This window comes from Electrophorus electricus, chromosome 13 (assembly GCF_041902795.1).
Source record: "Electrophorus electricus isolate QZ-2024a chromosome 13, ASM4190279v1, whole genome shotgun sequence".
NCBI lineage: Eukaryota > Metazoa > Chordata > Actinopteri > Gymnotiformes > Gymnotidae > Electrophorus > Electrophorus electricus.
In genome coordinates this window covers 15,517,268-15,573,143 of record NC_137509.1, presented here as the reverse complement: position 1 = coordinate 15,573,143, position 55,876 = coordinate 15,517,268, and the positions used below count along the sequence as shown (strand labels likewise).

General features: G+C 37.4%; 3 protein-coding genes across 3 annotated transcripts; all 3 read right to left on the bottom strand.

Moving 5' to 3' along the window:
* Positions 1-603: 603 nt before the first annotated feature.
* LOC145643496 (uncharacterized) lies at positions 604-3,784 on the bottom strand. The gene is made up of 6 exons (XM_081694920.1): positions 3,656-3,784; positions 3,181-3,537; positions 2,712-3,056; positions 2,478-2,579; positions 2,330-2,364; positions 604-2,216 (listed from the first exon to the last, which is right to left on the bottom strand). The coding sequence occupies exons 1-6, from the start codon at positions 3,693-3,695 to the stop codon at positions 2,097-2,099; spliced, it is 999 nt and encodes a 332-aa protein (XP_081551046.1). The 5' UTR covers positions 3,696-3,784; the 3' UTR covers positions 604-2,096.
* Positions 3,785-11,947: 8,163 nt separating this feature from the next.
* Positions 11,948-16,489, bottom strand: LOC118240123 (uncharacterized). The gene is made up of 7 exons (XM_035519962.2): positions 16,363-16,489; positions 15,888-16,244; positions 15,419-15,763; positions 15,189-15,287; positions 15,032-15,066; positions 14,725-14,869; positions 11,948-12,229 (listed from the first exon to the last, which is right to left on the bottom strand). The coding sequence occupies exons 1-6, from the start codon at positions 16,400-16,402 to the stop codon at positions 14,762-14,764; spliced, it is 984 nt and encodes a 327-aa protein (XP_035375855.2). The 5' UTR covers positions 16,403-16,489; the 3' UTR covers positions 11,948-12,229; positions 14,725-14,761.
* A 6,597-nt stretch (positions 16,490-23,086) lies between these two features.
* Positions 23,087-46,777, bottom strand: LOC118240124 (uncharacterized). The gene is made up of 3 exons (XM_081695087.1): positions 46,525-46,777; positions 46,335-46,412; positions 23,087-23,400 (listed from the first exon to the last, which is right to left on the bottom strand). The coding sequence occupies exons 1-3, from the start codon at positions 46,775-46,777 to the stop codon at positions 23,087-23,089; spliced, it is 645 nt and encodes a 214-aa protein (XP_081551213.1).
* Positions 46,778-55,876: the final 9,099 nt, after the last annotated feature.

The window sequence follows — 55,876 nt, the reverse complement described above, 5'->3', positions numbered from 1 at the left end:
AAACAATAGCATAGCTCAAACAGAAAACATATCTCAAACAACATATCTTATCTGGAATGGCTAAATCAAAGCCCTGAGCATTATTCAATTTTATTGCTTTCATCTGAACCACTTAAATCCTACGCAACTATCCCTAAATAAAACTATACATTACTATACATTACTAAGCAAAACTATACATTGCTGAAAGAAGTTTGTATAGAGGAATACAGGTTACAGTACCTCCTTACACATGAACAGAACTGATCAGCAGATGCAAAACTTGTTCGGTGGAGATTACTTATAGTAACTGATAACTCTTTTAAATTCAGGATTCAACATACTTTTTCAATTATTGTTTAACACTACAATGACCAAGATGATCATTTCGAAATTGCAATTTGAAAATCGCAATTTGAAATTGCATATAATAGCCTTAACAACAACAACAAAAACACCATGTCTTCCAATAGGTTACCTATATTAGTGTATATTTTGGTTTATTAGTATTTTGGAGTACAAATATATTATGAGCAGTTCTACTTTGAAAGGCCATAGCATTTACATTTACATTTACGGCATTTAGCAGACGCTCTTATCCAGAGCAACTTACAAAAGTGCTTTGTCATTTACTCATACAATATCCTAGTACAGTAAAGTAGGTCAGAGTCCAATATACCAATGAACTAGAATACTGTAGAATACAGGGATCAATGCTGATACCTAGAAGTACAAAATACATAAGGTCCATCTTAAACAATGATAAGTGCAATAAACAATAAGTGCTAGGGTACATAAGCAATACCTTACAATAAGTACTAAATTACTCAGTCAATATGGGAACAGTGTCAGTTGTCCTTTAAATATTCTGCAAATAGATGGGTCTTCAGACCCAATGTTAACTTGCCAGTGCTCCTGTTTTTATTTCATAATAGTGTATGTTTCATTCTTTTTCCCCCATACATTTCTTTAGGATGAACCCAAAGAGGGGATCAAAGCCAAGCAGAGGCAAAGTAATGAGCAAGAGGACCAGACAGCCTGTCCATAAATAATATTTATTAGTATAAAATGTTTCATACATTCCTAGAGACCTTATTTTTTGGTTATTTGTAAAGCACCATTTTGGCCAATAATCCAATTTGCACAATTTACCTAAATGTAGTTGATCAGCCAAGATATGTTTGGAGTCCAGAGTTTGCTTCTTTAGTTTAAAAGTGAAGCTGCAAAGATAGTGTTGCTATCAAACACTGGAACAAATAGTCACCCAAATAGCTCACATTTCACTACATCTAGTGTGAGTGGAAAATTAGATTTATTAAACTGTTTCTTTAACAATTATGTAGTGTTAAAAACCCATGCATTGAGTTTGGAAAGATATTGTATGTGAATATGAAATAAGACAAAAGTCTTGATATTCAAGAAAAGTTTTTTTTTACTATATAATTCATTGTGGAGAGGACAGATCTGCATGAAAATCTAAATTAGTTATAAGTGAAGTTTAAAAAAAATTATTTAGTAATCTTAATTGTTTTCATGCTTGTTGCCTCAAAATACTTATCACAGCAGTTACATTATTAATTTAGTCATCAGAGCCGTGAAGATATAGTTTCTGAATAATGTAATGTCAGTTGTGATAGTAATTTGCCTGTAAGTATGCAGCAACAGTCTCTTAAAAATAACCACAGATTTTGTAAAATTACATTAATCTCATAGCAGTAAAGTGCAATATAATGCAATGTAGTAATTTTACTGTTTATACAGTAACAGAATGTAAAATTTATTTAGCTTCTATAAATGTACAGAGCTATACTGAAGTCTTTGCTGCCAGTTAAAAGTAGGCAAGAAAATACTGTAATAACATAATACAGTAACAAGCTGTAAATTAAATGTACAGTTCAGATACTGTAAATTTAATATACTGCCCGTAATTGTGCTGTAGAATGTACATGTTGTTTTGCAGTTTATGCATTTCTGCATGTGGCTGTAACCCCCGGTTAGGATTAAGTATGCGTCTCAGAAAGTGGGTTAGATTCAGAGCCACAGTATGAAAAGGAAGTTCAGTTTTATTGCCAGTTGAAGTCTGTCCTACAGAATGTAAATTTAAACATATCAATAGCCTATTGTATTCTGACCCGGGCATAAACATCTGAATTGTCCTTAACTCTGGAAATTCCAGAGGAGGAAGGTTTCTGAGCAAATCTCAAAGCAGCATAGTTCAAGCCATCTGTGTCTTCAACCTGACAGAGAAGGAGAGGTGTTATAAACCAAGCAGAAAATAAGAGTATAGTAAAAGTAATTTTGTAGATTTTAAGTCTATTTTTATTTGAAGGCCAATTAATTCACAATTTACCTTATTTGAGGGACTTGATTGACCATTAACTGATCCTTTCAAAAAAATGTAATAATGTTCAAATATTTGTGACAATATCAAAAATTTTTAAATCAAAATAATTCCAACATTAAAGACAAATCTTTAATTACATTGTAGTTTATCTAACCTTTTTGATGATTCTTATATAGAAGTCCACACAGAGCCATGATGATGATAACAGAGCTCACATTACATATTATCAAAGCAGTAACAATCCATCTGTTATTTTCTAAAATTATCAAAAGCGATAGGTCAAAAGCAGATTCATTCATAGACAATGGTATATTTTTCCCATTCATTATAGTTAGGTATACAGTTAAAATCCATTATAAAAAGTATCATAATTTATTATAGATTTTACCTTCAACATCAACTTTAGTTCCATTTCCAAAGAGTATTTCCCCACATGCAGCCACAGCACAGTAATAAGTTCCACCATCAGAATGTCTGGTGTAACTCTTGGGAAGGTCGTAGACACAAGTCCATGTAGGAGATCCGGCATCAGAGTCTGTCTTACACTGATCACTCCTGTTTCCATGAGTGTAAATGATTTCTGGACGAGATTTGTTTGAGCCATGTCTGAACCAGTAGACACTGTGTTCTCCTGAGCAACTCTCAGTAACAGCTTGTAGTGAACACTGGACTGTAGAATATTCTCTGTCCTTGAAAACCATTTCAGTCTGAAGCTGCCACTTGATCTTTTCAGCTTGAAAAATGTGTAAAAACAGGAAATAATGAGAGAGAATCATGAATTCTGATTCATGGTTCTCTCTCATTACTTGCAATGAAAAAAAAAAGTAGCCGAACAGTAAACCTTTGCAAGCAGTTACCTTGAAATAGCAGAAGGGTCCCAGATCCAAACTCTACAACATTTGCCTTCACTGTTCCACAGAAGTATGTTCCAATGTCATCTTCTGAGACATCATTAATAATGAGGTCAAACATCACTTCACTCACAGAAACAGTGAAGTGGCCATTTTCAAATGCTCGAGCAAATCTGTACTTTGTACTATCCTCAGATGTTCTCATAATGTACTGAGGCACCTTTCCTAAACTCATTTTATACCAAACAAAAAAATGCTTGGGATTTTTTCTGTCTTGGACTATGTTTTGGCCACATTTAATTGCCACACTAAGTCCCTGCCTAACTGTTTGTACTTGAATTTCATTGACTGCAGAGGTTTTAACTGGAGAGAAAAAAAAGAAAATTTTTAATGGCTAGAATCCACCAGTTATTTATATGTACCATGTACTTAACAGGTAGCTTGTAGGATAAACATATTGTTTATTTAAAATATGACTTACCAGTTATGAAGAAGCAAAGAGAGAAAAAATGACTAAACATTTTTACTGTTTAGACAGTGAGATAGTAAAATCTAATGAATCAGTACCTTGTTCAACTGTTCAACAGCAAAAGAGGCTTTGTGTTTTCTGAATGAATGTTTTAAAGTTATAAACAGATTTGATTGGTCCAGTAGCTTTGAGGAAATGCTATGCTGTAGTTTCACACTACAGAAAGAGTACTTCTGTGGTGCTATTTAAAGCAGTAAAGAGGCAAGCCAAAATGAGGCACAGAAAAAATGTAGAAGAGTTATGTTGTCCTGTAGTGCTGTCACACGAAATGTTCAGCTTAGTTTATTTGGTGTATTTATGTCAGCTTAGTTTATTTAACAAGTTTTAAAGCACTAGACTTTTGTTTTAGGCACGGTGAGCCTTGAAAACAATCATGTAAGGTAATCCATAACAAAGTGCTCTAATTACAAAGCATTTTAAATGTTGAACTAAGATCTGCGTGTGATGTGGTGGTTGACCTCATTCCTGCTCAAAGTCCTGACATTAATCCCATTTTGTTGATGTGGTCTCTTCTGAAGCACTGAAATCCTAGGCAATTATCCCCAAACTATACATTTCTGAAAAATTTTTGCATATTTGAATGCAGGTTACAGTACCTCCTAACTGGGAACAGAACTGATCAGCAGATGCAGGACATGTTTGGTAGAGGTTACTTATAGTAACTGATAACCGTTTTAAATTCTGGATTAAACATAGCTTTCAAATTAATGGCCTTGCATGTTTAACAGTAGAATGACCAAGATGATCATTTTGACCAGTTTGAAATCGATATAATTGAAATTGGTAATTTTATATCAGTAACTTATTTTTATATAACAAAATAACCCCAACCATGTCTACCAATTATTGACTTATATTAGCGCATATTGGTCTATCAGTATTTCAGATTTAAGAGTATTTAAAAAAAAGAGTAGTTCTACCATGAAGACCATAGCAGACACCTTGACTGTATACAATATTAGATTATGTGATTAAGAATGGACACATTTTATGAAACATTCTCATGTAAGTCCAGATGGTTGTAAAGGGTTCTCAAAGCTGTTGCTGTGATATGCTGTGGTCATGAGTAGGTCAGTAAAATGTATTTATAAAAGTTATTTATGAATATGGAATGGCAAGATTTGGTAGATTGCAGGAAAAGGAAAAGGGACAATGTGTAGTGAAGTCAAGATGGTATGTAGAAACAGTCTCATTCAGGAATTAAGGTCTCTTAGAAAGCAATGAAGGCGTGCATTGGAGGAGGAAATAGGATATTAATACACTACAGAAAGAGGTGAGTGTGCTAGTGCAGCCTTCTTTAGGAATTCTTTAAATTATGTGACCTTATTTAGTAAGGAGAAATAAGGAGTTGAAAAGTATGAAAAAGTTAATTAGAGGGGTATTTTGAGGGTGTTTATAAAGATAACAATAAGTCAAAGGAGATGGAGTTGCCACTACATATTCCAACTGGGGGTTAAACAGAATAGCAAATGGATGTTAGCCCACCAAAATAGAGTGAGGTTCAAGACAAGGTGTGTCATGCAAAGGCAGTATCTGCACAAGGACCTAAAGGAGTGCCGTATCAGGTGTATAAAAAGGCATTTGAGGTCTTGATATTTTTTGTGGAAGATGATGTTCATAAACTGGTAGAAAGGGATTATTAGAGTGGAGAAGTGTAGGAGGTATCCTTATTCCTAAAGAAAAGGATTCCATGGGTATAAAATATTTTCAGCCTATATGTCTTCTTAATGTGGATGATAACATTTCTTTTAGTGTGAGAGTGTGGAGACTGGCAAAATACTTGAAGAGTTGGTTACATCCAGCAGAGTTGGTTACAACCTGGCTGAGATTGGAAATGGGCATGATGACTGGTTGTTCCAGTTCACCGTTAGCATTTAGAGTGGAGATAGAGCTAATAATTGTAGCCTCGAAGTGGGTTGTAGGTGTGGAGTGGCTACACAACGGCTTCCGGTTACCTTAGGTTAGGGCATACATGGAAGACATGACATGACATGACATGACAACACTGACAACTACTGTGCTGTGTACCTGGTGGTTGCTAGGGAAGATAAATGATAATTTTAGGTGGGCAAGGATGAAGCCTAATAGCTGTTCACCTTCACATTTCACCTGCTTTTTTGGTCCAATAGTTAATAGAGGAAATGCTATGTTGTAGTTTCATATTAGAGGAAAAAGTACTGCAGCATTGCCATTTAAAGCAATAAAGAGACATTCTGGTTCCTGAGAATAATGATATAGCATATAGAGCTATGTTAAACAAGACTTAATTTCAGAAACACAAAATTACACATTATTATCCTCTCATGAAAGCAAATTTATACAAGTAGGTTTTAAGACTTGCCTTATAAGCAGAAATAGAAGAGCCTTGGTGAACAGTAAATGGTAAGGTCTTCTTGGGCATAGACAACAAATACATAGTCACATCTAAGCTTAGAGCATGCCTTTGGAACAGCCAACAAAATCTGTGAAGAAGGCCTCGGGGTTTGCTGCATGGTTGAATAGAATAAATTAGTGATATAAGAGGGAGCTGGTTTGGTAAGTGCTTTAAAAAGAAACAAAAGCATTTACACTGAATGCTAAACTGAACTGTAGCTAGAAGGTGGAAAATAGGACAGGTGTAATATGATCTCTTTACTTAGTGCTAGTAAGTAACCTAGCTACAGTGTTCTTTACTATCTGTAAGCTATGCTATAGGGAATGGTTGATCCCAATATATGTTACAGTATTCATTTCATGAAGAAACGATTGCATGAATGACCTCCCGATGATTGCAGAACACTTAAACTTCACAAAAGGTCTAAATTGGAAAATATTGCTTTTCACCACATAATTGATTTGTTTATTAAATCTGAGATCAATCAAAGAACACACACAATTTTTTCAGTATCATCTTTGCATGTGAAGACAAGATTCATGACTTATGGGTCTGTTATTGTCAGAAACGACCAGAGAGTCAGGATGGAAATGCATATATATTATTGGGCAATATTCCAAATGCATAGACAAACTCATAATCACAAGGTAGGTTTGTTATGAGCAAACAAGAGTCCTGACAGGCATCCAAAGAGGGTAGTAGCAATATGGTGGTGACTTCAAAACTGAAGATCTTGACTTAAATAGGGCAGGTAATTTAAAAACAGATGCAGAGGAGGGAACCGGAATCACAACAATGGGGATATAGAATGAGGGAGTTGAGAGGGTTGAAGTAAAGATTGTGACCCTGGCTTCAATTAAGAAAAATGCTGTGATTACATTCTGTGGGAGTTTTGTGACTTTTATGACCACAGCCTCATTTCGGAGTCAGAATCCTTCAGGAACTTCAACCAACAAAGTGGAAGGTTGGATGAATTTGACGATACACATTTATCCAACAGTTTTGCCATCTGTTGGACATGATAAAACTCCTGGTCCTCTCAAATGGTCCATTCGCTGTTGACAGAGGTTTTTCAGGTAAGAAGATGGTAATCGTGGAGAACCTTAAAAGAGCATTCACTAATTTCTCAGTGGATCGTTCATGACCATGTGAATAATGTTGGAGGGCTACTCAACATAGTCAGCATGAAGAATCTACTCCTATCTGCAGTTGCTGCCAGCCAGAAATATCACATGTATCTTGATAACCAAATACATCTAAAGCAAGATGAGCAGAAAACACAGAAGAGGAAAGGACTAATGGAGGAGATAATTGAGATAAAAGCAAAAAAGAAGAGAATAGAGCAGGATATAAATGTGCTGCTTAAGACTGCTGATCACAATGCTGAGCTGAGTCAGAAGGAAAAGTGTGCTTCGTCTCAAAGTCCAAGGGACATCAAAGAGGTGCAAAAGAAAAAGAAAAACAATCTGGAGGCTTTGGAAAAACAGCTGTCAAATCAAGGAACCGGAACACACTCCTTAATAGGCTCTCCCCTAGTTGACGTTACCTTGCGGAATTTTGTGGTGTTTTGTGAGTTTTTGTTTGTTTTTTCAACTGAATGGGATAAAAGCTAATAACATCAACTTAAGTTGATTTGTTTACATTTACGCATCATCTTTCTGAGTTAATGTGAGGTAAAATAAATATTTTGAGTTTATACACTGTATACTTAGAACACAATGTTTTGCCTAACATGGGTTTCACCAACAATGTTGAAATTGTTAACAAGTCAGGCACTACTATTAAAATTGTGTATATTGATGTGATTTTTATTTTATTTTTTGCATTTTGCTATGTTCATCCTGCTGCCAGTTAACATGTGCCTATACTTTGACAGCTGACTTGGCTGAAGGTAAGATTTAGCACTCAACAATATACCAATTGAATAGTGGAAAACAAATATTATGTTTATAACAAAGCTATTCTCAGTTTATTGCTTCTTCAACCCAAAACCCTCCACCCAATGAAATGCTACATAATCATATGAATTAAACCAGAACCAGTCTGATTCAGGAATTATGGTCTCTTAGAAAGCAATGAAGACATGTATTGGATGAGGAAAAAGGGTATTAATACACTACAGAAAGAGTGGTGTGTGCTAGTGCAGCCTTCTTTAGGAATTCTTTCAATTATGTTAAAACCTTATTTAGTAATCTTCTTAATGTGGAAGGTAAGATTCTTTCCTACATTGTGGAGACTGGAAGCATACTTGAAGACAAATAAACTAATTGGTATATCAATACAACTGGCAGGCATTTCTGGATTTGCAGGTTGTTTGGAGAATAGTAATATGATTTGGCATCTGATTCAGGCAGGATAGAAATAGAATAGGGACCTACATGTGGTTTTCTTATATTTAGCTAAAACATTTGGTCCAGTGCCACATAACTTCTTATGTAAAGCATGTGAATTCTTACAGGTTGCACATAAAATTACTAATGGTTAAGCATATCCTGGCTGAGATTGGAAATGGGCATGATGGCTCGTTGTTCCATTTTATGTTACTGTTTAAAGTGGAGATGGAGCCCCGAAGTGGGTTGTAGGTGTGGAGTGGCTACACAATGGCTTCTGGTTACCTCAGGTTAGGGCATACATGGAAGACATGACAACGCTGACAACTACTGTGCTGTGTACCTGGTGGTCACTAGAGAAGATAAATGATAATCTTAGATACGCAAGGATGAAGGTTAAATCTAACAAATATAGAAGTCTAATAATTGTTAATGGAAAACTTGTGCAGGAAAATTTCTTAATGGAAGGAGAAGTGATGAGTTTAGGTAGATGGTACAGTACAGCACTAAATGCTAAAGAGCAGGTTGTCAGGCTAAAGGAAGAATTGTTGAAGGCTATTAATAGTACTGAGTAATTACATTCACATTTATGGCATTTAGCAGACGCTCGTATCCAGAGCGACTTACAAAACTGCTTTGTTATTTACTCATAGAATATATCCAAGTACAGTGTAGTAGGTTAGAATTAAACATACCAATGAACTAGAATACTGTAGAATACAGGGATAAATGCTGATACCTAGAAGTGCAAAAATACATAAGCTCTATCTTAAACAATGATAAGTGCTATAAACAATAAGTGCTAGAGTTTGTTAAAAAGCATAAATAATTATATCTTGCAAGCAAATTGAAATTGTGGTAGTGGTGTTTCCAGTTTGGCATACTGTCACATATTATATGGCCACTAACTAATGTGTGTATGAGGTCCCAATTACAGTAGTAGAGAGGCTGTAGAGGATTCTGAATAAATTAGAAATAGGCTGCAATGTTTATGTAGTATAGCATGGTATTGGATGGGAGTGCTGGAGATACCACTGACAATCTTAACTGAGGAACTTAAATGTGCTAAGGTGGCTCTTGAGTTAATTTTTTTATGGATTGAATGATGTAGTGATAAAAACAGTTGCACTAGTGATGAAATCAGGGAGGAAGTGGAATTCACAACTGGTGGAGCAGTTAGCCAAGAGTTCCTTAGAGTAAAAGGATGCCATTGGATGAGTGCAATGGAAAAATAGGCCTTGGGTCAAGTGATTCCTGAAAAGCATTTAATAAGGCCACATTGCCTGAAAGAAGGTGTATGAAGGATCATTTTAGCAAGAAGAAGATGCATGGTGCACAGCAGAGTATTGCATGGAAAACAAGGCCAATGGATTTACTGGGAAAGTGTGGAGAAATAAATAAAGTGTTTAAAGTATTAGAGTGTTTATTTGATAATAAGCATCTATAAGTTAACACATCACAGAGTGGTAGTGGTAATAAAGCAATTAAGTTTGTGCCAGAGGGGCAACATGTTGGAGAGTGAACGCAAGCTATAAATATGAGTAGATAGGGTGACGTGTAAGACTGGTAATTGGTGGTGGACAGAGGTCAAAACTACAGGTCCCACAGTATTATTGCATTAACTGTGCTGAGGCCAAACATGGTGTTGTACTCTGAAAGTAAATGGATAGTTGATATTCTTGATTTGATATTATCAATTCCATTTGAGGATTCTGTAGATGAAGTTGGAGATCACTTACCTCAGCTTGTCTTTGGGACAACACACAGTGATGTCCACCTTCACCATAAATGGTCAAGAGGGATCCAGGTCCTTGAGAAGAGGGGCCATTCTGAACCTCTTTGTCAACATAGAGAACGCTTTCTCTGACTTGGGGGTCCAATCCAACTTCTTTCCCTGCAACATGGAAGTGATTGGAACAGCAATCCAAATTTAACTTTGGATGGACCTGTGGTTAAAACTGATGGATTTTGGTAAAAAAGGAAGTGTTACAGTGCTTTCACAGAGAGCTTTTTGGGTCATGAGTGCACTGCCTCTATCTTGTGGTCATCCATCTGTATTCCCTCAGATATAATCCAGGAAGGAGATGTAATCTTGTGGGAATTGGCCCTCTCCACTTTTCAGTGGAGATTCCATGCAGTATAGACAGGTACTCAAAGTGGCTTCAGATTGTACTGAACTCTTCCTTCCACTCTTTCCCTTATGAAGATGAAGTTATATATAATGTGCAGGTGAAGCTTCACAACAGTCTATGCATGGCCTTAGAGCAACATCCTTCTTTTTAACAAAAAACCCTGTGGACAAAGGGGAAGTAAATGGTCAAATGAAGCCTTGTTTATAGGCTTCGTCAATGTAGCCCTCCATGGCCTGAGATTCTGGTAGAAAAAGAGAGGCTAGAACCTAGCCCTAATAGGAATTGTATTTGCACTGAGATCAACTGAAAATTCCAGGGTTGATGTGGGTGCTGAGGTGGCTTTGGTTCTGTAAACCCATCCCTGAAATCCATGTAGGTTGAGGGAAAAATTGGTCAGTGATTTTTACCTTTTAGGTTATGCTTGCTCTAGCAGACCATGAGTCCACTGGATTTTGTGGTTGATGTTCAATGCATTGGGGTATATGTGATAAAAATGATCAGGTTTCAATTTGTGAAGGTGGATTATGTTATGAAGAATATAACTGTTACACTCCAGGAGTGCTGCAGTGTGCTCCTTATTCAGTTCGGGATTTGGGGCTGTCTGTGCACCTTGTCGCTAGCCCCGCCCCTCATTGAGTGATTGCTGGTCTTGCTGTGACTTATATAGGGACACTGCTGCAAGAAAACGGCGGTTGCCCAAGCTCCTTTTTGTGTTAGTGTTTTGCTGTGCTTACCTTGTCTTGATATGCCTAGTTAGCTTGTGTATGTGTAGATTTGTATGTTAGTATTCCCTGTGTTTATATATGATTGTGATCCCTGTGATAGTTGTAAGGTTTTTCTGTATGTTTACATATAATTACTGATTGTAGGAAGTGGTGCCTGTTGGTTCGGGTTTGGGGTTATTGTCTGTTTATTGTCAGGGAGTTAGTGTAGGATTGTATTTTATTTTTGTCCTGTAAAGTGTAGTTAGTTGTGGTGTTTCTTTTGGTAGTGTGGGTTTTGTTTGATATGTTGGCAAATAACCACTCCTGAAGCTATTCAGTGTTTGTATATAGATGTGTGTCTTTGTTCACCATTTAAATACACAAAATTTCACCTCGTCTACTGGTTTAGTCCAGTGATAAATCATCCCACCTACCATCCTGCTACCAATCTTTTCAAAGTGCTGTTGTGACCTCACCATCTAGACAGGGTCGTAACATAGCCTTTACCGACAGGTCTGCTGTCATTGTTTCTAATATTTATAGGATGAGAGAGGAGTATACAGGAAATGTGTAGTTCTCGCATTAAGCTCTCGTCTATGAAAGTGCTGACTTCACCAGAATTTATGAGAGCTAGAGGAGTGAAGGATCTCTAATTCAAAACATTAATTGGGACAGAAACCTTATGATCTGAAACAACATCAAGGCAAGGTGAGGCAAGTTTATTTGTATAGCACGTTTCAAACATGGTGACAATTCTAGTGCTTCACATAGACTTCTGGATATAATTAGGTATCTCCAGGAGTGTGACATAGACAGCACAGAGGAAGCAAGAGGTGGGGTAGCAAACAAGTGCTCTTTATTCTCCATAAGAGCATAACTAAGAGAAGCACTGATAAAATAAACAAAAAAACAATCCCTTTTCACAAAGACAGCGCAGCAATTTGTAGAGACTCTCTGATCTGTAGTCCAGCGCAATCTTCTTGGATCTGTGGGTTTAAATAGGTGGAGAAGAAAATAGGTAACGGGTGAAAACATTTAATAAGCAGGTGATTGAGAGCAGTGTGAGTGAGTGGTGTAATCCCTAGTAGCAGTGGGCGTGTCCCTCCTGCTGGATGGCTGGCCAACCATGACAATGAGATATTTATCAACTTGGGAATGTTTTCACCAAATATAAAATATTAAATTTTGTTGATTTAAATAGAAAACTAAATGTAAAGGAATAAAACAGAATATTATATAAAGAGATTTAATTAAATTTAATTAAAATAATTATACTTCATAAATTATACTTCATAAATCAAGTATATACTTCATAAATTATACTTCATAAATCAAATGTAACCTATAATGTGTTGAGGTAAAAGATGAAAATAAAGGCAGAATAATGAGGAATGAAATAATAACCCCACTAGCTCTTGCAAGTGGGACGTTGGTCTTCTATTGTCATACTTTAGAATATCGTTGAAACAAATCACCATGCAAATGAACTCCTCAAGGGGCGACACTTTATCCCAACACACCAGCTCAGTTTGTACATGCTCGTATAACTCATTTTGAAACATATTGCTAACCATACAGCCAGTGGCCTGCCTAGCCTGTGGCTATGGAGCTGTAGCCCTGGGGCTTTTTTATTAGTCCTGCAACTTTTGTAATACCAAATTCACATTACTAGGTGAACTTTGAATAAAATCATGGTAAAATATAACCACAAATTCACTCACCAGGACTAAAAATGGCAAAATGTAGCATACACTGCCCTGCCAAACCAAATTTCAAACTAACAAACTCCACCTCCTTTTTTCTTTTTTGTCTTTGAATCTCAGACTTCTTGTGACTGATGCAATGATGACACACAAAACAATGACAAGGGTAATGTTAATGTTAACGTTTACATTGTAGACACTATTGTAGAACATTCATTTTTCTTACCATGAATAGAAGATACTTGCCCCTACACCATTGCCATTACATGTATAAAGTTAGTGTTACAGAGAACCTATTATTAATTCACTTTTCTGGTTAAGGTTATGATGTAGTGAGGTTAGAAGTGTTGCATTTATGATGATGTTCTTGAAAATAAATAGTAGAATCAATCTAGTGTAAAAATGAAGCTTTATTCTACATTATGCTAATAACTATTGGTTTTGGCTAACACTAGAGTCAGAGCCCTGACCTACCTAAACTGGAATAAAATTGAATTACCCATCTCTTCAAGCCTGCTTGATGGCATTACTCAATATAATAATTCATATTAAAATGGTGTGTGAAACTGTGGATGTAGGTTAGTAGTGAATAGAGAAAAGCAAGAAAAGAAAATTAAACCAAAACTAAACATAATGGTAGTTATTAAAACTAGCTTCACATAAATTTACTGGCAGAAAGGTACACAGGCCACATTTGTAGCTGATTCATATTATTCTCCATTTTTAAAAGATCCTATATGTTTTCTAGGTGGACATAAGACATTTTTTTCAGTAAGCAAGATGGAGAACAGAGCAGTGTTGGTTTTTCTAAAGGTTTTTTCCTCATGTTCTAAGGAGTTTTTCCTTGCCACTGTCCCCTTTGGCTTGCTCATTGGGGCTTGAACTCAGACATTTATAAAGCTTCTTTGTGAAAATAACTGTTGTAAAAAGTACTCTAGAAATAAATTTGACTTGACGTGACTCATTGATTGTTTTGCCAGACTACCCTTTCTGTCACTCCAAAAAGTAAGGTAAGATCAGATGTGTGTAATGTGGGTGATAATGTTAATTTATCTTACGATAAGAAGTAATAGTCTCAGCCTCAGATGGCCTGCTCACACTCTATAATTGGTCATCTTGCATGTTAGATAAAAGTACACTGAACCATATCAAATGCGTGACCCTAATGTGGATATTTTATGCATCATATCATGCCTCTATTGCTTTGTGTAAATTGTATCAGAAAACACATTACCTGTGAAAACAATAACAGGCAGAATAATTTGCTTAGTGTGTTTAGCAAAAAATTCACAGTACTGCACGTGTTTTCTGAATATTGCAAAATTTGTCAGATATGCTTGTATGTTTCAATTGACATCATGGATTTTTAGCTTGCTATTTAGGTGTACTGGTTAAGTACTCACACATTAAATGAATCTCATATTAAATTTCCTCGTGCAACATAGTAAAAATTTATAGATTCAATATAGTTGTTACAATATATCAAAGCACCTAAAAGTAAGATCAGAGTTCATTGAGGGTGTGGTTTCATGAATATCTGGTAAAGTTTTCACAGAGGAACATTTCTTATTTGGGTGAGCCTCAGGTCTCTGTGCAGTCTAGGCACACTGCATACCACAGTTTAGATGCCTTAAAATGATAGTTACTCCCTGATAACAGTTTCTCACAATGGGTTATAAGTTTATTTACCTATCTTTGAAGCTGTTATATAGTTGTTTACATGAACCATTCAAAGAACTTGACTCATATCATTAAGCTTTCTTAAAATGTAGAGATACCTGTCCATGCTGGTGGTGATTTTGATGGATATTCATTTCACGTTAATCTGTATTTCAACATCTTGACTGTCTTTGACTCTGGATATCGCAAAGGTTTCTGTGTAAATCTCACAGCCGTGTAGTTTGACACATCAAAGTCCTCAGCCTGAGGCAGAACAAGAGCCGTTACGAACTACTCACAGGACAAAATACACACAGAGCTAAAAATATAATTCTGTATTTTGTACAAATACATTATTGTGGACAGATCCATGTATATTATTAAGAAAATGAACGCATGAATTGGCATGACAGATTACTCAATTACCTGATTTATGTGACTTTGATTGTAATTGGAAGCACCTTTATGAAAAAATAGGACTATTAGTAATATTCCTGGTAATAACCTACTAATACTTACCTTTAGTAAGTGTTTACATTTAGCAGATTGTTACAAAATAGCAGTAGTGAAAGAGAAAACGTACCTTTCTGTTGATTTTTAAATAGAATTCCAACCAAAACTACCATAATAATGTTAAATATACTGGATGTTGCCAGTGCAATAACAATCCAGAGATTATATTCTGAAATCATGAAAAATATTGTGGATCAATATCACACAATGTAGGGGCAAAGGTGCCCTCTAACTAAAACTATGCAATGTAGTCATTATTTCGTTATTCTAGGAGATCTCCTGTTTTATAAAAATTCATACCTTCAACATCAACTTTAGTTCCATTTCCAAAGAGTATTTCCCCACATGCAGCCACAGCACAGTAATAAGTTCCACCATCAGAATGTCTGGTGTAACTCCTGGGAAGGTCGTAGACACAAGTCCATGTAGGAGATCCGGCATCAGAGTCTGTCTTACACTGATCACTCCTGTTTCCATGAGTGTAAATGATTTCTGGACGAGATTTGTTTGAGCCATGTCTGAACCAGTAGACACTGTGTTCTCCTGAGCAACTCTCAGTAACAGCTTGTAGTGAACACTGGACTGTAGAATATTCTCTGTCCTTGAAAACCATTTCAGTCTGAAGCTGCCACTTGATCTTTTCAGCTTGAAAAATGTGTAAAAACAGGAAATAATGAGAGAGAATCATGAATTCTGATTCATGGTTCTCTCTCATTACTTGCAATGAAAAAAAAAAGTAGCCAAACAGTAAACCTGTGCAAGCAGTTACCTTGAAATAGCAGAAGGGTCCCAGATCCAAACTCTACAACATTTGCCTTCACTGTTCCACAGAAGTATGTTCCAATGTCATCTTCTGAGACATCATTAATAATGAGGTCAAACATCACTTCACTCACAGAAACAGTGAAGTGGCCATTTTCAAATGCTCGAGCAAATCTGTACTTTGTACTATCCTCAAATGTTCTCATAATGTACTGAGGCACCTTTCCTAAACTCATTTTATACCAAACAAAAAAATGCTTGGGATTTTTTCTGTCTTGGACTATATTTTGGCCACATTTAATTGCTACACTAAGTCCCTGCCTAACTGTTTGTACTTGAATTTCATTGACTGCAGAGGTTTTAACTGGAGAGAAAAAAAAGAAAATTTTTAATGGCTAGAATCCACCAGTTATTTATATGTACCATGTACTTAACAGGTAGATTGTAGGATAAACATATTGTTTATTTAAAATATGACTTACCAGTTATGAAGAAGCAAAGAGAGAAAAAATGACTAAACATTTTTACTGTTTAGACAGTGAGATAGTAAAATCTAATGAATCAGTACCTTGTTCAACTGTTCAACAGCAAAAGAGGCTTTCTGTTTTCTGAATGGATGTTTTAAAGTTATAAACAGATTTGATTGGTCCAGTAGCTTTGAGGAAATGCTATGTTGTAGTTTCACATTACAGAAAGAGTACTGCTGTGGTGCTATTTAAAGCAGTAAAGAGGCGAGCCAAAATGAGGCACAAAAATTTTTTTAGAAGAGTTATGTTGTCCTGTAGTGCTGTCACACGAAATGTTCAGCTTAGTTTATTTGGTTTATTTATGTCAGCTTAGTTTATTTAACAAGTTTTAAACCACTAGACTTTTGTTTTAGGCACGGTGAGCCTTGATCAATCATGTCAGGTAATCCATAAAAAAGTGCTCTAATTAGAAAGCATTTTAAATGTTGAACTAAGGTCTGCGTGTGATGTGGTGGTTGAACTCAATCCTGTAGGTCAACTTTACCTGTTGGCTCTTACAAAATGATCCAAAGCACATGAGTAAATCAACAATAGCATAGGTCAAACAGAATAACAGAAACATCTGTTATTTGGAATGGCCAAGTCAAAGTCCTGACATTAATCCCATTTTGTTGATGTGGTCTCTTCTGAAGCACTGAAATCCTAGGCAATTATCCCCAAACTATACATTTCTGAAATAATTTTGCATATAGGAATGCAGGTTACAGTACCTCCTAACTGGGAACAGAACCGATCAGCAGATGCAGGACATGTTTGGTGGGGGTTACTTACAGTAACTGATAACCGTTTTAAATTTTGGATTAAACATACTTTTCAAATTAATGGCCTTGCATGTTTAACAGTAGAATGACCAAGATGATCATTTTGACCAGTTTGAAATCGATATAATTGAAATTGATAATTTTATATCAGTAACTGATTTTTATATAACAAAATAATCTCAATCATGTCTACCAATAATTGACTTATATTAGCATACATTGGTCGATCAGTATTTCAGATTTAAGAGCATTTAAAAAAAAAAAGAGTAGTTCTATCATGAAAACCATAGCAGACACCTTGACTGTATACAATATTAGATTATGTGATTAAGAATGGACACATTTTATAAAACATTCTCGTGTATGTCTAGATGGTTATAAAGGGTTCTCAAAGCTGTTGCTGTGAAATGGCGAGGTCATGAGTAGACCAGTGAAATGTATTTATAAAATAATTTATGAATATGGAATGGCAAGATTTGGTAGGTTCCAGGAAAAGGAAAATGGACAATGTGTACTGAAATCAAGATGGCATGTAGAAACAGTCTGATTCAGGAATTAAGGTCTCTTACAAAGCAATGAAGGCATGCATTGGAGGAGGAAAGAGAATATTAAAACACTACAGAAAGAGTGGAGTGTACTAGTGCATCCTTCTTTAGGAATTCTTTAAATTATGTGACCTTATTTAGTAAGGAGAAATAAGGAGTTGAAAAGTATGAAAAAGTTAATTAGAGGGGTATTTTGAGGGTGGAGATGCCACTACGTATTTCATCTGGAGGTTAAACAGAATAGCAAATGGATGCTAGCCCACCAAAATGGAGTGAGATTCAAGACAAGTTGTATCATGCAAAGGCAGTTTCTGCACAAGGTGTATGAAAAGGCATCTGATGTCTTGATATTTTTGTGGAAGATGATGGTCGTAAACTGGTAGAAAGGGATTATTAGAGTGGAGAAGTGTAGGAGGTATCCTTATTCCTAAAGAAAAGGATTCCATGGGTATAGAATATTTTCAGCCTATATGTCTTCTTAATGTGGATGATAAGATTTCTTTTAGTCTAAGAGTGTGGAAACTGGCAAAATACACAATTGGTGGTAAGAGTTGATTACATCCAGCAGAGTTGGTTACATCCTGGCTGAGATTGGAAATGGTCATGAAGGCTGGTTGTTCCAGTTCACCGATAGCATTTAGAGTGGAGATGGAGCTAATAATTGTAGCCTCGAAGTGGGCTGTAGGTGTGGAGTGGCTACACAATGGCTTCCGGTTACCTCAGGTTAGAGCATACATGGAAGACATGACATGACAACGCTGACAACTACTGTGCTGTGTACCTGGTGGTTGCTTGGGAAGATAAATGATAATCTTAGGTGGGCAAGGATGAAGCCTAATAGCTGTTCACCTTCACATTTCACCTGCTTTTTTGGTCCAATAGTTAATAGGGGAACTGCTATGTTGTAGTTTCATATTAGAGGAAAAAGTACTGCAGTGTTGCTATTTAAAGCAATAAAGAGACATTCTAGTTCCTGAGAATAATGACATAGCATATAGTGCTATGTTAAACAAGACTTACAAATTACATATTACTACACTCTCATGAAAGCAAATTTATACAAATAGGTTTTCAGACTTGCCTTAAAAGCAGAAATAGAAGAGCCTTGGCGAACAGTAAATGGTAAGGTCTTCTTGGGCATAGACAACAAATACATAGTCACATCTAAGCTTAAAACATGCCCTTGGAACAGCCAACAAATCCTGTGAAGAAGGCCTCTGGGTTTGCTGCATGGTTGAATAGAATAAATTATTGAAATAAGAGGGAGCTGGTCTGGTAAGTGCTTTAAAAAGAAACAAAAGCATTTAAAATGAATTCTAAACTGAACTATAGCTAGCAGTTGGAAAATAGGACAAGTGTAATGTGATCTCTTTGCTTAGTGCTAGTAAGTAACCTAGCTACAGTGTTCTGTACTAGCTGTAAGCTATGTTATAGGGAATGGTTGATCCCAATATATGTTACAATATTCAATTCATGAAGAAAGGATTGCATGAATGACCTCCCGAAGGTTGCAGAACGCTTAAAGTTCACAAAAGGTCTAAATAGAAAAATATTGCTTTTCACCACAAAATGTATTTGTTTATTAAATCTGACATCAATCAAAGAACACACAATTTTTTCAGTATCATCTTTGCATGGGAAGACAAGATTCATGACTTATGGGGCTGTTATTGTCAGTAACGACCAGAGAGTCAGGATGGAAATGCATATATATTATTGGGCTATATTCCAAATGCATAGACAAACTCATGATCAAAAGGTAGGTTTGTTATCAGCAAACAAGAGTCCTGACAGGCATCCAAAGAGGGTAGTAGCAATATGGTGGGTCATTGCACAGAAAGAGAGAATGGCAGAAAACATGGCTCAGGAGAGCCTCAGGAGACTTCAAAACTGAAGATCTTTACTTAAATAGGGCAGGTAATTTAGAAACAGAGGCAAAGGAGGGAACTGTAATCACAACAATGGGGATACAGAATGAGGGAGTTGAGATGGTTGAAGTTAAGGTTGTGATAATACCCTCCCTCTCTGGAGCAGCCAATGGCAGTCTGTGGTCTCCCTGGAGGGTGACCATTCAGACACAGTGTAGGACATTCAAGGTGACCTGCATGGTAATCCTGAACCAGCCTGACAAACCCATGCTGATTTTATGTGCTAACAAATATGCTGAGAGAAAAGACTGCAACTACTCCTCTCTTTTTGCTGAAGATGGTCTCAAAGCTTTTTTGAAAAGGCACCACTTAAATATCTCCTTGTGAGAAGACTGTCTGTTCTGGATCCAAGGTTCCTGCTCAAGAACAAAGAGGTAAGTGCCTGACTACACCACTATTCTCCTTGCAGAAGCTGGCTTCAATTAAGAAAAATGCTGTGATTACATTCTGTGGGAGTTTTGTGAATTTTATGACCACAGCCTCATTTCGGAGTCAGAATCCTTCAGGAACTTCAACCAACAAAGCGGAAGGTTGGATGAATTTGACAATGAACATTTATCCAACAAACTGTTTTGCCATCTTTTGAACATAGTAAAATCCTGCTCCTCTCAAATGGTCCAGTCGCTGTTGACAGAGGTTTTTCAGGTAACAAGAAGGTAATCATGGAGAACCTTAAAAGAGCATTCACTGATTTCTCAACGGATAATTCATGACCATGTGAACCGTGTTGGAGGGCTACTCCTCTCTACAGTTGCTGCCAGCTAGAAATATCACATGTATCTTGATAAACAAAAACAACTAAAGCAAGATGAGTGGAAAACACAGACGAGGAAAGCACTAACTGAGGAGATAATTGAGATAAAAGCAAAAAAGGAGAATAGAGGAGGATATAAATGTACTGCTTAAGACTGCTGATCACAATGCTGAGCTGAGTCAGAAGGAAAACTGTGCTTCATCTCAAAGTCCAAGGGACATCAAAGAAGTGCAAAAGAAAAAGAAAAAAAGCTGGAGGCTTTGGAAAAACAGCTGTCAAAAAAGCTGTCAGCTGTAGAAAAACAAGGAACCGGAACACACTCCTTAATAGGTCCTGCCCTATTTGACATTACCTTGCCAGAAATTTGTGATGTTTTGTGCAGTTTTTGTTTGTTTTTTCAACTGAATGGGATAAAAGCTAATAACATCAACTTAAGTTGATTTGTTTACATTTATTCATCATCTTTCTGAGTTAATGTGAGGTGAAATAAATATTTTGAGTTTATACACTGTATACTTAGAACACAACGTTTTGCCTAACATGGGTTTCACCAACAATGTTGAAATTGTTAACAAGTCAGGCGCTACTATTACAATTGTGTATATTGATGTGATTTTTATTTTATTTTTTGCATTGTGCTATGTTCATCCTGGTGCCAGTTAACATGTGCCTGTACTTTGACAGCTGACTTGGGTGAAGGTAAGATTTAGCACTCAGCAATATACCAATTGAATAGTGGAAAACAAATATTATGGTTATAACAAAGCTATTCTCAGCCTATTGCTTCTTCAACCCAAAACCCTCCACCCAATGAAATGCTACATAATCATACTAAATAAACCAGAACTAGTCTGATTCAGGAATTATGGTCTCTTAGAAAGCAATGAAGACATGTATTGGATGAGGAAAAAGGGTATTAATACACTACAGAAAGAGTGGTGTGTGCTAGTGCAGCCTTATTGCTTTCCTCAACCCAAAACCCTCCACCCAATGAAATGCTACATAATCATACTAATTAAACCAGAACCTCAAAGCTAAAATAGATCTCAGGCAGGCCTGAGATGTTGCTCGGGAACACTGAAGCCAAAACCACAATGGCCACTTCACTCTAATAAGCACAAAAAAATAAAAACAACAAAAGAAAGGTACCTTTCTAAAGTCAGTTCTCTAGGTACAAATGTGAATCTCTCTCCTGAGTAGGATCTGCAACACGCTACCACTCGGCATGCAAGTGCGTCACACTCACTCTGAGCCCATCAGTGACCCAGGACATTATTCAGAAACTACCTTTAGCCTACAAGGCTAATACATAGATATGCTACTTCTCTACCCTAAGTGAAAAAAAAAAAAAACTTCCCACAACATACTCATAATCATTGTTATCATTGAATCATTGTTAGACACAAATGGCAGTTATGCAAAGATTCTCAAATCACCACTGTGCTTTAGTAAATTTAATTTACCGAACTGGAAAACCATCTTGCTACCCACCACATACATCTTCACATTCCTCCCGCTCCAAAAAACTCTTAAAGGGGCAGTTACACATACATCACTATTCATCCCTGGATTACCAGATCATGTTTGCAATACATCAAACCACTACTAAACACATTTTCAGATGGGCTACATTAGTATTACTGTTGCCTTTCCATCAGCTGGAAGCAGTCTAGCCATTCTCCCTTACCTGCCTCTGTTTTAACATAAACTAGAAGCATACCAAGCACATTTCTACAATCATGGTTTTATTGGAAATATACAGAAAATAAATTTAAAAAAAGCACAAACTTATTGTGTGGTAGGACACTACATGAACCTGTACTACATCTAGCTATAAGTTGAAATTAGTCATTTTAGTCAAACCTTAATGAATTCTGCCATGTCTGTTTTAATAACATTTTAAAACTGAAATAATTTGCTGATTACATCTGATTGCGCCACACAGAGTACTGGACTCACATCGTTAACCTCTCTTAACATGTGGGAGTCCATGTCCATGTTGGTGATGATTTAAATCTGTACCCATTTCCCATGAGCTAAGAAACTTTAATCTGTCCATAAACATCTTGACTGTCTTTGACCCGGCATGTTGTGTAGGAGGAAGGTTTCTGAGTAAATCTCACAGCTCAATAGTTTAATATAGTTGAGTCCTCAGCCTGACAGAGAACTATGAGGTGTTATAAACCTTTCACAGGATAAAATACATGTAGAGTTTAAAATTGATGTTTTTTTAAATCTGTACTTTTTAGCTATAAATATAACAAATGCATTGTTGATTCTAGGACAGAGCCATCTTTACCAGTAGGAACATGAATGTGCATGATGGGTGACCAGTTACCTGATTTGTGTGATTTGGGTTGTAATTGCAAGCACCTTTATGAAAAAAACCCAGAACATTTTGTTCTGTATACTTTTATACGTTGTATACTCTTAGCAAAACTTTAGAAATGTCTACATATAGCAAGTTTTTATATTTGTCAGATTGGTACATAGTAAAGTGAACTTACCTTTCATTTGATTTTTAAATAGAATTCCAAACAAAAGCACCATTATGACAACAAGTATTATAGTTAATGCTGCCAAGGCAATAACAATCCAGTGGTTATTTTCTGAAATTATGAAAAATATTTTGAATTAATACCACACAATGTATTTATAGGCAAATGTTGCCCCATACTAAAATTATACAATTCAATTAAGTTCTATTATTCCCAATGTGTCTGCAATATTATAAAAAGTCACACCTTCAGATGCACCTTCAACTGCAGTTCCATTCCCAAAGATTATCTTTCCACATGCAGCAAAAGCACAGTAGTAAGTTCCAGTGAGGATGAGGTTCCTCTTGGGGAGCTGGTACACACAACTCTGTGTAGAATAGCCAGCCTCAGATCTCTTCTTACATTGATCACTGCTGTCTACATGTGTGTAAATGATTCCTCGATCAGATTCTCCTGAGCCATGTTTGAACCAGTAGACACTGTAGTTGCCTATACAGCTTGAAGTATCAGCTTGTACTGAACAATGCAGCATGGTATATTCTCCCCTCTTGATAACCATTTTAATCAGAGCACTGTGGACATTCTTTTCAGCTTTAAAATGAATTAGGCAAAACAGAAAAGAGCAATCAAAAAACTAAAAGTGGTGTAAAACATAAAATATAATATAAAATATAAATGTAAACAATGTTGGCCATGGTGTAATGTTGGAGTGAATTATGTATGCTGACACAGCACAACTCTATACCTTCAAACATCAAAAGGGCCCCAGATACAAACTCTATAATACTTGTGCTTATTTTTCCACACAAATATGTTCCTACATCATCTTCTTTAATTTAATTAATGCTGAGATCAAAAACACCATCCATATTGATACTGAAGCGGCCACTGTTAAATGCGGGCTCAAATCTGTACTTTTTATTGTCCCCAAATGATCTCACAATATTCTCTGGCAGCTTTCCAAAATTCTGCTTGTACCAGGCTAAATCATTATTTGTGTTTTCTTCAGCCATGTTGAGGTCACACTTTATGGTAATATTGTCTTCGTGCTTTACTGTTTTCATTTGAAGCTCGGGGATGTCAGATGTTTTTACTATATATAAAAAAAAATGTTAAGTTGAAGTGTTTAAAGGTTAAGAAATGTGTAATGACCTTATTCAGCTTAGTAGCATGAAACATAAATATATTCAAGCAGAATGACACTCACCAGTTACAAAAAGACAAAAGGTGATAAATAACACATCCATTGTTCCTGCTGAAGACAATAGTGAGGTTTAAAAGATTGATCTCTTGTCAGTTCAGTAATAGGCCATATATGATTGGACAGTTTAAAGTAGGGGGATGGATTTGATTGTTTCAGTAGTTTTGAGGAAATACAATGTTTACTTAGAACTAATTCACAAGCCATTTTAGATAAACAAAAAAAATAATAATAATATTGCAGCATTTTTAAACCTTATCTCTTCTCTATATATCAAATTTGATACCTTTGTATGTGCTTATAAAAGAATATAAAACCCTTTGACACACTTAATGTTAAGCCTTCACAATATTTTAAACACCAGAATGAATAATAAAACTACATAAAATGGCCACCATTATCACTTAGCCAAGCCAAGAAGAGGCAAACATGAAAAATAAGGCAACAGGGATTCAAATTGCACAGGTACAGCAAACTGAAAGAATCCATAGATTATTTGCCACAGTGAAAGTTTTTAGAATAACAAACTTTAATTTAGGTTTATACATACAATACTAACATGAAGAGCTCAAAGCATGTTTATTTTCACACCTGACTTAATTAAATATAATATACAAGAACAATTTATCAGGACTGCTACCATCTCTCAAACTGTACTGTAAATGGGAATTAAGTGTGTGTGTGTGTGTGTGTGTGTGTGTGTGTGTGTGTGTGTGTGTCTGTGTGTGTGTGTGTGTGTGTGTGTGTGTGTGTGTGTGTGTCTCTGCGTATCTGGTGTGATGATTGCCTCTAGAAGGCCTGCCAGCTGACTCTATCCAACCATGGGGCCCAGAGTCACCATTGAGCATGTCAATGTTTCTGGACCTATGCATTAAGTGGCAGTCATGTCACAATTTCCTCCTGGCTTATTTCTTGCTTAATGACCATAGACTATGATTTTGGGATTGCCCTAAAAGTAACTCACTACACACTTGAGTCTGGCTTCACTTCTCTACACATTACAATTGGTGACCACAGGACCACTGCTGGCTAGATAGTTTTGGGAAGCATACCTTTCTCAACACCGCACTGACAGTCATGGTACTGGTATGAATGTGTAACCCTAGTAATTTGGAGAAAGCAAGGAGGTGATTTTTTCCCCACAGTTTCCCTGGCATATTTAAACTGTGCAATATAACAAGGTTACTTGAACAATGATGTCTGTTCTAGAATGGCTAAACACATTTTAAAACCCTTACAAACATTTTTTTTTCTGCAAACCCAGTTGCAGGCTCATTTTATTTTGCAGTTATAGGAAGAGTAGACAGAAGGCCCTGTCTGAATATGTAGTCCATACAGGTTACACAAAGACCTAACATAAATGACAATCTAAACCAAGCAAACATTAGAAAGGGATATTTAAACACACTGGCAAATGAAGAGCAGGTAGTAGACATTAACTCAAGGGGGATTAGAATTCCAGTCAGGTCTCCAGGTTTCAGTGGCTGGAGTGGCACATGCCAGGAGCCAACAGAATAGCACCCTCTTAGGTGGCTGCAATGGAACTTCAGAATTTTGCCCTCACATTCTTGGAGCCTGGGCAGTATGTCATAATGAAACTGAAACAAGAAAATAATAATGCTCACTGGGCCTAGGCGGGGTTTAGTCTTTTAGTAGTATATACTGTGGTGTGTGATGAATAGGAAAGGGATGCTCAGCTCCATGGAGCCAGTGTCCACAATCTTCAAGAGCATTTTTCATAGCCAAGAATTCCCATTTTACATTTACTGTATTTAGTTAATGCTTTTATCCAAAGCGACTTACTATTATGACTGAATACAACTTGAGCAACTGAGCAATAAGGCCCTTGTTGAGGGGCCCAGTTTCTTTCAGATGTACTAAGTATCCTTGAATAGGCACACAGATGCAACTTGTCTGAGGTGCCCTGACAATGGGAAAACACAGTCCCTGCTCTGGTTTAGAAGGAATTCACATTGCCTACTAAAAGGAGTGTGGGGTCAAGGTGTTGGATATGGGAGTGAACATGAAGCATTCCTAGAGGTCCTGGAATGTCTGGTTGGCAGAATAAGAGAACAAAATCTCTGGTAGTTGAATAAATGGTTGGCCACTTTATCACAACTGTCTCCTGGATAAAGGGAGGATGGAAAATCTGTTGGACCTTGAGGACTGTGATTTGAATATCTCTGTCCTAGGTAATCCACACAGAGGTGAAGTCCCTCATCCTTCTTCACAATAAAGGAGAGTGGTGCAGCAGCAGAGGAGGGAGATCCCTGAGATAGCACCCCCCTGACATTTGTCTATGGCTAAAATTTCAGAACATGGCCTTGCTAGTACCTAGGCAGAATTTGTACCAGGAAATTTGTTTTGGGACTTTTGGGGCTAGGGTGGGGTCTTAAATTATGTGAAATACTCAGTGAGCTCCCCTCAGTCCCAGGGTTTTGTTCAGCTAGTCAGGGACATCAAAGAACAATAGTGCTATGCAGGAAATGGGTGCTTAGAAAATAATGTGCTTATGATGCTTGTGTCTCCACCATAAAAGCATAGATCATGAGAGTGAGGGGCATTCCTCCCCTGGACTGAGTTTGTTGTGGACCATTTCCATAGGTACAGCTTTAGCAGTGGTGCTGTTCAAAGCAGCTTGTTCATTTAGCAAAGATAGCGGGGCAGCCGATGTTCAGGCACAAAATATGTAGTCAGCGTGGATGGCTAATTGAATGGACTGAGACAGAGACAGCTTATCTTGACTGACAAGTTTTAAATGTAGTTCTGTACCAAGAATGCAGCAAAAGTTTGATTTCAAAGCAAGCTCACTTCATCCATTTTTAGTGGCTAAAAAATAAAACGTAACTGCATAATTCACCAGAGAATAGCACTGCTGATTAAAACTTAAAAGTTGCTCACCTGGTTGCTTGCCAGACATGGGGTGATCACAAATGTCATGGACCTGGCTCAGCTGGGCAGCAGTGATAAAGTCATGGTGATTTCATCTGCATCCTAAATTTAGCACTGGAGGTATGCAGTGAAATGCATGTGACACAGCTGCTAAATGCAAGTACTGCTAGGGAATGTTCTTAGGATTGCATATGAGCTGTTTTGTCAGCCACTGGGTTGGAGACTGGAGAAACCTGCTTAAAGGCAGTGGTTAGGGTTAGGTTAGGGTTACGATTAGGGTTATGTGGCCATGATGTCATGCAACTGCTGAATGTGACTGCTCAGGAAAGCACCCTGGTTAACTAGGCTGTTCTCAGCTCTTAGACTCCCACTGAATGCCCCCTTCTATTGTTTTCCATAACAAAATTGCAAAGGTTTATCTGTGACTGATAGCTTGGCAGTGAGAGATTATTTTGTATTCACCAGACAGAGTTAACAAAAGTACAATACACTCAGTCCATAAGGGAGATGCAATATCAAAAAACCATATTACAACCAAAACAAAGCAGCAAAACAGATGAGATCGAAAATGTAATAAAAAAGCAAAGGCTGGAGTAATAGCAGCCTAGAAATACACAGATAAAACTTCAGTTCTCATGACAAAAACACTCAGAAATGCATTTTGCAGAGATTGGCAAGATCTCACAAAGGACACAGAGGTGCAAAGGTGTATATGAACACCTGGAAACAAGGGACAGATGAAAGACACGAACACATGGGAGACTAGAATTCCATTGAGGATTCTCTCCTTTGGCCATAGACGAAGTGGGTGGAGCCGGTGTGACAGTCAGAAACACTTATCATTTGAATTTGAACATAAAGTATGTAATTATTTAATGGATTATTTATGGATATGTTGCAATTTTTTTCATAATTCAGATAGGTTGAATCCATTAGAATATACATTGTTAATGGCTAAACACATTCAGAGGGGTGACTTAAGACAGTATGTATATGTGATAGCATGTACAGCAGTTAGAAACAATAAATTGCTGCCATTATATGTACACATACATGTATAATAACATACAGCACAACTACTTTGTAGCTGTATGGTAGACCATCCTTTATAACACTTTCGTACTGTTACTTCCTGTTACTGTAAGTTACTGTTTATTGTCCTGTTGTCTTGCTTAGAAGCAGTCTGTCTCTGCCACTTTGCATAATATGCTTTTGTGATTTTAAGTTTAGGTATGAAGCTCCTTATTGCGTTTGGTCTTGCTGCTGTTAGAGTTCTGTCAGTGATTCCAACATATATGTATTTTCTGTTCTAATCTGTAACATGTGGTGGCCCGAGTGCTGCAGGGTGAGGGGCAGGACGCACAGACTCTCTTGGACATGGACGAACATTTAATTGAAACATAAAGTTGATGGCACTCACATGTGTTACAAACAATGCACGCAACACAGTTACCACTGAACAAACACAATTACATTTAACAACGGCAAGAAAAAATGTTAACGTTCACACATTACAGAAACAATAACTGCCAACACTGCACACAATGACGAGTTTAAGTACACAAAGACTAACACAACACAGGTGTGTGCAGGTGTGGCTATGACCATGACCCTCCTACTGCACGTGGCTAGCCAAACCTTTGCGGGAGGTGAGCGTTCCATGACATAATCTTTCAAAAAAAACCTGTTAGTTTATCATGAAATTTTTGATAATCAATGTAGCTTTGTGTGACATGTTTTGTAAAAAGAAAAAGTGTATAAAAGGTTGATAAGAGCCAACCCCAGTAATATTTGTTTTGAGTTTTGCACCAGTGATACAGGCAAAAGTCTCCTGAGCTCTGGTTATGGACAATCGCATGCCAAAAGTTAATTAGTAATGCTTAATCAATTGAGTAAAAACTGTATTGCTTTACTGTGTTGTATAAATGATTATTGCATCCTCTAAGCACTACATCTGGACTCCACCTCTGGGCACCATGTGAAGGTCTCTAGTTCTGGCTTCTTACTCTCTCCCTGTTATGGCTTGTGGTCCTTCTTTCTTTCTCTCTCTCTCTCTCTCTCTCTCTCTCTCTCTCTCTCTCTCTCTCTCTTTTAAAATGACAATGGATTACAGACCTTTTAGCATTTAATTTGGTGTGGTGCATATTTGAAGGCTTTGTGAGAGGAATGACCATCACTGACCTCCTGACAATTGTCCTCCACACCCGTTCACATGTCAAGACTAATTCACATGTGTGCAGCGCTCTATAAAAGAATGAGGTGTTGAGCACTTAGATACTGCAATATGAGCAGCATGTTTGTGATCAACAAATATAAGGGATTAATTATTTTATTTTGGTAGATTTGTATGATTAATTTCTGTTTGGTAGATCTGTATGGGTAACCTAGAAATTCTTAAATTCACATTTTTAAAACATGTACAATGCAATGAACCCTGTCATGAGAGTACTTTGAACCTCTTTGATGTAGAAAAGACGTTAGTGGTCACAACATTGGTTTTTGCATTGCTCTGTGAGTTTGCTCTCTTAAACTAAAGAATGGATGTCAATGTGGCACCTTTATAAAGACACTAAATGAAGCTGAGATAGAGGTGGGTAGAAAGTCATACTAACCTTCTGCATTTAAAACAAAATAACTGGCCATCTTGACATGGTGTTAGGAAACCTGTAATGTAATGTAGAAATTGTACTAAAATACAGGAATATAGACCTTACCGATACAATCATTCATTTATTTTTTTTTACACTGAGATGTTCACTTGTTTGAAACTTGAAACTCTACAGCAGAATAATCTGGTCAGATGTCCAGCCTGTACTGCACTGTACAGCTATTGTCTTTATTAAACAAATGATGAAACATGGACATCTACACAATCCAGTTTGTTCCTAGGATGTTGTTTTTTAATCTAGAAACTGATAGCTTTTGTGTTTCTTTTGCCTTTAGAGATAATGTATCTCATGAGATTAAAAGAAAATTAGATTAATTGCAAAACATTGTGCAAAAATAGATAGATAGAGTGGTCACTTTATTAGTTGCATGTATTCTATAGCTGTACCTATGTGACATTTTATACAGCAGCAATACACAAGCAATGAAAAATAAGTCTTATATTATTTCAGCAAATAAGGAAAACATTTGTAAAAGCAAAAAAAACAAAAAAACAAAACAAAACAAGAAAGTCCACTGAAAAGACAATAGCTCCAGGACTGGCTACTTAGGCTGTAGCAGAATAAATGTGAAGTGCTAGAGGATGGCAACTGTGGGATAGCAACTTTTCTATAACTTTTCTATAAATTAAATACTTTTTTTATGAAATATATTGTTTGCAGAGCTTGGAGATGATTTGAATTTATTTTGCCCTCTTGTTCTCAACAGCACCAGGTAACGAATCAGCAACAAGGAAGTTAATCCTGTCTTTCCAGTTGTATAAAATGCTGCATACTGTCTAAAATATATTGCAAAAATGTTTAAACATTTTCTATTAGTTTTCAAAATCAACTAGGGCTTCACATTTTTTTCCTTCAGGCAGTACCTCAGAGGTGAACATTATCCAGATAGATGGGCTGAAGTTTGTTAAGATTGGTGAAGATATTCATGTGACTTGCTCATTTTTATCTAATCTCGCTTCAGCGACTGCATGGTTCAAGCACACTCCAGGAGAAAAGCCTCTTCTCATTGCCTCTGCATACCATGCTGAACCAGTTTTGTATCACATATATTTTAACAAGAATGGATGGCATAATTCTATAAGAAAAGTATCCATCTTTACTCCGAGTATATCCAGGGCAGAACCATCTGACTCTGCAACATACTACTGTGCTGTTTCATATTATTCATATATTGGATTGGAGAACTGCAAAGTTTTAGTGCTCAAAGGTAGGTTCAGAAATGTATCATATGTATTTATATTGCAATCATAATAATAACTTGTCATGGACTTGACATTGCAATAATAATCTGGCAATAATAACATGATGTAATTATAGAGGGCATAAAAATGAGATATAGTACTTGGTACATAATAAAAATAACAGACTTTCCCTCTGTAGATGCACCAGTCAGTCTCTATACTGTTTACCAGCATCCTATGTTAAATTCTGTCATACAACTTTGAAGTGCACAGTACTCACAAAGAGGTGTGCAGAAGAGCACAGTGTCTACTGGTTCAGACATGGCTCAGGAGAATCTCATGCAGGAATAATTTACACTCATGGAGACAGGAGTGATCAGTGTAAGAACAGGAAGGCAGGGAAACGGGAGGCACTCTGGTCCATGAGCATCACAGTACCCCCCTCTTAATGAGTGACTCACAAAGTGCAGAACAAACCAAAGTAGAGGATCCAGAGAAGAAACCAGGAGCAGGAATAAAACCCAGACAAGACAAAGCAACAGGCCACTCAGAAATGAGCTGAACACGGGGCACGATGAGGGGTAGAGGATACAGGGGCAGAAGCAAAGACTGAGGAGATTATACAGAAGAGATTATACAGAGGAGATTTATAAGTACAACTGATACAGGCACAGGAACAAAATACACAACAACCATGGGTACAGGTACTGGAACGGGTAAGGGAACACTAATGCAACAAGGCAGGGTAACGGGTTTTACCATATTCACACAAACAGGTATAGACACTTGGAAAGGAACAAGGACAACAGCAGGAAAAGGAGCAGGCAAAACAGGAGCTGGGGTAACTGAAACAGCAGACATTGGGGCTGGTAAGTAAGTATTTGATGTCAATGCTGGGTCAGTCCCAGAAAAGCCAAGGAACACAGACACAGGACATGCTGGATGCCCGTTGCATGCAGTCACAGAAATGCTGTGGTGAGTGGACACCAAAGGAGTACAGGACATGAGCATTCACAAGCATGCCCAACGAGGCCTGAGCCTTAAGGCCGGGGTCCAAAGACTTGCCGGGGAATTCCTTGCTGGGGTCAGGAGGTGGTTTTGGGAGATCCGGAGGTTGGGCCACAGTGTTCAGTGATGGGACCAGGGGCGTGGCCATGACATTCAATGGTGGGTCCGGGAGGTCCAGAGGTGCAGCTACAGGAGCAGACCTGGTACAGGAAACAAGAACAGCCTGAGACGCACATCTGGCAACAGGAAATGGCTGGGTGTTGTCTCTACGCCAGGACCTGGCTAGGCAGTGGTTTCCACTATGCCAGGAACAGGAACCGGATCAGGACGGGAAGTGCCTCTCACACTGGGAACAGGAAGTGGATCAGGGTGGGCAGTAACTCTCACACCAGGAACAGGAACTGGACTTCTGCAGTAAGCACATTTCATAGTCCTTATAGGTCCTGCCCTAGAAGCTGCGAATCCCTGACGCTTGCTTTGTGATCTGTAAGGTATGAGCACTTACCGGGAGTCTCGACTACCTTCGTGTCTGATGTTTGCTTATCCTTTGCGGACTCCTTGGATTTGCTTCGAGAACCCCTTGTCCCCACAGTGCCAGCGGAGTTAATCTGCCCGGTGCGATCTTGCTGAGAGAACTTTTCTTCACAGCAAGGTGACCACTGACCGGAGAGGTGCGCACTCACTGTGTTCTTAGTAGGTTGGTCATTCTGTAATGTGTGGGAGGTGATGAGCGAACACACTTGTGAAGTGCTGGCGCATTGGATGTGATAAGGAACGGAACTAACTGAGGATGCCAAAAGGAATGGGACTGATTGAATAGAATAAATAAATAATAAGTTTGATAACGGAAACAGACTAACAATACAGAACAGAACAAAGAACAGACAGCTAACATGTTGAGCGCAAGAACTAGGCAGAAAGGACAAAAACACTTAGGAACGATTAACGGAGAAAAACGATGAGGAATGAAACTAGGACTAGCGGGGAGTACACAGAACTGGGCAATGTAAGAAAAACAAACAATAACCAAGACAAATGACACAGGTAATCAGAACTGAAAAGGAAAACCAGACAACACTAGCGTATATAAAAAGGGGAAGAAAAACCTAAACAGAAGCGATGGGAGAACATCTGACAAAGAAAGAGAGCAGAATCAGACAAGCGAATACTAACAGGGAAAGCAGCACAGACGAAAATACAGAGAAAGTACAACAGACTAGCGAACAGAAAAAAAGGAAACAGGGAAGGCAATATAGAATATAGCTAAAACAGGAATTCAGATAGTTGCATTTTGTTGGAACTGTTAAATTACTACCAGAAGTATTCAGTGAAGACCTGCTGGACAAAACATAGCATTTAAATGTTAACTTTGCTACAAAAGATATTTTATATCATTAGTTTTATTGCTATTAGTGTATTGTGACATAAGGACATTTAATTAACATGAAGCTTTGTACTGTGTTAAAATGTATTTGTAATAAAATTAAGATGATTGTTTATAATGCATAGCAAGGTGTCATTGAAGAGGTCTTAGTTGTACATAAGTCAAAAGTTGAGATGAAAGTTGAGTGCTATAGGTATTAACAGGTTTAAACAGTTTCCCTTTCTGTCAAGGGTCTTTCTGGCTGTTAACGTTTATCTGTGATGTGGTCAGAATCCACAATAGCCTATGTACTGCACCATATCTACACCATCTAGATTGTGGTTATTGTTTTCATGCAAACATAGAACAGAGTTCACAGGAAAGTGCATTTATCAGTAAACTATTCTGAGCATTCAGAAATCTATGATGGGCTGAAAACAGGATTCATAACAGATGTGAATGAAAAAAAAGTCAAAATGTATTTTAGGGCATTGGAAGTGGAAATAATCATGATTGTATGTGCAAATTATGAACAAGTGAGTATGGGTATGGGGTATTTCACAAAGCTTGTTTAGCAAACTTTAAACTTAACCTTGAACTCCAAGTTGACTTATTTCAGCATGTCATATACAGAGTTTTTGGTTTCTGCCCAACTGAAGATCAGTCAATACTTAGATGGTTGATCCTAACAAAAGTGCACCTTAGTTAACTATAAAAAAGTTGTCCTCAATGGCACACCAATAAGAGGATTCACCATGGCCTTTAAAGATAAAAAAAAAGAATAGAGCATATGCAGACTATGAGCATACAGTATCAGTCAAATGTTTGGACACACCTGACACAATAAATGTTTTAATAGTAATAGAGGCATTTTAATCTAATGGATTACACTTACATTTGTTTCTAATATAATTATAATTTGGGAAAAGTGTTAGCCTATATATGAATTCATTTTCAAAACATACACACTAACACAACATTTTAGATACACCCCCAGCAAATAGTTGTCTTTCAGAACTTTAGTTCCTCACCCTACAAGTTCTCTGTATATGTGAGAATGTTTTCAAGACTGATGGGAAAGCATCATAGGTGTCTGCTTCATGAAGCTCATAAGAGACCACCAAGAGTGGGCAAGAAACTTATTGAGGATGGACAGAGAATATACACAGTAAGTGTCTGTGCATAATGAGTGAGTCTCAAAGACTGAGTGGAATCCAACTGCAACATTTAATAATAGGTGCAAAACAAATGGATATTTCAAAAAAGATATACACAGGGTCAAAACCAGGCACGGCACAGATCAAAAACCAGCAGAGGTACAAAAAAGGGCTAGGCAGAGGGCAGAGATCAAAACACAGAGAAGGCAAGAGAATATGCAACAGGAATGTAATGTATACTTGTGGAGGCAATAGTTCACAATGAGCACTTGGTTTAGTGTTTAGTAAGTTTAAATAGACTGACCGATGGCATTAAGTAAAAACAGGTGAGACAGTAACCATGGAGACCATACTAGTATGCCAGAGAGGTGGAGCTTTGGTGGCCATAGGGGGGGATTGCTGACTCTGTGTGTGTGTGTGTGTGTGTGTGAGAGAAAAAAAGGGAAGTGGTGTAGGAAAGGGTGCAAAGATAAATGTATCAACATGTTATTGACAGATAAAGAACATTAGGTATTAAATGATTAATTATTTAATTAATTAATGATTAACAGAGACAGTATTTAACTCCAAGGCACTATAAAGGCTACACAAATTTATTGACATAGGAGGATAATATTATTTCTCCTGATCCAGGTAAGATTGGTGGAGCAGCTCCTATCAGGATGGGGTCATATTTGTGAGCTCTGTTGAGTGACCCCTTTAATATTACTATCAAGAATCCATTGGGGCTGAGAATCTGTTAATACAGTAGTTCTGGTTACTGCAATTACAGGTGGTCCGTAACTAGTCTCTTCTAGTTTCCTAGGAAGCAGACATTTAATTACAACTCTGTCACCAGGTTTGAATTTTTGTGTAGGCTGTACTGCTGGAATAGCAAAAGAAAAGGCAAGATTAGGTTGAAGCAGGTCAGTTTTTCAATCAGAATTGCAGTGTATTCTGACCCGATTATGTCTCCTGTATGCACTGTGCCAGGCTGGCCCATGACCCATGCGGTGGGGAAGATCCTTCCAATTAAAATTTCAAAAGGAGACAATTTAGTGGGTTACCACAGGAAGTATATCAACCTACTTTTTTCCTGTCTTTTGCATTGCTTTGCTTAGCCTGTCCTTTAAGGCTAAGCACCAGCAACAGTGTATGAAAATGTAATACACATAAATACAGTGAAAACGTAGTTTCTATCTTGTAATCCATCTTGCAGGAAGTGGTAGCTCAATGGTTGCTGGTTCAAGTTCCACCATTGTTGAGCCCTTGAGCAAGGCCCTTAGGCCTCAATTGCTCAAGTCATAATTGTATGATGCTTTGGATAAATGTCATGTAAATGGGATTATAGTTAGAAAACTTTTTTTTTTTTTTTACAAACTCAAGGAATACAACTTCAAAAATTGTTCTGCCTCGCCTTCTGTCTTCAGAACATAAACATTACCTGTGTGACGTAGCGGGTGGACAACTCAAGAAATTGAACTGTAGACGATGCTAATTGACAAAAAGGAGTGTTGTCTTTGCCTGCAATAATTCACTGTACTTTGCGACCCCCATGCACAAATAGCCCAAATAGCTCAAAAAAAGATAAAGTCTGTCAACTTAAAAAGGGCACATCAGAAAGGGTCCTATACAATACTAGTAATACAAGTATAGTAGTATGGCACCTCCCATCTGTTTGAGTTGCTATTGATTGTATCAGGAAGGAAAATGTAGATCTGAAGCAAAGAACTGTAGAGCTGAAGCAAAGAGCTGTAAAATCACTGCATTTTTGCATTTAGTGTCACACATAGGATGGCTTCTATTCATTTTGAAAATTAATCAATGATTACAATATGGCCACATGCTGGAATATGTGCTCTCTACTGCACAGTGGCCCTGAGAGTCCTTGCACATGCTTGGTGCAGCAATGGAACTCAGTCAGTCAGTGAGTGAAACTGCCTTTTCTAGGTTGTGCAGATAAACTGTCCATCAAAAAGACTACAAGTATAGTAGTAGGGTGCCTCCAATCTGTTTGAGTTGCTCTTATTTGTATCATGGAGGAAAATGTAGCTCTGAAGCAAATAACTGTAGAGCTGAAGCAAAGAGCTGTAAAATCAGTGCAGTATGAGACAATGCAGGATTTGCATGAACCTCGTCTGTTGTATTTTTCCCCTATATAGTCAATATAGTAAATATTTTAGAACCTTTTGTAATGAAAAGAGAAGAGTTCTCTCTGACACTGCATGAAGACATGGGATGACTAATTGCTAACATCTGTAGGGCTCAAGAGAGGTGGCCAGGAGGCACCTGAGGGCTCCTTGCCCCTTGGAATACATGGTCCCAGAGTATGGCACAGACCACCCTTTACTGGGGATGATAGTTTGCCAGGTTGATGCATGGGATGTCACCTTTGGGATGGTTAGAACATCCATATATGCAATGCAAAGTGATACTAGCAGGTGTGTTCCATGGATCTTTGGGCCCCATGAAAATGTATTTAATCAGAAACATCTGAGACACTTGGGTTTCTGGTTTGGCAGGTAGTGCCATATGAGTGCCCCTCACATTGAGATCCAGCAACAAATTAATTCCCAGCCAGGCCAGTCACAGCCATTATCCTGTTATCATGTTGATTATTATCATGTTGCTTGGCAACAGTCCATTCCCAACCCAGTTGCAGAACTATCTGTTTTGGCAGAGCCACATAAATTATTAAACAAATCAGGTGTGAATTCATGCTATTACACTGAATTTCATTTTTAACTTGAACTGAATCCCAGCTGTGCAGATAATCAGTATAACAGTGCCCCCTCTCATAATATTGCTTAAATGTTGTCATCGAGCCCATTATCACATCATTTCAACACGGTGGCACCTTATATGCAACTTGATTCTGTACCCAGTGGGTATTCAAGTATGATGTTCTGTATGCAAAGGAAAATTCTAAAATAATATTCATTTATATATTGAAAATGTCAAAGTCATGGATTTATATAATAATTGTGGTATTTACAGTACATTTAATAATGTATATGTAACATCTGTGCAGACAGATATGATTGGGCATGTGCAAAAATGAAAGATTTATTTAAAAAAGAGACAGGAACAATATAATAAACACCAATGTCACCTTGAAATTCTGTAACTATACTAAAATGCAATACACCTTTGAAGGCTTTACTACTTCTTTCATAAGGTTTGGAAACTGATTTTGTGTTAAGATTACTGTGCTTTGCACACTGCAAGATGAGTATTACATTTGTAGTTGAGCACAGCTCTATTTCACAACTACCATCTTTTCATCCTTTTAGGATGAAGTAAATATACAGTTTTTTAAAAAAAATCACACTATTATCTTTCAATTTGGTTAATTAATTTTCAATTCTGTCATTTCAGCTTTATGGGTTTAAAAAGACATTAATAGTCTTAATGTGGTACTATTCCTTTGGTCAGGGAATTTAACCCATTCATATTAGTGGGTGGGGCCTAATTCAGTCTTCTGTTATGGCAACCAATCAGCTGTCATCACAGAGTTTTAAAGCTGTTGTGGTAGGCGTTTCATCTAGAGAATCATGCATTCTTTAGTTATACCTACAAAGCTTTACTCCTGTTCTTCAAAATCTGTAAGTGAATCATTTTTATTCTGGTCCAATAAGATGTGTTAAAGTTTCATTAATCTAAATATGTGAATAGTGTAACTGAATTTATTTTATTTTATTTTATTTTACCCCAGGGGATACATTACTTGAGGAATTTGCTGATGATTCGATTTTATATAATTTCCTTCTTTTTAACAACTTTAGGTAGTGTATAATCTTTAGTGTATCACTAAATAAGTTTATTTTGTTTACATTCGTTTACAGTACATTGCATCAACTATATTTGCTGTACTAATCCATAAACCTTTCCAATTTTTTTTATATCAATGGAGTTTCACTTTTCACTTTTTTTTCAGGCAATACCTCTAAGGAGGTAAATATTCAGTAGATAGGGTGAAGTTTGTTAGGTTTGGTGAAAATATTCATCTGACTTGTTCATTTTCATCCAGTCTTGCTTCAACAACTGCATGGTTCAAACACACTCCAGGAGAAAAGCCTCTTCTGATTGCCTCTGCATACCACTCTGAACCAGTTTTGTACTACAAACATTTTAACAAGACTGGACACCATAATGCTATAAGAAATGGAACCAACTTTACTCTGAGTATCTCCAATGCAAAACCATCTGATTCTGCAACATACTACTGTGCTGTTTCATATTATTCACATATTGGATTGGAGGACTGCACAGTTTTAGTGCTCAAAGGTAGGTGCTGGTCTGTTAAAATACTAAATGCACTTCATAATTTGCCATGAAATAATTTACTGTACAAATCAGACTGTCTCCCTCAATAAACACAAAATAACTTTCTCTATAGATACACCTGCCATTCACTATGATGTTCTCCAACATCCTGTTTTAAATCCTGTCATGACAGGCAGTAATGCACCTTTGAAGTGCACAGTACTCACAAAGAGGTGTGCAGGAGAGCACAGTGTCTACTGTTTCAGACATGGCTCAGGAGAATCTCATCCAGGAATCATTTACACTCATGGAGACAGGAGTGGTCAGTGTAAGAATTGCTCTGAGGCTGGCTTTTATACACAGAGGTGTATGTACATGCTTCCCAAGAAGAACCTCAGTCTCTCTGATGCTGGAACTTACTACTGTGCTGTGGCTGAATGTGGAGAGATAATCTTTGGCAATGGAACTAAATTGAACTTTGCAGGTAAAAACTAAATGAAACGATTTGAATAAATAATAATTAAACAACAACAACAACAACAACAACAACAACAACAACAATAATAATAATAATAATAATTAGAATTTCTTCTGTGTGTAACAAAAACAAACTCAGCATAAGAGGAATAACGTATATCTTTTTTTAAATGCTAACAAAACATTTCTAGATTTCAAATTAAATATTAGTCTGACAGGCAGCCATTTATTGCCATTTGTGTTGGATTAAAACAATAAAAGTTGTTTTGCTATGACTTTTCATAAACAGTGAATGTTCAGTGCATGTTTTATTTATTTTATTCTGAATCACATTTATTGTTTTGATTTAACTACAAGTTTTCTTATTTGGTTATTGCAGACAAAGGTACTATGGACCCAACTATTTTTATTTTAGCAGCATCAAACATCATATGCCTGCTTGTGGTTTTATTATTATGCAGAAGATTACACACTAGTCATCATAAAGGTGCATTTTATTTTTGAGACGTAATTGTTCATTTCTCATTGTGGGTGAATGTACCTTCCATATTTCACATTGGTTTAATTGATCTACTTATCATTTGTTTAAAATTCTTCTGAAGGTCAAAGAGTTCAAGTAAACCAGGTGATTATTTTGTTTTATAATAACTTTAGTACATTAGGTTACATGTGCTAAAATGTTACATATGTTTAAAATGCTCAAGCAATCTCTCATTGTGCTACATGTTGGGTTGTGATTACTTTCAGACTGAGGACCCAGGCACCTTGAACTATGCAGCTCTGAGCTTTGCTCATTCTCACTCTCCCCAAAGAACCAAAGCAAAGTTCAACAGTGATCAGTCTGTATATGCACAGGTAAAGGCACATCAGTAGAAAATCAAGTAAGGATTTCCTTACAATATTCTTTTAAGAAATTAATGTATGGTGGTATAATTTATGTAAATGATTGGATTTCAGTTATTGTAAAGTTCCTATTGCTGAAATAATAACAATAATACTTAAAACCAATTATTATTATGTTTCTTGTTAGTAGTACTAGCAATGTGGGAAGTCTGTCTAATTTTTTAGCTCCAAAACAGCTATACATGTGGTACAGCACCTAGCTTTTAATCAGTCATTTGTAATTCTTATGTGTTTATGCAGTTTGTTTTGTACAGTACTGTTTTAAAATAAATACTTATCATTTTAGGATTTCTGTCCTCTAGCACACTTTATCCAGCTTTTATCCAGGACAGTAGCCCAGTGGTTAAGGTACTTAAGCTGTAATTGGAAAGTTGCTGGTTCAAGCTCCTCTACTTCCAGTGTTGGGCCCCTGAGCAAGGCCCTTAACCATCAATTGCTCAAATTGTACTCAGTCATAATTGTAAGTCATTTTGGATAAAAGCATCAGCTAAATGCTGTAAATGATTAAACCTTTTTTAATCAATATAAATGATCAGTAATTTGTTTGATCTGCTGATCACTTGCATTTTTTTTTTAATTTTAATTTATTTATTTTTTTTTATCTGTGAATATGAAGCTTTACAACACGTCAGTGTTCCAATTACAGGTAAATGTATTAGTAGTAATAGTAAGGCTTGGGCATAAGAAGGCTTGAGGTTTAGAATGTTTCCATCCTTTTTTGGGGAGTGGGTGGAGGGGGTTTGATGTGGACAGAACCCTCAGATCCATGTCTGTGTTATCTAGAAAGTAGTTAAAGATAAATATACACTTAAACATGGAACAAAGTTCAAAGGAAAAGAGGTTTTCACAAAACATTTTCAACATACACTTAATTCTAGCATACTGTTTCTAATATATGTGCTGAAGGAATGTATTAAGGATGCAAATAAGGTCTTCGGATGAAAGATCTCCATGCTTGAGACTTGAGCAGCCCTGTTTTATCCCAGTCATCACTTAGTTCTGCCCACAGGACCACTCAGTTATGGCCAAGGAACTTTGCTGAGACCATGCTCAACACAGTATTGATTCAAGCATGGTAATAGGTGTTGAGCTGGTGCAAGGATTTTTTTACACAAATCAATTTTTCAGTTTGGTTAAGAGTGGTCTGCAACAGTGCCAACCAGACAACAGGACTATTATTTTTAGAAACTGATGTAGCAGTTTTTATACTTTTAATAGATTGTCAAATACAATGGATAAAATTAATTGGGGCAACAATTTGATTAAAAGGGAAATGTATTAATTTTAATACATTTATTAATGATTAATAATCCAGTCTCAACTCATGAAAGTCGCCAATTCGGTAAATGATTATTGCTCATCTACTAAACATTTGAATATCACTTCTCAACTCACAGAAGTAATAATCAAGGGATATTTATTGAATAAGCATAAATAGGAAAAACCTGCACAACAATCATTGACTAGAATTCTATTAATGATCAGGAGTATTAAATTCACTAGAATAACCATCCTAACAGGCAACTAAACAGAATGTAACACTTAATTCATGGTGGATGGGGTAGGCAATTAGGCTAATAAAAAACAAGCTTCTGGGAATGACCAACTGGGTAATGTACTTATCAACCAAACAAATCTAAAGCAAATGTATTAATCAAATAAAATTCATGATCTAAGCATAAAAGGAAGATAAGGGGAACAAGGGCCAGCCTTTATGACACAGTGTAAGGGAAACTGGGCTAATAGTGGTGTTAATGAGGCTGAATCACAGACGAGAGGAAAGAGTTAACTAACCTAATTTAATTAGTAAATAATAAAGTTACTGTTGATACCAACTGGTAACGTAGAAGGGAAATCTTATGACACGCCAGCGTCTGAACCATCTGTCAAAGCGTGTGTTTCAACAAAGCCGTCTGGATAGAGAAAATCATAAATCGGTAACCCCTTTCCTTGGAGTTGTCTGATGGCTCTGAGGGAGAAGTTCAGTCTCCATCACATCGCCAGAGTGGCTCATGCAGACAGAGTCCATTTCCTTGAAATCATCTCAATGGCAGTGCATGATTTATGAAGACTGATGACAATGACTGGAACAGGATTCTTGGACAGGGGGAATTGGGTCTTCATAGCTTGCTCGAAGTAGAGCCATATAGGCCTTTGTGGGCAGACATTTATGAAGCAGGGTTGTTGGTTCATTACTGGCAGTGTATTGGAACTCCAGACTTAAGCAGATAAGTTTGCTCAATATAAGATGTGATGGGCAAATTACACAACAACAATAAGAAATTAGTAAGATAATAACAAAAATAAACAAAAAAATGCAAATATAAAATAAGGTAAAACAAACTAAGATAACCTGGATTTGAATCTTGCTAACCACTTAGCAAGAGGTTATTCACTTATTTTAGGAAATAATTTCTGCTGAAGTTCTCTGGTGTTTTTTTTTTTTTCAGTAGTTCTTTGCAACTTGCAACAGACTGAAGAGGGGGTTGAGTTTGACAGGTATATCTTTGGGGAGGGAGATACATGCCTAGTTCAAGCAAATTTAATAGCCTTTGTCATGGTTGGCCCCTCCTATCTTTCTTATTGTCTTGGTTTCCCTGTCTAGTGTAATTATTCTGCCTACATTAGGCCTACATTAATGAGTTTCTAAGGGAGATTTTGGGAAGATCTGTTGTCGCAAATATTGACAACATTCTGATCTACTCCCCCTCACGGAAACAACATGTAAAGCAACGTACGTGCCGTGCTACAGATCCTATTAGAGAACCACCTATATTGTAAGGCGGAGAAGTGCTAGTTCCATCGCAAGGAGATCAACTTCCTAGGGTACGTCATTCAACAAGGGTGTGTGGGTATTCAACCAGGCAAGGTGGAGGCAGGGAAGGTGTGGCCAAGGCCATTTACACGCAAGACACTACAATGCTTTCTGGGCTTTGTCAACTTTTACAGGAGGTTCATTAGATCCTTCAGTTCACTGGCAGGGCCTCTCACAGATCAGCTCTGGGGACCTGTGAGAAAGATCAAATGGACTCAGGAGGTCGACAAGGCCTTTGAGGAGCTCAAGATTGCCTTCGCAACTGCTCCCTTCTTGCAACAACCAGACCCTGAGAGACCTTCAATGCTAGAGGTAGACGCCTCTGACATAGGAGTGGGCACGGTGCTTTCGCAACACACGGGAGAAAGAGGTGGCCTGCGGCCCATCACTTAAATTCTCTCAAAAGCTGAGCTCAGCAGAAAGGAACTGCGGGGTTGGGGACCGTGAGCTCCTGGCGATTAGGCTAGCTTTCATGAAGTGTAGACATTGGCCGATCTACTGTTCTGCCAGGTTTTCAGGCAATTCGGCCTGCCTGAGGACATCGTTTCAGACTGAGGCCCCCAATTCACATTACAGATTTGGAAGGAATTGCTGGGCAAGCTTAACATTGCGGTTAGATTGACGTCTGGCTACCATCCTCAGGCCAATGGGCAGGTGGAACAGGTCAACTAGGAGCTGGGTAAGTTCTTGTGCCTCTATTGTAACCACCACCCAGAAACATGGAGTATGTGCCTCCCATGGGCGGAATACGCGCATAACTCCTTGCGACACACAGAAACTGGCCTCACCCCGTTTGAGTGTGTTCTAGGCAACCAGCTGCCTCTTTAGCCCTGGAACGTCCCTACATTGGACCAACCAGAAGTGGAGAGATGTTGCCAGGAGAGCGAACGGACCTGGGAGGAGACGCACCAGAACCTATGTAGGGCGATCGCTGTCTACAAGAGGAAGGCCGACAAAAAAAAGAGGGGAAACCCCCAAGTATGAGATTGGGCAGAAGGTATGGGTCTCTAGCAGGGACGGCCGAGCAGGCACCACAGGCAAGCGTGAGGCGAGATATAAGGGCCCCTACTCCATTACTGTCCCGGGTTAATGAGGTGACCTACCAGGTAGGCCTGTCAGGGCTACTCGGGCTTCCAGGCCCTTCTGCGTTTCCTCACTGAAGCTCGTGAGGGACGGCCATCTCACGGAGGAAGGGGATTCCCCAAAAATTCCTCCCCCGTCTCTGGTGACGGAGGAGGGACCGGTGTACAGGGTACGTTCTCTGCTGGACTCCCGTGGGAGGTCCGGGGCCTCCAGTATCTGGTGGACTGGGAGTGATTCAGTCCTGAGGAGTGCTGTTGGATCCCAGCCTCTCAGATTTAGGACCCCGACCTCATTGCCTCATTTCATAGGTGGCGCCCACTGAGGCCTGCCCCGAGTTGGCCCCATGGGCCGGGGCCGGTCAGGGCCTTTGGAGGGGGGTTCTGTCAGGGTATACCAGTACCCAAAACGGGGGGACACACCCTCGCAGGACCAGGACCATGTCACGCACTTTCCTCGCTCACAATCACCTGTCTTCTGACAGGAGACACCTGCACCTCATTGACCTGCACGTGTATTTATACACCCACTGGTTCCGAAGGAAGGGGCTGCACATTAGTAGCCGAACCACGAGAGCCTACTGGAGAGAAGCTACTTCGCTCCTACCTACCCACTAGACTCGGTGAAGTGACGTGGAAAGTATGAACAATAAAGAACTTGTTAATGGAACTTCGCCTCTTGCTTCCTCTCTGCTGCCCTTGTCACATGAACAAGGCTTGAGCATGCTCTTTCAAGTAATACTCCTGATTTTGTCCACTTACTCTATATTGTCAATAAAGAAAGAATCATCATAAATGCAGCTGGTCTTGGTTTGCTACCAGATGTATTAAATGAGGCATTGGATGGTCTTTACATGAATTACTCTAGAAAACCACAAGTACTTTGTTCCTGGACCAGTGCACATGCAACACATTCACACCAATTACAAGCTTATCAAGCAGGTAGCCAATAGTGTTGCATGCAGGGTACGTATATTATACCTTCAGTTCTGTGTTTACACAGTTTTTATCAATCATTCATTTTATCAATCATTTTTCTCTTTGAGCTCAGACGTTTCCCCCAGCATCATTGTGCATGCACAGTTTACACACCACATTATGCATGCTCAGGCCTTATGTATCCTATTTGGCATTCACAGGCAGCTGACTTTTCTGTTTTCTGTCGTTTCACAAGGGAAGATACTACACATCACCTTGTCAATATGCATCCAGAAATACTAACTATGTATGAAATCATTCTCTTATTCTCTATTTCAGAAACTACTATGTGTATGAGCCATTTTGTGGTGGGGTTCAAAATCTCAAAAATGGTAAGTTAGGCAATGTATAGAGTTCACTTTCAAATATCCAAAAATTGTAGTGATGTGTGTGCTACATTTTATAATGGTTATGATGTGATGTGAAGGTATTTCATCAAAGATGGCTGTTTTGTATAGGAATAAGTGGTCAAGAGCTAGGCAATGTAAACTGAGGTGACAAACAATTCCTTAAGATATAACTAATATAAAGGGTGACATTTTGTCAGTTTATGTATGCTGTATTTCTAGCTGGATAGGAAATGTGCTTTGCTTGCTAATCGTTATGTCTATGTGATGTAAGTTGCTGGGAGTAAGTGAATGAATAAACCTTTCAGAACATAGCTAATGATTCTAATAAAATTAAAATGTTTGAAAAATTCTTACTGTCTGGTATATATAACCTTGAGATCCCCTTTAATGGCAAGAAAACTCTTTAAAATCCTGATATTCTTAATATCCCATTACCTTTAAAATGATCAGAACTTATATTAAAATCCACTTTGAAAAATGTCATATAACAGAGAATACCAAACCTAAAAATAAATAAATAAAAATGTAAAACACACTCACAAACATTTTTACCTGATTCAGCTGAGAAGTGTGAGCAGCGCCTTATGAAAAGAAAACAATTTATATGTTTCTAATGAGCAAGTTTACTATGCCAGTAATTTTTTTTTTACGAAAGACCTTTTGAAAAATATACAATTTGAAGTTTGTCTTACTTTGTAGCCAGTGCTTGCATAACAGTCTTCCAAGTATAACAATCACAGGCACTCAAATTATGTTTGATGTTGCCAAAGCAAGTATCATTGAATCCCAAGATGTACAATTCTCTGGTAGAGTAGTAAAAAATCGAAATTTAAAAATTCCAAAATACTTAACAATATAAAAAGGGGAATTTATAAAGCAATATAGACTAAATTTCAAAAGTAAACACACTTTGATGAGATGGACTCAGTAATAAATTAATTTATTTACCTTTGATTCTCCACTGGGAGCTCATACACACAACTCTCTGTAGGAGATCTGGCTTTAGAGCTATTCTTACACTGATCACTGTTGTCTCCATGAGTGTGAATAATTCCTGAAAGAGATTCTCCTGAGTCATGTCTGAACCTCTAGACACTGTGTCCTCCTGCATAGTTCTCAGTGAGGACTGTACACTGCAGAGTCACAGAGTTTCCTGGATGGACAGGCTGCTGCAGAACAGACAGGCTATGGGACTGTGAAGCTAAAACAATGCCATAATTTCATGTGAAAGCAGTGATACAAAAATATTATTTTAAGCCAAAAAATATATTAAATGAAAGTATGTAAATATAGCTAACATAAACAGAAATGACCTTTTACAATCGATTTTGTTGCTTTCCCAAATTTCACTATGTTGGATTGAGCATTTCCACAGTAATAAGTAGCAGAGTCAGAGACCTCTAACTCTGTTATCACCAAATGATTTCTATCCTCTCCGATCACCAAGATAAAACGAGCATTTTTCTTGAATCCATCATAGAATGTGGCCTTCGTGTCATATTTGTAGATAGTTGCAATGAGTTCAGGCTTCTGACTAAATGCATGCTTGTACCATGAGAAATGCATATCAATATCACTTTGATAAAGGCAAGTAACTGTGATATTGTCCCCTTCATTAACATACAGCAGAGTGCTGTCTTGATTAAGGACTTTTTGGGTTCTGCCATGATCTGGAAAGAAGTATAAAACAAATTAGGTAACTATGGTGTGTCATACGTATTCAAAAATAATTAAAATACATATATTTACTTACTAATTTGGAAAATTGACTTCACACAAACAAAATGTTATTTGAATTTGTATTCAGCGTTGTCAAAAACTGTCAGACTTTCCATAAGACTGCAATGAAAACATTTTTCAGTTGTGTGTGTGTGTGTGTGTGTGTGTGTGTGTGTGTGTGTGTGTGTCTATTGTTACATGCATGTTGTTTTTACCTTTTCCTGTACATTGTTACTGGACTGTGTTTTCTTACTGTGACCGCTTAAGGAAATACTTAATACTTAAATAATTCCTAATCTCTGTTGTACTTATTGCTCCTTAACACAGATAAAGATGCCACTTAAAACAAATATTGCAGAATTTATACAATTATTTATTTTGTTAAAGGTGTAAAGTACAAACAGTAAAGATAATGGTAAATATTACTTACCCAAATTAAAATAAGGTAAAGCAATTAAAGGCCAGAATGAAAACAATCCCCTTATGTTCAAAGCTACACAATGTGATCTATCAAAAACAAAATGGTTAGTCAATGTGTTGCCTAAAAGTTACACAAATATCAAGGTTGCATTTCAGCATTTAGTGAGGCAAATAAGCAATTGGCTGCTTCTATTGCTGCCTCTATGCCAAAACAGATATTAAGATCCTCTAACAGTGGGGACTAAATGTTTTTTTTTTGAGGGTTAATCCTCAGGGCCTTTGAATGTTAATTTTAACTTAATTTCTATCTTTTAGAACTGTATAGAACTGTCTATTACAACAGACAAAAATGTAAACACATTGTGTACATATGAAATTGTAAAGAAATTTACAAGTGTACCAAATGAGGCAAGCAGCTAGTATCATAAATAATCATTTAAAATAAGAAAGAATAAGAAGATATAAGAATATTAACTGAAAAACACTCTTGTGATTTTATTTGGTTAAGTAGTAAACCAACATAATTTGGGTTTTTTTCAGTTGATCTACTTTTCCTGGTAAAACAATTTGGCCATAATCAGAGATGGATAGAGTAACCAAAAACTGTAATCAAGTCAAAGTACTTTTACTTTACAATAAAAATTACTCAAGTAGAAGTAAAAGTAGTCCTTTAAATTATTGCTTCAGTAAAAGTAAGAAAGTATCTAGTAAAAAGACCACTCAAGTAGGGAGTTCCTTTATCAGATTTTATTTAATAATGAAAACAGAACGGCAAAAATCACAGCCTTATTTAGGCAGCCGTGCTGCATCACTTACAAACACCACATCAAATTAAATCTTTAAGAAACAACATATCTTTAAGAAAAATCTTTAAGAAAATCAGCTACACATATGAGATCCACAAAAAACACGACTATAGTAGGTTTGAACTTACACTTAGATTTATGCTCTGTATTTTAAATGCAAGGCGAACAAAAACATTTTCTGCAGTCACTTTCTTTTACAACACAGCTTTAGAATCAAATGTCATATACCTATTTAACAATTCTGAACTCTTTTATCTTTCAGTCATAGCTTAAACATGTTTACTGAAGTGTGTCATTGTTAGCAAATTTGCATTCTGACATATATCATCTAGCACATGTTAAGTTTTAAAAGCAATTGGCTTTCAAGATGTTTGTTGTGAATTCTTGATCATTTTGCAGTGAATATGTAAGGGTTGGCCCCAGACTGAGGCCCCCTCCGGCCACCAGAGGAAGGCCTTGAGTCAACCATACCACTAATCAGGTTTAACACCCAACAGCTAGGCTAGAGCTTATATAAGCTCAGTGACCCAATCATTCACTCTTGGGTCTTTACTAAAGGTTTAAGACAAGTTCCTAGACAGTAATTTTAGGTATTGAGGTCTGTGAGCCCTTGTGCTATACTTCACTTTTTGTCTGTGGGAATGTTTGTGCTTTTACACGTCTCCTCTCCAGTTTTCTCTCCCGAGGCTTCGCTTAGCCATTCAAGTGTCTTCCTGTTTTCTGCTTTTGTTTGGGAAGTTTTAGTTTGGTTTTCCCCAGTGCATCAGGGTTGCCATTTCTTCCCATGGCTTCCTTTGTTCTTTATTTTTCCACGCTCTGTGTGGTTTAGTTTTTTTTCCTTTTGTTTTACCTGAACCAAGATCTAACTGTCCTGCACATGGGCCTACCATTGTTAGTGTGGTTGCTCACCCAGTAGGCTGTTGGCATCGTCATCTAGCTGACCTGCGTTCAAGCCCACTTTATAAAATAGGAGTACAGCAATACTAAACAGTCTCTCACAGGCTGCAGAATTTGAGTGACAATTTCTTGATTTGAGGAAAGGAATGCAAAATGTTGATACCATCATAGATGAACATGAAAGGTACCACTCCAGCTCTCCTGTTTAGAAACAAGTTCCTAAACTTCATAGATGCAAAGAAATTTTCATCAGAGTGGCTATTGTCTGCAAGAACCTCATCATTATCGAAGTTCATCTCAAGGTGATTCCGGATGTAGTCAAGCCCTGTGCCAAGACATCATTTTCAAAATTTTACTCAATTATTATATAGGCTAGCAGGGCACTATTTTGGAGCCATCTCTATTAGAAAGCCTACAGCGTTTCAGTAACAAATCTGTGATGTATTACTTTTGTAAAGACTAGAAAAGCATTCACATTATTGTTCAGTGTTATTATTCAGTGTTCCATTTGTACAACTGTTCTGTTCACTTTTTTTGCTATTTATTGATGCACACTGCACTGAATTTCTTTATTAAAGATAAATTACCAACCTTCAATAAGACTTTCTCTGTGGTTCAAGATGTTCTGAATTCTGGTAGAAGTATAGCTACAGCAATCAGCTCAGTATCTTTTATGACCTATCTGAACTTCAGAATTCCTATCTGAACTTCTTCAGAATCTATAGAGCTATAAGCAGGAGCCTACAGACTTTACAGGATGATTCAAGCTTCAACATCCCCTGCAGTTGAGAATGAGTTGGCAGAATGAAACCCACATGTACAAAAGGATTCTTCTTGGAGAATGTCAAGGGCCATGAAAAAATGTTTCACAGTAGTGTACTCATCCAAAAATTCCAATTCTGCCGGCTTCAGCCGTAGATATCAACTGTAGATATTCATCAGATGGGATGTGCACTTTTGATGCCTTGAAAGCTGGTATTTGAGGCCAGTGTCATCATTCAAAATAGAAGACATCTTGGTATTCCACTTCTAAATCACTTTCATCTTATGACTCATCATCAAGAATGGAGACATGTGAATTCTTCTTTTTCTTCCCCGTACATGTAAAATTCCTTCAAGAACTTTAAACAACTGTCAGTAGTTGTCCTGGTAATCTTTTCCCTGATGTGGTACTCTGAATGTATTTCCTCTAATGCAGATGTAAAAACATCAAAAGTGTGTGGGCCCTTCATGCGTCTGCAGGCCAGGGCAAATGAGTTTCTGGACAGCTTCTTGCATTTTCAAACTGTCCCGATCAGTCCCTCCCAGGTTCTGTGTTCTGTGTTTTCCCTGTCATTTGTTTTTTAGTTCCATACCATAGTTTCATTTTCTCCACCCTTCGTTTGATTTTCCGCACCTGTACCTCGTTTCTAGTATTAAGTTCATGTATTTAAACCCTGTCTGGAGCACAGTGGTTTGCTTCTCATTTGAATTTGTGAATGTGGTTTGTTGTGGTTGTTTCTTGAATCTGTGTTCCTTCATTTTTGTTGGCCTGTCTTGTTTAGCCCCGAGTGTTTTTCCTAGCCTTAGTTATAGCCTGCTTTCTCATTTGCCTTCGTGTGTTTGTTAGTCATGTATTCACATACTTTCCGTGTCGGCTCTGACCCTGGACTGCTTTAAGGACTCTGATTTTGGATTTGCCCATAATAAATCTCGCTCCTCTCTGCACATGCGTCCACCTCCTTACCGCTCAATGTCATTACTTTCCTTGTCATTACTTTATAGTAAGGCTGAAATGTTTGTCACGTTCTAGAATGATGATAATTTAACCACAGAAAATGGTTGGGTACCTTCAGAAATAAAATTAAGCAACAACTTTTCTACTATTGCCTGAATTTCTTTTGGGACATGGAGGGGAAAATGCATTTGTGAGCTTAGCAGACTTCACAGCTGATGACATTCTAGACTGTTAACTGAGTATATGTCTTCAGTTTGTTGGGATGAACCCTGTGTTGAAGAACAAAGTTTAAAATTAGGCTGCAGGGTAAAAATGTAGACATATTACAAAGATGAGCCTGCTCAAATTCAAATCAAAAACCTATCCAGCTACAGAAGGCACTGGAAAGCAAGCTTAGCTCAAGAAGTGAGCATTACAAATTGATAAATTATAAAATTCATACAAGGTCACTTTTAACAGTACTAATATACCATAGCTATAGTAAAACAACTTTAAAAATCAGTGTCATGTATGACACTGTTTGCTTTCTGGTTAGCCACATTATCTGCCACTGTTAGCTACTAACTCCATCATTCCCCATTAGTCAAATCTGTGACTTACAGCAATGTTTTCTCAAGTTGGATGTTGAGTTCTTGAATGCTGAAGCAGCCACAATTTAAGGTTGGCTGAACAGGTAGTGCATGACATAAGTATTGGTTTTGGAAGTCTGTAAAGAAAACATTGCCTCAATATGAGGTCAGGCATGCTGTCTATTCACTGTATCATCTGCTGTTTGAATTTGCTTCATTCAAAAATAATTTTAAAATATAACAGAAGGAACATTAATAAATATAATGGCATAAAAGTACATTTTGACCTCACAAATGTACTCGAGTATAAATTACTGTCTTTTAAAACAACTTTTAAAAGTACAATTTTTCAAAATGTTACTGAAGAAAATAAATGTAACAGATAATGTAGCGTGTTACTACCCACTTTTGTTCATAACCAACCTAATCATATTTGGAATTCACAGAATATAGCCAGATTAGGCAAGCCATGTAACGAGGGGAGGCTTGGCAGGGTGCAAAGACATATACTATTTATTTTGAGACAGAAGACAATGTAGCACTAAGGCTATTGTGGGATCAAACACCGACAATGTTCACGTTTACACAAAGGATATATATATATATGCACACACTAACATCACAACAGGGAGCAGATGTGAAACACATGGGGGCGTGGCCACACGGATGAATACACACAAACACACACAGGGAGACATTTGGGAGGAGGGGCCGTACCATGAGAGAGCCCCCTCCCAGCGGCGCAACAGCCTATCGAGCTACAACACCGAAACCCACACCAAATAGTCCACAAAACAGTCCAATAGTCATAGTCCACAGATTTGAAAAAAGATTTATATAGAAGCCTATGGGCTAGCATTCACTTATTATTAAAACTGTTCATGTTCATGCAACTGCATTAATAAGATGAATTAGGTCTTTATTCTCTTCTTTTATATCATCAGAAAACACTGAAAGTATGGTTCAAGGATCCAGCACCCTAGTCCATACACTTCTTACTGCAAATGTCATATGTGCTGCTCGCTTACATTTCAGAAAACAACTACAATGATTCCATTGTGCATATGAGTAGCCAGAACTTTTATTATTTTGCTTTGAAGGTGAAAAAACTGATTAAGTATTTTCACTGTAAGAATAAATCTCATGCTTGTCTCATACATACTTACATTCAAAAGAGTAATATATGTCATTCAAGTACAGTGTTTTAGCCCTATAGTCTTGTAAATTAAGTTTCCTTTCTGCTTGCCTGGTTTGGTGTTCATGTAAGTGTGTTTTGATTTCTTTTTGTAGTTTTTTTTTTTTTCTAAATCAAAAGTAATAAATAATGAATTTGGTGACTAGGCTGTACTCCTTAAGATTTATGGGTTTGGCAGGGTACTATCAGGAATTTTTCAGTGGTGGCAGCACCTCTTACCTAGGAACAAAGGTTTAAGCTTGAGTGGACACTGGCACTGGTGGGTTTTCTTTCACTAGGAACTTCAGTTTGTATCAGTTGGATTATTTTGTGATAGAGAAAGATCATCTAAAGAAAGGGTTTTGCAGCATTTCAAGGTCTATGTGCTAGCTCTCTTGTGTTATATACAGATCATAACCCTCTCACTTTTCCCCATTCCTTTCAGAACCCCAACCAAAGGCTTATGAGATGGATATATTACACATTAGGGCATGGAGATCATGATTGCTGATGCCTTATCCCCTGTTGCTTAGACCTTGTGTATTTATTTATTTTTGTTTGTTTTTGGCCAGTGTTTCATTCTGCTCTCTACCTCGCGTTCAGGTTCTACCTTAAATTCTGTATTCTTGGGCCATTTTTGGTTGAAAGCAGCCCCTCTAATTTGACTTGTGGTAAATACAAATTCTGAGGCTTTTGCATATTCATTAGCCCAATTTAAAAATACCTCACTAATTTTTAGCTATTAGGAGTCAAAATCCTATTGCAATTCAGGCAAACAATTATATTATACAATTGTTTTCGATCTGCAAAATAATTTACTCCCCCTTTATTTCCTGCACTCGTGCTTTGCTACTTCAAAATTGCACAGCCACACCCATCTTCTGAATCTGAAAAAAATCCTGATACGTTTCTTGTTAGAAACATGACCTCTTATTTGACTACATTTCAAATATATAATCAGATGCATCAACAGAAGTTCTACATTAATTAGCCAGGAAATTGCTTAGTTTTGATTTGTTTAGCTTGTTTATTATTACAGTTATATTATTACAGGACCATAATCCCACCCCCACACATCTTCACACACACACACACACACACACACACACACACACACACACACACACACACGCGCGCGCACATACACACAAACATATACACATACAAACATTTATGCATCAAATGATAATTTAGCCTACTAAATGGTCTATGAGCAAAACTTAGTGAAACATAATTCAAGGCATGTCTGTCTTGAGCCTGATATAGAATGTGAATAATTAAGATACACATGGTTAATGTAGAGATATGTTTAGATAAATATATGCAATAGAAACTGATATTTCAATTTCTTACAGTCATAAGTAAGTCTTACACCAGTAGAAAATAACATTTTTTTTGCAAGATAGGTAAAGATTATGTTTGAAAACTAAGAGAATGCATACCAACCACAACCCATCAGTAATGCTACTGTCACAGTAGGCCAGCCATACAGCAGGAGGGACATGCCCACACCTGCGCATATCCATGCACAGCACCTGCCCCGGTCCCAATCACTAGCCTACTAATTACATTCACTTGTTCCTTATTTTCCCCATCTTATTTAGGCCTATAGGGTCTTTGCCTATTAGCGGACCTTAGAGCTACGCACGATGACCAAGCGCAACACTGATTTAATGCCTGTTTTGTTTTCTTATGGTCACTGCTTCACAGCCATTTAGTTGATGGAAAATAAAGACCTCTTTATTTCAGTCTCACCTCTCAATCCCTATGTGCCACCACCATCACAATTTCTAAAGTTCTAAAGCAAATGAAATTATGCAAGTGTCAGTCATTTAGCTATTTATATGTCTAGAGGGGGCACACTTTTTTTTCCCTGTTTAATATTTGAAGTATATATATATTTGTTCCTATACCCCCATGTGCAGAATATGACAATCCAGTATATGACAATAATGCAAAAACTAAAGAGCAGTACTGAAGTTCTTAAAATAGAAAAAAGAAGCAAGTTGTTCATGTGTGCAGAGCAACCCACATCTGAAACAATATTGCACATATCATGATAATTGATAAATTATAATTTTATCCCACATTTTTATTTAGAAACATGAAGTGGAAGTTTATATATTTTTTAAAATAAAATCACATGCAACTCACTTTTAATACCCATCTTCACTTTAGTCCCATTTCCAAAGAGTTTCTACCCATACATGGCCACAGCTCAGTAGTAAATTCCCATATCAGAGGAGTCTCTTGGTGTCTCTCCTGCTGCAGCAACATTATCTGACAAGGACTGTGCTACCCTGAAAACCCGTGTTTGTTCCCAATCTCCTGAATATTGATTGCACATGTGGCTTATTAATCTGTTGTGTCTTTGTGTATATACATTCCTAGGACTTTGTTCAATCTTTACAAAGTCTCATTTGCTTTCTTTGCATTTCTAAGTGATATTGTATAGTTGTATTGTTTCTCTGGTCTCTTAACTCTTTGCTCGTGTTTTTGGATTAACCTTTTGCCTGCCCCTTTTTGGATTTGTTTGCCTATCGTATTGGACCTTTTTACCCTGCCTGTTTCTCAGTCTACGTTTTGGATTGCCCTTTATTCTTAAATTGTTCAGTATTCCTGCACACACTCCATCCCTGTTCTCCCCATGTTACACTGAGGAGCTGGTACACACATCTCTGCGTAGGAAATCCAGCCTCAGAGCTCACTGATTACTCCTGTCTCCATGAGTGTAAATGATACCTGGATGAGATTCTCCTGAGCCATGTCTGAACCAATAGAACAGACCATGTCTGTGTTCTCCTGCACAGCTTTCAGTGAGGACTGTGCACTGCAGAGTCACATTGTCTTCTTGATGAACAGGATTTAACACAAGTTGCTTTAGAAGTGTGGGACTTTTTGATGCTCCATGAGAGAGAGAGAGAGAGAGAGAGAGAGAGAGAGAGAGAGAGAGAGAGAGAAAGAGAGAATAATTATATGCATTTTATAGTGCAGTATATTGTTACAAATTATTTTTTAAATATACAAAACACTATTCACATTACCTTAAAGAATTACAAATGTTAACTCAAATATTTTATAATTCAAAATGAACAGCTTAGTGCTGATATTTATTTTGAAAACATGATATTGAATTAAACTATGAGTTCAGCATCTCAAGTGGAAAACCCCAGCGGTTATAAAACTTGCCTTGCATGAAATTCACTGGTTGATTATCATCTAATTCTGCCAAAATAAACTATTTCTTCCATCATGCTCAAAATGACTATGGGATGTTATTGCTAGTACTGAGCACAAAGATGCATCTGACAGTTAAACATGGGCAGGTCTTGTTTGTTGTCGGTGCTGTCACCTTGTCATCTC

What these genes read in the sequence shown, in the direction of transcription:
- LOC145643496 (XM_081694920.1), bottom strand. Translation starts at nt 3,695, where the DNA reads ATGTTTAGTCATTTTTTCTCTCTTTGCTTCTTCATAACTG. An exon ending in ATATAAGAATCATCAAAAAG is followed by an intron (nt 2,365 to 2,477) that starts GTTAGATAAACT and finishes TTTTTTTGAAAG; the next exon opens with GATCAGTTAATGGTCAATCA. An exon ending in AATCAAGTCCCTCAAATAAG is followed by an intron (nt 2,217 to 2,329) that starts GTAAATTGTGAA and finishes CTTCTCTGTCAG; the next exon opens with GTTGAAGACACAGATGGCTT.
- LOC118240123 (XM_035519962.2), bottom strand. Translation starts at nt 16,402, where the DNA reads ATGTTTAGTCATTTTTTCTCTCTTTGCTTCTTCATAACTG. An exon ending in GACCCTTCTGCTATTTCAAG is followed by an intron (nt 15,764 to 15,887) that starts GTAACTGCTTGC and finishes ACATTTTTCAAG; the next exon opens with CTGAAAAGATCAAGTGGCAG. An exon ending in ATTTAAAAATCAACAGAAAG is followed by an intron (nt 15,067 to 15,188) that starts GTACGTTTTCTC and finishes TTTTTCATAAAG; the next exon opens with GTGCTTCCAATTACAATCAA.
- LOC118240124 (XM_081695087.1), bottom strand. Translation starts at nt 46,777, where the DNA reads ATGCATTTCTCATGGTACAAGCATGCATTTAGTCAGAAGCCTGAACTC. An exon ending in AACAAAATCGATTGTAAAAG is followed by an intron (nt 46,413 to 46,524) that starts GTCATTTCTGTT and finishes GCATTGTTTTAG; the next exon opens with CTTCACAGTCCCATAGCCTG. An exon ending in GACTCTGCAGTGTACAGTCC is followed by an intron (nt 23,401 to 46,334) that starts TCACTGAGAACT and finishes CAGTACAAGCTG; the next exon opens with ATACTTCAAGCTGTATAGGC.